At 33.0% G+C, this 72,089-nt stretch overlaps 4 protein-coding genes across 6 annotated transcripts in view; all 4 read left to right on the forward strand.

Annotated features, from left to right (window-relative positions):
* The first annotated feature begins 6,356 nt into the window (after positions 1 to 6,356).
* Positions 6,357 to 16,912, forward strand: LOC127733810 (uncharacterized). The gene is made up of 2 exons (XM_052243169.1): positions 6,357 to 7,679; positions 15,668 to 16,912. The coding sequence occupies exons 1-2, from the start codon at positions 6,710 to 6,712 to the stop codon at positions 16,378 to 16,380; spliced, it is 1,683 nt and encodes a 560-aa protein (XP_052099129.1). The 5' UTR covers positions 6,357 to 6,709; the 3' UTR covers positions 16,381 to 16,912.
* A 4,969-nt stretch (positions 16,913 to 21,881) lies between these two features.
* Positions 21,882 to 28,442, forward strand: LOC127733812 (uncharacterized). Its single transcript, XM_052243182.1, has 2 exons — positions 21,882 to 23,013; positions 26,520 to 28,442. The coding sequence occupies exons 1-2, from the start codon at positions 22,089 to 22,091 to the stop codon at positions 27,167 to 27,169; spliced, it is 1,575 nt and encodes a 524-aa protein (XP_052099142.1). The 5' UTR covers positions 21,882 to 22,088; the 3' UTR covers positions 27,170 to 28,442.
* A 9,641-nt stretch (positions 28,443 to 38,083) lies between these two features.
* Positions 38,084 to 43,516, forward strand: LOC127733813 (uncharacterized). The gene is made up of 2 exons (XM_052243198.1): positions 38,084 to 39,233; positions 41,039 to 43,516. Exons 1-2 carry the CDS (start codon positions 38,327 to 38,329, stop codon positions 41,668 to 41,670), a joined length of 1,539 nt encoding a protein of 512 aa, XP_052099158.1. The 5' UTR covers positions 38,084 to 38,326; the 3' UTR covers positions 41,671 to 43,516.
* Positions 43,517 to 61,056: 17,540 nt separating this feature from the next.
* Positions 61,057 to 72,089, forward strand: part of LOC127733817 (ADP-ribosylation factor-related protein 1-like) — a 19,842-nt gene continuing 8,809 nt past the window's right edge. Inside the window, exons 1-2 of one of the 3 annotated variants that reach the window (XM_052243210.1) lie at positions 61,057 to 61,104; positions 71,753 to 71,874. The gene's annotated coding sequence lies outside the window, so the exon portion shown is untranslated. Of the gene's footprint in view, positions 61,162 to 61,234; positions 61,347 to 71,752; positions 71,875 to 72,089 lie in introns of those variants that run through there. The other 2 variants (XM_052243220.1, XM_052243228.1) reach the window with 2 other exon arrangements.

The following is a 72,089-nucleotide window of genomic DNA, read 5'->3' on the forward strand; positions in this document are numbered from 1 at the left end:
TCCACCAACAGAGGTATCGACCCAGTGCTGTAAAAAATGAAAACAACACGTTATAAATTTTATGCGTCCGAAGCGCTTACCTGGATTTACCTTCACCGGGAACGATCAAAGGGCTATTTGGTTAATGTTGTGCATAATATGAACTACACGTGTCAACAAAAGTAATGACACACAACTTTGAGCTAGATTGTGTCATAAAATAATATGAATAAGAAAAACATTCGTATGAAAACCGAGTGCATATCTTTTTAAGTAGGAAAATGACAAAATACGGTGTTTTTGGACTAAGGGATCAACAGTTTTGTTAGGAAAAAGACAAAAGAATCGAAACCCAGTTCAGAAGATGAGAAAGTATTCCAATATCTCCAAGATATTCATAATTTTAATCAGACTTTGTTTATGATTAATTTTTTTCAGATAAAAAAAGACGTTTAAGAAAGTTTGAGTAAAAAATATTGTTTTAAGTCTAAATTTTTGCTCATAAAGTATTTACATTTTATGTCTTAAATAAATGGTTTTGGTGAGAAAACAACACTCTGCAACGATTAGACCAATTGAACATGTCTTTTGCTTGGTATTATGTATCGATTTTCTAGCACATGGTCGACTGCAAACTTCTAGTGACAATCTTGTATTTCTAGAATTTACAATTCGTAAAAGAAGAAATATGTCTATTTTTAACAAATCACAATGTTAAGTTTAAAGCAACTGTAAAGGATACAGGTTCCGGCATGCTTATTGGTTTGCTTATACTATACCTTTTTCCATTGCTTTTTTATTTATCTTAAAGTCTAAGTTTGATATTGTATTAATTGTAAAAAAAAAGAAGCAATTCAAACAACTGACTTTCTTTAAAAAAATTTCCCAATCAATTATATATAAAGAGAAAAGAAAAGAAAGCTTTTAATACCCCAATTGCCGTATAGCATCAAAATGATATATATTAAGCCATCTTGTCTTGGTTATGAGGCTTGCATCTTATTCAAATTGTTAGTCAGTAGATCGTTCCTAATATTGGTGTATGTATTACAATCAAAGAAGAAATGAAAAGATTCTTAACGAGGAGTACCACATACATAATTTGACTGTACTACATTTGATTTTAGAAGGTCATTTTTCAGAAATGAGGCTTAACAGTGCAGCTGAGCTTAGATAACATTTAATTCCTACTGACCATATATGAAATGACTATATACAGTGTTTGCTTGGTATCTATTATTCAACAAAGAACGTTGGAAATAAGATAGGTAGCCAGGGAAAGAATAGAATTATCAATATAAAAATAAGGAAATGTGGTATAATTGCCAATGAGAACTATCTACAAAATTTCAAAAGAAGTGGATGTAAGGAATTATAGGCCACTATAGGACCTTCATCAATGCGGCTATAAAAGGACCCGACACGAAAATGTGAAACAATTCAAACGAGAATACTATTAACCTAGTCTATAACAAAACATTTTACGAAAAAAAAATATGACAGACATGAACCAACGACAAATACTGAACTATAGGCTCCTGACATGGAACAGACACATAAAGAATGTGGCGGGGTTAAACACATAAAGAATGTGGCGGGGTTAAACACATAATGAGCGTTCAACCCTCCCCTAATATGAGAGTGGTTAGAGTTCTTGTGTGTTGTTACAACACAACATTGGAACAAAATGTAAAAATCAATATCAACTGACTTAACTAAAAAAATCGGTACGAGGCACAAACACTGCAAACATAAAAACAATTGACACAAATCACCGAAAAAGGAGTACTCACAGTTAGCGAAAGCTTGTTCAAACCCAATTACAAGTTTGTTCGACTCTCTGATATACGATGGAATAAATGTACAATTTGTTAAGGAGAGTCTACAAAGCGGTGCTATTAAATCAATGCCATTACGCAGTGGATAATCAGTTGTACTTTGTATAGTTTGGGGAATTAAAACACACACACATTGTGGGACAAGACCATTGCATATCTTATAATGGCCTTGTCTTCTGTATATACTACTGTAAACGGGTTCTATAAATATAGATAATCGACATAAAAAAGATTGGTAATTCTGTTATAATTGCGAAGCTTCCAGTTGATTTCCAATGAAATTCATAAATGAAACAAAAGCAGATAATGCATCATGAAATTATAAGAAATCATCAATTTAATTTCGTTTTACATTTGTACACACTCAGTATTAAAGTTCTCTAATTTTTATAGAAAATGCATAAATTTAAAATGGTCATTCAAGATTAAGTAGCATGATTGATGTACTGGTTACCAAAAAAAAAGAAACCTTCAGTAAACAAGAAAATGCAACTTGACCTTCATACCAAAAGTGTTTTGTAGTAAAATGCTAGTACTGAAACAAAATGATTGAGGAATGTGAAGTCAGTCAATGATTGAATCTGAAAGGTATGCAGGTACATATAACACAAAATTATGGAGAAAGAAGGCTAGAAACATTGAACATATTGTTATATCAAAACTTTGAACATTCCTGTGAACTTCCAGTATGAATAATATTCCATACAACTGGTGTGCAATATATCAATATAACAATATTATGTATTATACAATGATTTTAAATCTAAGACGTTTATCGCACACGTATAACACTTACCTTTAACTTAAACAACGTTATCCTCGGCTTTCAAATTGTTGTTTTGCAGCATTCCTGATGAAGGTAATATCAGAAAAAGCTTCGGACATAAGACATATAAAGTGGTTTTTTGTTTAATTTTATAAAATTGATAATTGATATAATCATCCTGATAAAACTGATCATTCAGTTAATCCATTTTTCGTTGCGTTATGAAATGTTGTATATTTTATTTCATTTGAAAAGGAGCAATTGTGATCCTGATATTGGTTAAACACTAACAAACTGCATTGATTTTAAAAGCAAGTGAAAGTCATCTCATTATTGAATATGTTTCTATCAAAGTCATTTATATCGTTTATATCCATCTAAAAATTCATTCAGTGAAATTTCTTTGATAAAGAAAAACCCACATCGTGTGTGACTGGAGGGACAATTAGTTTTAACTTTCTTTTCGCCTTTCACTTCACAGTACGACACTGAAACTTAAAATGAGTTTATTATAGGATGAATATTTATGTTATCTTTCAGGAAGCAGTAATAATCGTGTACTGTCAAGTTAATACTTATGGCAACATTTGATTTGTAGATTGTTGTTCGTTTTTGCGTCCTTTTTCAGGTTTTTTTCCATGGCGTTGTAAATTTGTCTTCGACTTATGCGTTTGAATATCACTTTGGTATTTTGCTTCTCTCGTATAGAAAACGATATATGCATGCCTTATTGCACTCTAATATCAGCAGAGTTTCTTCGGAATATATTTCATACGGACATGTATTTCATACGGACATGCATTTCATACATACATATATTTCATATAGACATGTATTTCATACGGATATGTATTTCATAGGGACATGCATTTCACACAGACATGTATTTCATACGGACATGTATTTCACACATACATGTATTTCATACGGACACGTATTTCAAACGGACATGTATTTCATACGGACATATATTTGATACAGACATGTATTTCATACAGACATGTATTTTATACGGACATGTATTTCATACAGACATGTATTTCATACAGACATGTATTTCATACGGACATGTATTTCATACAGACATGTATTTCATACAGACATGTATTTCATACGGACATATATTTCATACAGACATGTATTTCATACAGACATGTATTTCAAACGGACATGTATTTCATACAGACATGTATTTCATACAGACATGTATTTCATACGGACATGTATTTCATACAGACATGTATTTTATACGGACATGTATTTCATACAGACATGTATTTCATACAGACATGTATTTCATACGGACATGTATTTCATACAGACATGTATTTCATACAGACATGTATTTCATACGGACATATATTTCATACAGACATGTATTTCATACAGACATGTATTTCAAACGGACATGTATTTCATACAGACATGTATTTCATACAGACATGTATTTCATACGGACATATATTTCATAATAGAGACATGCATTTCACACAGACATGTATTTCACACAGACATGTATTTCATACAGACATGTATTTGATACAGACATGTATTTGATACAGACATGTATTTCATACGGACATGTATTTCATTCAGACATGTATTTCATATGGACATGTATTTCATACGGACATGTATTTCATAAAGCATTACTTCAGTTATCTTTCAAAATTGGTCTGATTAATAATGGCAGGCAAAATGAAATGTCAAACTACAAATAGTGAAAATATATTAACAAATCTCCTTAAATAATCACATTGGTAGGACTTTTAATCTAAGCAGAAATCGACTTGTTTACGATACATGTGGATATACGACGGAGGTAAATTGTAAATGCAATTAATATTTGCATCTCTGAGTCAGTTCTAAGTATAGATATATCGAGATTTTTTATCACGCTGTTATTTATAAGGCAAGAGTAACACGTCATATTTAAATATACAATAAGTTTTGTGCTATATAAAAAAAATGTTGTAGTCTTAAGAAAATATTGATATATTCGGTTTTGCAAAGCATAATATTTTTTAATAGATACACTATCTGATTGCATATAAGCCAACTTACTTCGGTTTTAGAGTGTTCTTCGACTCGTATTTAATAGAGCGTTCCAACTGTTTTGATTATACCGCCACTAGTGAGTCGTTTGAAGACGAAACATGCATCTGCATTAACAAAACATAAGCGTGATATCTTTGATGAGTTTTATATTGCAATTTAGAACCTCAAAAGTAAGAACGTCCCTTAGATTTGTATACAATGTATACCATAAATAAAGGCAACAGTAGTATACCGCTGTTCGAAATTCATAAATCAATTGAGAAAAAACAAATCCGGGTTACAAACTAAAACTGAGGGAAACACATCAAATATAAGAGGATAACAAAGACACAACAGAAACACTAAAATGCAACACACACAGAAACGAACTATAAGATAACAATAAAACATATAAAAACTGCATCAAAAATCAAGACTCACTCTGCAAAAATGCGAAGTTACATTGATAATTTTTCAAATAATCACAAATATGTCCTAGGTATCTGCTATGCCTTATCAACATTAAAACTCAATTTACAACTATGTATTAAATCAGGACACGAAACATCAGATGAACTTGGGGTTAGATCAATCAGGTAGGATATGAATTCGAAGTTCTTCAAGATACAGGGTCATACAAATTGGAAATGTGCTACGAAATCATTATGGACAGGAAACATCAGTGTAACAGTTCAAATTGAAGCATGGGATCCAAATGGCAGTTCATGTCAGTTTAGTACTAGTGTTGTGTGCAGCATGCCTGTTGTGCTTCACTTGTATTACTCTGTACAGCATTCAATATATATCAATATATATATCTTTAAAATACATGTTCTTTTAAGCTCATAGTGATTTTCTCTTATTTCTACAACTAATGTAATTGTATTGCGTGTATGAACTAAGTACTTGTCTTGTCATGTATGTACTTTTCATCTGCTTCAATATGTAGGAAGCGTGTTTGTACAGTATATATGTAAGTATGTATACAGTCGATTTTGAAAGCTCTCAAAGAGCTTGTAATTGTTTGTTTTAAAATGGCTTAGTCCCCATTTCGAAATTTTGTGGTTTCTTGACTGAAAACTTTTCTTGACGGGTTTGTATTTCTTTAATGTACAATGTATAATTAAGTTGAACTATTCTATAGTTAAAACTCATAATCTTAAGATAAAAGAAACTGTAAAGAATGTAGGTCCAACCAGGTTTAACCCACCATTTTCTTCGGAAAATGTCTGTACCAACTTAAAGTCAGAAATATGACAGTTGCGTTCCACTCGTTATGTTTGTTCATAACGTTTTATTTTGTCAGTTTTTATGGACTTCCCCTTTTTGAATTTACCTTGGAGTTCGGTATTTATGTTATATTTTTTGTTAATTTGTTTTTATATACTATCCTTTTCTCAATTACCACTTTATATATCGTAAGCCGAGTTCCGTGATTGTATCATAAGTACCAAGAAACTACTCATTACTTTAAAGGAAATTTTCAAGCCATCATCATGATCAAGTGTCACTTACTGAAGAGATGAAAAGGAAAATTAACATAATTCAACATAATTCAATATGTTTTACTTTATCAATTATTGCATTTACGAGTATATACTTTTTTGAATAGCTTAACTGTTGTTTATAGTTAACGCTTTATTAGTCATTCTTTTGAAAATACAGTATACATATACTTGTACGATATGCCTTTTATGTGTTAATTCAAAAGGGCGAACAAAAAGCTAAAAATAACTAGATCATCACTTCCTGTTTTCTTCTACACCTGTTATAAAATGATACGTTTTCTTATGATCTTGTGATAAATGTACAACATACAAGACAAGACATAACAACTGTAAACATCACTGGATTTACCTTACTTTATAGATAACAGTTATATATATATATATATATATATATTCTTCCTGGTCTATTAAGACATACTTACTACATGTATTTTGTTCGTCGTTTACAGATCACTAAGAAAGAGAATAGGAATTCGAATAATTATAATATATATGTAGATATATAAAGTGAGATATATAAATATATACATATGTATATGTGTAGAGCGAGACACCAACAGACCTGTGGGTGCACATAAGCAATGGATTTGTCAGATGTTCAAGGAAAACTGTGTCCACAGAACGTTATATTGGATTGTAACATAGTAACAGTAACAGGAGAACAGGTTCCTGCTGGAACAGAAATCTGTGTTTTACTATGTGAACAACTAGTACTTTGTGCTGGTGATGGAGATTACTTAAATGTTAATGTTCATAGCAGTACAAAAACTACAGACAGACAAGAACAAATATATTTAAACCCTGGAAATCAGGAATTATTTGCAGACATTCATTGCAATGGGGAATCATATAAAACGATTGACGAGTTGTGTCGTGCATATCCTCGCTTTTTTTCCTGCAATAATGATTTTTTTGCAGTGGATAAAGAGGACTGTACAGTCAGAGTTAACAGTGGCGAGAAACTCGAATTTAAGACGATACAGTGTATAGAAACATCTTCAGGTGCAATAGCCAAAAGTGGAGAACAGACTTATACCAATGTTAGGATAACCACGAAAACGTCAAATGTTGTGCTTTGTAACCGTAATAACTGTGAAATTCAGATACCGTCTACATGTAAATATACCTTCCAGGGCCTTGAAGACCCAAATCATTACACACCACGGGAGTTGTTAGAAAACTTTCCTCTACCACGGCAAGTCAGACTAGTTGACGAAAGTCTATACAGATTAGGATTACCGTACCTATGTTCTAATGAACTCGATTTGCAGTCAGTTACAACAAACTATTTTCTATTGTTTACATCCGAACTCAAAACTGGTCCTCCGTTATCAGGATTTGAACTGCGACACCAAGTTAAGTGTTGTGAATTAGTCGACCCAACAGCAGTGAAAATCAGAAGACGCATAGACAACAGTCAGATTGGAGAGAAGTTTTCCACAATATTTTTGTTTGAAAAATCACAAGGTGACCAAGTGGTATTTTCTGTGCTTGGTAGAAAGTGTTCTACCCCAGTATCTAGATTAAAAGCAGGACGACAGCATTATATAGGTAAGACCTATGATCTTTTGTAGCATAACCTTATGACTTCGTGCTTTGCAATACTGTAATAAAAATTTATCGATCATCCAGCTGTCTAAATTTAACTTAACAAGAATCTAATTTTAAAGTGCATTAAGAACACATGAACGGGCGAAGCGATTTGCGTTCGTATCGGCCGAAACAGCAAACAACAATTTGGTAGTGGTGTGACGTTAATAACACACGAAAGTTCTTAGGAATGAAATTATCAATTATTCTACATTCACGACCGTAGGCTCAGTGTAGAATAAAAGACAATCATAGCCTTATTAATTATTATCATAAAACCTCTTCTGAACGTTTGAAGGTATCTTGTAAACTACACAAAAAACCTTCAATTTTCATTGCAGCTCTGTTTCAAATAAGTTACTTGTTGCATCATTTTCTCTCGTTTCAAAGCAATTTTTTTAAGAACTTGTTGTTTAATTTTGTTATAAAAAAAAATGGAATTAACTATTGCTAGAGTGTAAAAGACTAGTTAAGATATACGATGCATGTTAACTTAATGGTTCTTTGTAAAAGTTTATTTCGAAACGTTATCAATTAAGTATTTTTGAAAGAACTTTGAATAATGTGTTTATCAAGACTAAAAATGCTTGTATTTTCAATAGTATAACACATAATTACCATATATTGCTATCCAGTTAGTAACACAAACGACCATGCGTTCTGTTGATGCCAATACAATCAATTGAAAGTCGTTACCACAAATCTACGTATTTTTTCATAGATTCAAATATTTGGTTTAGAAGTTTGTCTGCACCTGAGGAAATATTATACCAAACCGTAAATCACATACAATTTTTACGGGCATGTTATTTTAAGGGCTCGTAAATTAAAATAAGATCCATGTTATCTTCTTGGTTATTGTATAACATTATTCTTAAAATTTATGCGATAAACGTGTATTGTTTTCACCGGCCCACTTTTTGAAAATCATGTTCTTAGTTTCGTAAAAATATCTGTTGACAGTCGCTCCATATTCCAATAGAACTGTCAGATTTGCACCTGCCCCTCCCCTTTCTGAAAGTCTTGCTAAAAATCCTTTACCCTACTATTCCTATGTTGATCACAAAGTAAGTTAAATAGATAGAGAATAAGTAGTGAAAAAATGATAAAAAGGGAACTCTTTTTGTTATTAGTTATTATATAAAAGTGTACTATTACTAGATAAGATGTGACCTAATTTGCAATTAATCAAATAAATTGTTAATACTTCCTGCATCAATCAAATAACACACAATCTACCTTTATCTAATCTTCAACTACTTGACAATTCATTACAAATGGAAATAACACTACGTGAGCTTTTATGGATTAACTTCGTTCGAAACGATTAAAAGATTCGAATATTCTTTCCATTAATTTAAAAGGAATGTTTTCATATGTATTTATATATATAAATACAGCTGGAGTATCCTCCTTTTTGGTAGGGTAGACTTGTTTGTTTTTTTCATTTAGTATGACATGATGTCTTAAACATATTGTGCTGTGGTCCTTAAGGGAACATTTGATAGAAAACATCTTCTTCATATACAGTTGATAACATAAGTATAAAAAGAAGATGTGGTATGATTGCCAATGAGACAACTATCCACAAGAGACGAAATGACACAGAAATTAACAACTATAGGTCACCGTACAGTCGTCAACCATGAGCAAAGCCCATACCACACAGTCAGCTATAAAAGACTCACTATATAAGGTTCACTACACAAATTGCAAAGCTTAAACTTTTTTTTCATTCGAGCGTCACTGATGAGTCTTTTGTAGACGTAACGAGCGTCTGGCGCACAAAATTATAAGCATGATATTTATTATGAGTTTTTCATAAGGCCATTTCTTGTGGGTCTTTGAATTGTCCGTTTCCAAATACCAATTTTGTTTCCAATGTTAGATTATGTTGCAAAGAGAACAAAACTTAAGGTAGGACAACAGGTGTCATTACCTATACAAACCTGAATGAAAGAACATGTTTTATTGTTCTTTTTTTGACAATTCGGAAAACAAAAAGTATGATACTTCAATCAAATCACATTCTTCAAATGTTCACCAGTAAGTCTGCCACATATCACTATTTACGTTTTATCGTTTTTGTCTTTTTATTTACTTGAGGGCTTCAAACATCTTGTTCTAATGTAAATCTGCAAAATCTTCTACAATATCATGATTTTGAAAGCATGTCAATATCATTTGGACAGGGGCCAAGTCTATTTGCTACAAAATGGTTTATAAAAGATATAAAAGTTAATATGATATATCCTTGTGTATGGCCTTGGCTCGTATTCCATTTTGCAAAAGAAAAAATGTAAAAGGGCAATTTTAAGTCATATATATATATCAAACAAGGAGATGTGGTATGATTGCCAATCAGACAACGATCCACAAGAACCCAAATGACACAGATATTAACAACTATAGGTCACCGTACAGCCTTAAACAATGAGCAAAGCCCATACCACACAGTCAGCTATGAAAGGCTCACTATATAAGGTTCACTACACGAATTGCAAAGCTTAAACTTTTTTTTCATTCGAGCGTCACTGATGAGTCTTTTGAAGACGTAACGAGCGTCTGGCGCACAAAATTATAAGCATGATATTTATTATGAGTTTTTTATAAGGCCATTTCTTTTGGATCATTTGAATAGTCCGTTTCCAAGTACCGATTTTGTTTCCAATGTTAGATTATGTTGCAAAGAGAACACAACTTAAGGTAGGACAACAGGTATCATTACCTATACAAACCTGAATGAAATAACATGTTTTATTGTACTTTTTGGACAATTCGGACAACAAAACGTATGATACTTCAATCAAATCACATTCTTCAAATGTTCACCAGTAAGTCTGCCACACATCACTATTTACGTTTTATCGTTTTTGCCTTTTTATTTACTTGAGGGCTTCAAACATCTTGTTTTAATGTAAAACTGCAAAATCTTCTACAATATCATGATTTTGAAAGCATGTCAATATCATTTGGACAGGAGCCAAGTCTATTTGCTACAAAATGGTTTATAAAAGATATTAAAGTTAATATGATATATCCTTGTGTATGGCCTTGGCTCGTATTCCATTTTGCAAAAGAAAAAAATGTAAAAGGGCAATTTTAAGTCATATATATATATATATATATATCAAACAAGAAGATGTGGTATGATTGCCAATCAGACAACTATCCACCAGAGAGCAAATGACGTAGATTTTAGTAACTATAGGTCACCGTACGGCCTTCAACAATAAACAAAACCTTTAGTAAACAAGTAAAACATACAACAAACGAAAACCACTGCAAGGTTTTGGCAAACCAAAAGGCACATACAGAATGTGGCGGAGATAAACATGTGTGTTAGTGCCAAACCCTCCCCTTACTTGGGATAGTGGTGCAACAGCACACAATAAGAACAAACTGTACAAAACAATAAACGAAACACAAATATATTTTGCAGCGACAAAAGACAACCACTGAAGTACAGGCTCCTGACATGAACATTCAAAATTTGGCGGGTGATTCATGTTTCCGGCCGCACAACCACGCCCTTAAGTCGTGACAGTAAAACACAAGGACAAAATTCAACTAAAAATTAATTGGAAAGGGCTTGACTCATCAGATCGATACAAAGCACAAAAATACTTAACAAAAACTCTAAAAACACAAAGTAACGATCTGAGAGTACTCACAGTTACTTTAAGCTAGTTCCAGGCCAATAATAACTAATTGAAAAATCATGTTTCTAAGACAAAAAAAATGAATAAGTACACATCCAATGGCTTTAGCGTAAAGACGTTATAAACTATCTAGAACAAGAATGTGTCTATAGTACACGGATGCCCCACTCGCACAATCATTTTCTATGTTCAGTGGACCGTGAAATTGGGGTCAAAACTCTAATTTAGCATTAAAATCAGAAAGAGCATATCATAGGGAACATGTGTACTAAGTTTCAAGTTGATTAGACTTCAACTTCATCAAAAACTACATTGACCAAACACTTTAACCTGAAGCGGGCACTATCATTTTCTATGTTCAGTGGACCGTGAAATTGGGGATCAAAACTCTAATTTGGCATTAAAATTAGAAAGATCATATCAAAGGGGAACATGTGTACTAAGTTTCAAATTGATTGGACTTCAACTTCATCAAAAACTACCTTGACCAAAAACTTTAACCTGAAGCGGGACAGACAGACGGACGGACGGACGAACGAACGAACGAACGGACGCACAGACCGAAAAACATAATGCCCTTAGGTGGGGCATAAAACATGGCTTTGTTCCATGCCAAAATATTAGTATCGAAAGGATGTAGGACGTTAACAGTTAATGGATGTAAAGCAATACACATTTAGTTATGTTTTTAATTATTGACAATAAAAATCAATTATAGTACCGATAAAAACAATACGTAAAGATCTTAGTATAATGTTAAATTAATTAACGGATCGATAAGCTTACATGAATCGTATCTAAATTAACGGGCTCTAAACACAACAACACCGTAAAAATAAGAAGGTGATATTCCATTATTAATACGTTTTTACATGTTCAGTCAGAATTCTAAACCAAATATTTGTATCTATAATATAATTTAGTAATGGTTTTAAGTAACCTGTGGTAATGAAATCCTTGAATTAATTATTTACCAGTTATACACAAATTATATTCATTGAAATCTATAACGTCCTTTCAGACATGGGCATAGCAAAGTTGGGATATATAAGCACCGTGTACTGAGCCAAAGGAACCTCATCGTCCAATAACAGGAAACATAAATCGTTCCTTTGTCTTAAATTTAAGCATACAGTTTCCCGTTTTAAATATCAGAAAAGGCAGTTGCTGCTGTTTATATTAAATTTAGTTAAAAGTTAGTTTCTTTTCGTAAATTTCGGCAGTTATTTAGGGATTTTTTGATTATTTAACGAAACAATATTATCACGGTAATGGTAACAGAAACAAGTCTGCTATTAAATGGACACAATAACTACCCTTAAAAATACCTACAACCTGTTGATGAACTTTATTGCCGAAACGTACATAGATGTTGTCAAGGAGAAAATTACAGCTTTAATCAATTGATCACACTTCCAGTAAATATTTCTAGCATATTAACCTTTTTTCACTACCTAAGAAAGGTTTATATGAGTTGCAGAAAATAAATTTGCAATCAAATTTTTCAAAAGACCTTTTAATTAAATAGGAATACTTTTGTTTAATTAGATTGTGAGAAATTGAAGTGTCAAAAACTGTCAACCGAATCAATTAGTTGTAGAACTCTCACTAGATGCCGTAATGAAAGGATATTTGACCGATGCCTTGTGTAGTTAAGGTAGCCAATAAATAGAATTGACATTCAAATGTTCAGAGGAGGTCTTAAGCTGAGATGTGGTAATGATATGATTGTTTACTATTTGGGTCTCTACGGTCATACGGCCCTAATTGTGGAAAACAATATTATTTCATTCTTAAGAACGTCCGTGTAGTATTTACGTCCATTTTTGGCTGCTTTGTCGGTTAGTACGAACACAAATCGCTTTGCAAGGACCTGAAGTTTTATTTATTCTAGAAATGGGTTTATTAGGGACTTTTTTTTACTAATTTCTAAATTATTTTCAAAATGTGATGTTCGAATATCCACAATATTCATAAATTTATTCAAATTTAAATCAAGAGAATTTTTTATCCGAATTTTCATATTTACACCAAGTTTTACAATAGGATGAAAGAGCATCTTAATGACCTGACGACACTGTTTCCAAACTATTTTGGTCCTTTTTTCAAAAAGGTATCAGCCTCTCGGTCTGGAACGATGTTGAGGTCTACTGTAATAACATGGCCATAGGGATTATATCTACAATTCGATGTCATACAGTCTCATGTTGAAGGAGCATTAATTTCTATATTGAAGTATGATGTAACTGGCGTATAACTAAAAATCAAACTTTTACTGGGTTTGTTGTATGTATACAAAATAATAGATTGTTCTATGATATCAAAATATATGGTATAAAGTTGTGAATGGTTTTAAATTGTCAAAAATACTAAATAATTTGAAAAAATTAAAAAATCTGTTTATTTAATTAATTTAAAGAAAATTTCGCTTTCGGTCTTCACGTTTATCGATACGCGAGAACAGCCTATAATGACAAGAAGCTATTATAAGCTCAGTTTTAGACTTATACCTCGAATTTGACATAAATGATCATCTCAGTACCAGAATCTATGACAAGTGAGACGATTTTAATTTTGAAATCATAAATTTCCCCCACCTTAGCACCAATATACCAACTTCACTTCATATGGTATATATATTTCTGAACTCATTCGGTATTCAAGAGCTAGCAGCTACTCAGACTTTACAAAACGTCATCAGGGTCTGAGCAGAAAGTTAATGAACCAGACTTATGTCAAAGAACGTTTCGTCCTTTTCCTAAAAAAAAAGTTCATCGGAAAATATTCCGTATCAACTTCACAGATAATACATGATAGTCTTGAAGTATAGATTTTAGGTACTGACGTTGTTTATCATCTTAATTACGTGTTGTAGTGTTCTTTTTATTTGTCTTTGTATATTTTTAACCTTTACTGTTTAGTCCAATTTTGGTGTATAATTCTGGAGTGGCTGTGTATTTATACATCCCGCCATTGTGTTATTTTGCTATGGTCATTTTTGTATTCTCGTCTTTCATTTATGCTTATGTACTATGTATATAGAGTGTCTATATGCCATTTTGCTCTTCTTTGTTGAAATGGTTATTTGGTTTTATAGTGGTTATGATTATAACACAATGTCGACTGCTGTTCCCCAATTTTTGACATTTTTACCTATTATGTCTGTTTGTTTTGCTCACACATTGTTGTCAATATAATGGAATTCTATGTGACTGTCATACAAGTGAGAGGTTTGGCTAGCTACAAAACCAGGTTTAATCCATTTTCTACATAACGAAATGCTTGTACCAAGTCAGAAATATGACAGTGGTTTTCTATTCGTTTGATGTGGTTGATCTTTTGATTTTGCTTTTGATAAGGGACTTTCCGTTTTGAATTTTCCTTGGTGTTCGGTATTTTTTGTTATTTTACTTTTTATTAAACGCGTACATTCATAGAGTCGGCTGAAAAACAAAACTGTATCCTGCTACTTGAAAATATCATGCAATATACTCATTGGTATTTGAGGTTACATAATAATCGATGTGTACCATTGTTTTTGAAATATAGATATCATGACTTGTATTACTTGTACGATGTTTAATTAGTTGATTTCGATTGACAAGTTTGCAATGAGACCTTTTATTACGTTGTCTTTTATCAACAATGTTCATGATGTCAATAGAGTAAGTTTTGCATAAGTCAATTTCGACATATTTATGACATCACAGTGACCGAAATTGTTCTAAAATCTGACGTCTTTCCCCAGTAGGTTCCATAAAAAAAACATTACTCGTTAGCAATGTTTTTCAATTATAGGGTCGAAAAATGGCTTTAAACATACCTTCTACTTCCCTTCTATTATTGTATTCTTCTATAGTCTTTTAAATGTTAATCATGTCAAGATAATTGTGGACCTATTTTTATTCCTTTATTTAACGAAATTGTAACAATGCAAATATTATATCCTATAGTTTGTATTTGTTATTTTGATTCGTAATTTCAAAAACACTTCAACGCACCGCAAGTAAAATCTTATGTGAAGTTTTTCTACTATATAGCTGTTTTAACTTATGACGTCTTAATTTTAACTTTAAAATCGTTTTATATTTAATATATTAATATATTATAGGGAAAAAACTGATCTTGTCAACATTTGTTAAACTTTCTCATAAACTCAAAAAAAAATAGATATAAAAAGAAAAGCTTTCCAGGCTACTTAAAATTGATCTTTGATACAACATGCGTAATTCTTTGATGTGAAATCCCAAATAATAAAAATAATATCAATCAAAATATTTTTTTCAGATATGAACATATCTAAAGGAAAAACTGGAGCACATAAAATGTCATCTAGTGACTCAGGATTTGCAGATGCTGATTTAGAACTCTGTACATCAACGCTAACGATTGATAAAGGAAGAACATGTAGTAACAACCAACAATTATCAGATGGTTATAACGCACCATCAAGGCAAACTAAACTCCGGTATTCCGAATGTCACACTTCCGATAGATTATCTACTCAAGAGGAATACTTGAATCCAATCGATGATGGCGATACCACATCCGACCGCTCCTCGGGAGAATATGTAGATGTTAGATTAGACAGAGAGGAAACACCGCCATTACCAGAACGGAAATACCTTGATCCTCCTATTCCATCAAGAAATAATCAGACTAAATATGATATTAATACCGCAGATACAGAGCAAGTCAAAGCCAAAAAAGGAGCGAATACAGAATCGGAAACTGACAATAAAGAACCTGCAAAAAGATCAGAGATAACACGTATTAGCCAACCAGAGAGTGATCTTAGATCCATGACAATGATTGAACTTGAAAATCTACTTAAAAGTGTAAAGCTTGATAAATTTGCTGAAATGTGCTGTGCGGAACAAATTGATGGCGATTTTTTCATGGACATGACAGACGAAATACTGAAAGAGGAACCGTTTAGTTTGAATCGATTTGAAATTTTGAAAGCAAAAAAATTACAGGGTGGATGGAAACCAAAATAAGTACAATGATATTTTTAAGTATAGCTTCCTCTTGTGTGAGCAAAAGGGGGTTATAAATGTGTTCACATAGGTAAACAATACATTGATTATTCAATATTTGTGCGATATCTAAACATGTGTACTTCTATCTACAGAATATAATGTTTTATTTCTATAGTATAAATGATACATATATATTTTTTCATAGTCATATACAGTTCCTAATGCTTTAGTTGCATGCAGAATTTTCTGTTAAAACAATCTGGAGATCGTCGATTAACGTACTGTTCTATATCCTTAATGCTACATTTTGTACAAAACGTCCGTTTTTCACAGCATTTAAAAAATCATTTCAGATGATTAAATATAATTCTTTTAATCTTAAGTCTTTACCAATGTTGGCCAATGTCGTCCGTATGGAACACATAATGGAGGAAACTGGCCTAATATACCTGCATGAACGAATTATCGTGATTGTCATATCACAGGCACTTTGGGCATGGGTCCCATCATTTTTATTATTATTTTTGTAATAAATACTATCAATGAAAAACTTTTAGTTATTCAATGTTCTTCAGTTCGTTTATTATATGACATTATATATAAATAATAAGATGTGGTATGAGTGCCAATTAGACAACTATCCATCCAAGTCACAATGTGTAAAAGTTAACAATTGTAGGTCAAAGTACGGCTTTCAACACGGAGCCTTGGTCCATACCGAACAACAAGCTATAAAGGGCCCCGAAAAGACTAGTGTAAAACAATTCAAACAGGAAAACCAACGGTCTAATCTATATAAAAAAACGAGAAACACGTATGAACCACACCAACAAACGACAATCCTTTAACAACGGGCTCCTAACTGTTTTGATTCGAGCGCCACGGATGAGTGTAATTTAGATGAAACGCGCGTCTATAGTCACAGATTTTAAGGCGGGTATTTCTATGACTTTGTGCATGTCAATTTAAAGGGAAAGGCATTCCTTAGACTTGAATACAATGGCATCCCTTAGACTTGTTTACAATGACAACCCTTACAATTGTTTACAATGACAACCCTTACACTTGTATACAATTACATTCCTTTCCCTTAGACTTGTTTACAATGACATCCCACAGACTTGTATACAATGGCATTCTTTAGAATTTTTTACAAAGACATCCCTAAGACTTGTATACAATGACATCCCTTACACTTGTATACAATAACATCCCTTAGACTTGTTTACAGTGAAATCCTTCGGACTCATTTACATTGGTATCCCACAGACTTGTATACAATGCCATTCCTTAGACTTGTATACAATGACACCCCTAAGATATAAACAGACTTGTTTACAATGACATCTGTAGGACTTGTTTACAATGACATCTTTAAGACTTGTATACAAGACATCCCTAAGACTTGTATACAATGACATCCATTACACTTGTTTTCAATAACATTCTTAAGATTTGTTTACAATGACATCCCGTTGACGTGTATACAATGACATCCCGTAGACTTGTTAACAATGACATCAAGTAGACTTGTTTATAATGACATATTTTACACTTGTTTACAATGACATATTTTACACTTGTTTACAATAACATTAAGTAGACTTAATCCATTGGATGTTGGATGTGTACGATTTGATAATTTAGTCTTAGATGCATGATTTTTTTTTATTATTATTTGTTAGTGGCTTTGAACTAGCTGTCAGTAACTGCGAGTACTCTCAGATCTGTACTTTGTGTCTTTTTGTTGTTTAATTAGGCCGTTAGTTTTCTCGTTTGAATTGTTTTACATTGTCATTTCGGGGCCTTTTATAGCTGACTGTGCGGTATGGGCTTTGCTCATTGTTGAAGGCCGTACGGTGACCTATAGATGTTAATTTCTGTGTCATTTGGTCTCTTGTGGTAAGTTGTCTCATTGACAATCATACCACATCTTCTTTTTTATATTGTATACAATGACATCCCTCCGACTTGTATATAATGACATTCCTCTAACTTGTGTACAATGACATCCCTCAGACTTGTTTACAAAGACATCCCATAGACTTGTTAACAAAGACATTAGTAGACTTGTAAACAATGAAATTCATCATTCTTGTATACAATGACATCCCTCAGATTTGTTTACAATGACATCCAATAGACTTATTTACAATGACATCCCTCAGACTTGTTTACAATGACATCCCTAAGACTTGTTTACAATGACATCCCTTAGACTTGTTTATAAAAACATCATGTAGACTTGTTAACAATGACATTCCTTACACTTCTTTACAATGACATCCCTCAGACTTGTTTACAATGACATCCCATAGACTTATTTACAATGACATCCCTTAGACTTGTTAACAATGACATCACTTAGAATTGTTTACAATGACATCCCGTAGACTTTTTTACAATGACATCACTTAGACTTGTTAACAATGACATCGCTATCCCTCAGTCTTATAAACAATAACATCTTGTAGACTTGTTTACAATGACATACCATAGACTTGTTTACAATGACATCCCGTAGACTTGTTCACAATGACATTCCTCAGACTTGTTTACAATGACATCCCTTAGACTTGTTTACAATGACATTCCTCAGCCTTGTTTATAATGACACCCCTCGGTCTTGTTTACAATGACATACCTTAAACTTGTATACATTTAATACGATGATCCATATCCATAAAATTATTCACAAATTATGTCCTAGGTATTTGCAGGATTTTATTAACATTTAAACTCGAATTTAAAAATATCAATTATTTAATCAGGACATGAAACAGCAGATAGACTTAAGATTAGAACCACCAGATGTGATATAAAATCTTTTAAGATACAGGGCCATGCAAATCGAAATTTAGCCGCAAAATCATTTTAGACCGGAAACACTCCTTTTAAAAATTAAATAATTTAAAGGGGCATTAGCTACGAGATATAGAAAAATATAAAATATGATTTTTTTTTTTATCATTTATTTAATGAATGTGAAATAGTTAAATAATAATTCGCTTTTAACAACCACTTTGGTTCAGTTTTGTCAAAATAAGCAAAGAAACATCGCTAATGAATTATTCACTAGCAAGTGAATAATTCGACCTCATTTCATCCATATTCATGTGAGCTTTAATTGACTCCTATAGCTAGAGATGGGTTACGCATGAACTAGCCGTGGTCAGTTATTTAATGGAAAAGAACGCAAATAAAGGCAACAGTAGTATACCGCTGTTCGAAACTCATTGTAAACATTGGAAATGAAATAAGGGTAAACCATTTGGTTGACTGATTCAATCTAGAAAAACTCATTCTTATACAGGTAAAAACTGTTATTAACATATTTTTTTAACCTATAATATGAAATCAAACAGACCTAGAAAAATCCAATTGCACGAGTTCGCAATCTATTTATATCTATGTTTATGTTTATATCGGGTTAAATGATTGTCGACAGTTTTAGGAGGTCATCTTCATAGTTAACTAGATAGCGTCTAGACTAAAATAAACACGAAATGCTGATACATACTATCGAGTCTATGCATCGTAAATTGTTTATTTTAGACTTTTATAATTTAAATATGCGTTTAAGTATGCTATGAGTCGAATATAAGAATTTGAGTCAAATTGGTGAACATGAATTTGACAGCTAATGCCCCTTTAACTGAAGCACGAAATCCAAATTGCAAGTGCAGTGCATTGCATGCATGTAGTCCTTTATTTTGATTATCGTTTTACTGTTTGTTGTGTTTGTTTTATAATATCAGCTTCCTTGAATTTTTTTGTGTTCTTTGACTGGACCCTTTTCTGGACAAGTTTGTATTTCCATAATTTACATTTCATGAGGAAGTTTATTTCTTTTTTTAAAAGTAACTACTAGTATCTAAAGATCAAATAAAATTTACAGGATGTAGATCAAACCTTGTTAACATTTTTTCGCATACACTATCCTTTTTCAATTGAACATTTTATATATCGTAGGCTGAGTTCTGTGTTTGTATCATGAATAACAAGTGACTACTTGTTACTTTCTAGGAAATTTCAAGCAAACAAGTTTCAGCTACTCTTGAAATAAGATAGAAAATTTACATAATTTATGTTAACACAATAGTTTAACTCTGTGAATTATTGCATGATACAAATATATATTTTTTTCTATATCTATACTGTTTTATAGCTGAATACAAATTAGAATATAGCAAAAAGTAAAATAAAAAAAAATACCGAACTTCAATGAAAATTCAAATCGGAAAGTCCCTTATCAAATGGCAAAATAAAAAGCTCAACCACATCATACGAATGGAAAAGAAGTGTCATATTCCTGACTTGGTACAGGCATTTCTCATATAGCAAAGTGCTCTAGACCAATGATACTGTAGGATGTGATGTTACTTAATTTTGATGAATGAATGTAAATCAGGGGCTTAGCTACCCGGAGGCATGACAGCACGTGCATCCACTCATTTTCACCAAAAAAAAACCAACAGAGTGAGAGAGAGAGAGAGACGGACAAAGTTAACATATAGGAATTGGTCAATCGGACAGAGTGGGAGGGGTATTAACGTGATGCATCTATTATCCTAAGTGACAATTTATCAAAGTTACTCAAATTATAAGAAAGTCTTTACATCACTAAAGACTAATTATTAATGAAATGCCTAAAAATTGAGTCATGCATTAATTATGATATATTGCACTGACAATGAAACGAATTCTTGATTAAAACCAATCAAGAGATCATTTGACCCTTGAGAACTTTACAATATTCTAATTTTGTAATAGAATTTACTAAAATTACACATATTCTTGTACACCATAACCAATTTTATTTGCTAATTGAAAATTAAGCTGAATAAAATAATTTAAGACAGCAGAGAAGATAATTCTGTTTTAATTGTTTACTACTAAGACTTAAATAAAGAGTGAGATATTTATACTGTAAATTTATGATTTTTCTAGTCTGGTCAAAAGGTCAGAGTGTCCTACTTAACCAAACGATAAATTGTTGAAATTAGATAACATGTTTTCACGTGCAGAGAAATTTCACTTATAACCAGTGCATGATTGGATTACATCTTTCTTATTGGTCAATGATCTTGCGGGGTCAGCACGAGTTCACGTGTAAGTGCGTTGTGGTCATTTCCTTTTATCATCAGCATTTGATGTGTTAACTTGTGATGTAATTTCGTATTAATTATGTATTGTTATTTCATATCAAATATGAACTTTTATGTCAAATGTTTTATTTGGAAAATGTATTTTTTGCATTTTATGATTTTGAATAAATGAACTTTTTTCGTCAGTTTAGTTTTTATATCATATAGCAAATCAAGCTCAGACTCTGGCCTGTGTATACATAGTATGTTTATGGTATCTAGCTGTCTGTCTTAAATGTTTTTTTATGATTTAAACAAATGGACCTGTTTTAATCAAAAGGAAGAAAGGAAATAAAAATATCTCATGACTTCCTGTTTTCTTGTACACATATTATAAAACAGTACGCTTTCTTATGCTATTGTGATAAATGTTCAAACATACCAGACCTGGCATAACAATAGTAAAACTCTCTGGATTTACTGTACTATATAGATAAAAGTTCTATATAAATATTTTTTCTGTTCTTTTACAAAATACCAACTGCGTGTATTTTATTCGTCGTTTACAGATCAATTAGCAAGAAAACTTGGAATTTGAATAACAATATTTATATATGTAACCGGCTGTGAAAGCACACAATGGATTTGTCAGATGTTCAAGGAAAACTTTCTCCACAGAAAGTTATACTGGATACTAGCATAGAAACAGTGACAGGAGAACCGGTTCCTGCTGGTACAGAAATCTGTGTTTTACTATGTGAACAACTAGTAGTTTGTGTTGGTGATGGAGATTATTTAAATGTCAATGTTGGGTGCAGTACGAAAATTACCGACAGATTCGAAAAAATATATTTGAACCTTGGAAATCAGGAATTCTTTGCTGACATTCATTGCAATGGGGAAACATTTAAAACTTTTGACGAGTTGTGCCGTAAACGTCCTCGCTTTTTTTCCTGCAATGATGATTTTTTTGCAATAGACGAAAATGACTGTATGGTCAGCGTGAAGAGTGGAGAGAAACTCGAATTCAAGACGATACAGGCTAACACAAATGTCAGGAAAACAACGAAAACATCAAGCATTGTGCTTTGTAACCGTAATAACATTAAAATTCAGATACTTTCTCCAAATGAATATACCTTCAAGGGCCTTGAAGACCCTAATCATTACACACCACACGAGTTGTTAGAAAACTTTCCTCTACCACGGCAAGTCAAAATGATTGACAAAAGTCTTTACAGATTAGGATTACCGTACATATGTTCTAATGAACTCAATTTGCAGTCAATTACAACAAACTGTTTTCTATTGTTTACATCCGAACTCAAAACTAGCCCTCCGTTATCAGAATTTGAACTGCGACACCAAGTTAAGTGTTGTGAATTAGTCGACCCGACAGCAGTGAAACTCAGAAGACATATAGACAATAGTCAGAGTGGCGAGACGTTTTCTACAATATTTTTATTTGAACAAATTCAAGATGGCCAATTGGTATTTTCTGTGATTGGTAGACAATGCTTCACCCCAATACCCAGATTAAATGCGGACCGGCAGCATTGGAAAGGTAAGATATGTGATTTGTTTAGGCATTATATTATGGCTTATGCTTTTGCAATACTTATCTTGCTTCCGAAACTTAACTTCTTCACACGAAACCCTTTTTAAAGTGCATTAAGAAAACATAAACAGGCAAAGCGTTTTGTCTTCGTTCCGGTCAGAAATGCAGCCAGCTCTTTGGCAGTTGTGTGACGTACGTACTACAGGAAAGTTCTTCAGAATAAAATTATAACTTATTTTACGTCTCTGCGTAGAATAAAATAATAGACAATCATATCATTATTAAATATTATCATAATGCCTTCTATGAACGAGGAGATTTCTACTAAACTACATAAGAAACCAGTGAACTTTCGTTGCAAGTCAGCTTCAAATAGGTGTTTTACCTTCTTTACTTTTCTGTCCATTTACTATTTAATATTTTCTAGCAACTATTAAAGAACTCATTTTTTTTAATTTCTTAATAAAGTATTTGAGATTAATGGAATTAATGTGTGTGAAAGACTAATTAAGATACTGTCCATGTTAACTTATTGAACATTTCAAAAAGATCTTTGAATATTACCTTTACCGGGACTAACGAAGGTTTTATTTTCAATAGTTTAAAGTATAACTACTTTATATTGCTATACCTTACTAACGCATTTGGTCTTATGTCCTTTTGACACTTTCAGCTTAAAGTTGGGGATTTCGTTACCACCAACTAATTCTTTCATAGAATCAAATATTTGATTTCGAAGTTTGGCTGTATCTGAAAAAATATTATGTCAAACGGGTTATCACATCCCATTTTTTGCGGGAGGGTTGTTTTATTGGGCTCGTTGATTAATATACGATCCCTGTTAACTTATTTGTCCTTTGTAAACTCTTATTCCTAAAGGTTATTTGATATACATATTCTTTCACATGCTTTAAAAAACATGTTCTCGGTTTTGTAAAAAGATCTTTTGACAGTCGCTTCAAATTGTACACAAAGTAAAAGTTAAAAAAAGTAACTAAAACAAATGTTTAAGAATGACTTGAGTCATCAACACAACTCTTTTAGCCGTTAAAACTTTACTTGATATTTTATAGATAACAATGAGCAATAATTTTCAATTACTCGGCTATGAAAGACCTTTTATTCGTGTTGTACCAATTTTCGTGTTTTTTAGATGGCTTTATCCACGAATTTTTTGTGTTCTACGAAATAAAACAACTGTTGTCCAAATCAAGACATGGAAAGACTCCCATGTAGGTTTGACTATATCATATGGATACCGGCATATAATCTAGAGAATACATCGAATATCAGCAAAAGAACTATGAACTATATGTACAACTTCAGACAGTTTTTTACCCATTTAATCTTAAAACAAACCTCAACTGTACGACTTTTATCCTTGTAATTCTCATGAGAAAATTAGTTTTGAACGATGAAAGTCAGACTTCCGGTGATGATATCCGAAGATAAAGTATTCATTTTATCTCCTTATGATTGTCATACGGAAAAAAAAACGATTTCATATTGGGTTAGCTTTTTTTATTTCATAAGAATTAATTCTACAATTCAAAGTACATTTGTATCATTTGTTTATGTAACCGTTTTTTAAGTGATATGTCAATGACCCATTTAACACATGTGACGATCATTAATCTGTTGATCATTCGATCTCGGGTTAATAACTGTCATCGCTTCTGATTACACGTGTGAAACAATTAAAATGTTTACTATTGCAATTTCCTTCAATCGAGACAATTCGTAAGCATAGATGAAGCTGCTTATATCCAACAGCAATTATTTTATTGAAAATTTGATGAATGTTGTCAGTAATGAAAGACGAACAAGTGAGTGAAAATGAGCACCTTGTTTTGCAATGTCCCACAAATCATTATAAAACAACATATGATTATTTCAAGAATCTTTGTTTCTGATGGCTTCATATTCTTCAATCGATTTTTTTCAGAAAATTAAAATCCACGAATTTAATAACCCACAAACATGTAACTTTGGCTCAAACCACGAAAATCGATACCGACGAATTAAAGTACTTTCACAGTAGTCAAAAACTTCTAAAATAAATGACACATTATCGACCATTATCTTATCTGCAACTTCTAGAAAATTCTTAACAAATGAAAATAATACTTTCTAAATTTCAAGCATCTGAAATGCTTTTCTTGACTAACTTCATCCGTAAAGATTCATTCCCTTAAATAAGAATTATAGTTTTTTCATGTATTCTTATACAGCTTTGGTATCTTGGCTTTATGTTTTTTATTTGATATAAAATAATGTCTTAATCACATTACTTCATGCTCCTTGTGAGCCCACTTAGTTAAAAATAAACGTCTTCGTCTTCATATACAGTTAAGTGCTAACATAAGGTTCAATATACAAAGTCCGATAATATGATATAAGACCATTTTTATTGCCCTTTGAAAAGTACATTTTCCTAATATTGATTGTATGTCCAATGTTGGATGATGTTGCAAAGGGAAAAACTTAAGGTAGGATAACATGTATCCTTGCCTATACAAACCTTAGAGAAAGAGAATGTATTGATGTACATTTGTTTTTTGTTTTGGTTGGGAAATGGACTTTTCGAGAAGCAAAAAGTATGCTACTTCCATCAATTAAAATTCTTCAGATGTTCCCTTGTTAGTCTATCATACATTAATATGTTTATGTTTTACAATTTTGCCTTTTGTATTTGCTTTAAGGCTTCAGACATGTTGTTTAAATTCAAAACTGTATAAAATCTTCTAAATAAGCATGATTTAGAACGATTGTCATCAACATCTAGATATGAGCCAATTCTTTATCCAGAAATATATTTTGCTTCAAGATGTCTTATAAAATGTGTTAATATAAGTAAGATATATGTATTTGGGTTTGACTTTGCCTTATATATAAATTTGTCCAAAAATAACATGTGTAAAAGTGCAATTCTAAGTCATATATGCTAAAATCAACATATGTATGCCATGACAGTGACTGTGTGAGATTATGCCGAAGTCTGATGTCACTCCCCAACAAGTGCCATAATAAACCATTACACGTTATCGATCATTTGTAATTTGCGGTATGTTTAATGGCTTTTACAACACCTTTCCCGTTTATTGTATAATTCTATAGATTTCTAAATATTGAACATGTAAACAAATCCTGAATCTATTCTTATTCCGCCATATTCATGAAATTTTAACCATGCAGAATTATATCCTATCGTTAATATTGCATCATTTCATGAACATTTCCTTGTACCTCAAATAAATCAAATGTGAAGTTGTTTTTTACTTCTTGAAAAATCGTTCGATATATGACATATCATAAGAAAAGTGATCTTGTTAACTTTTACCAAATTTTCTCATTTACTTAAGAAAAAACTTAGGTAATTTTTTTTTAGAAAAATAAAGAAAGAAAAAGAATGGTCGGTAAACATTTCCGTGCTACTTAAAAGTGATCCTTATTAAAACATGCTTACTTTTTATGTGAGATTCCAAATTAAAAAAAAGATTGACTTTTTTCAGACAATGACTCAGGATTTGCAGATGCTGATTTTGAATCCTGTACGTCAACGCTTACGGTTGAAAAAAGAACATACAGTAACAATCAACATATTTCACATGGTAATAAAACACTGCCAAGGCAAAATGAACGGAGGCCATTGCGTAGATTATCAACTCAAGAGGAGTACCTTAATTCCATCGATGATGGCGATACCACATCCGACCACACTTCGGGAGAATATGTAGGTATTAGCGTAGACAGAGAAGAAAAACCACCATTACCAGAACGGACATACCTTGATCCTCCTATTTCACAAAAAGATAATCAGATTAAATATAATTCTTATACAGCAAGTACAGAGCAAGTCAATGCTGGTGAAAGAGCATATGAAAATCCGGAAACCAACAATAAAGAACCTGAAAAAAGATCAGAGATACCAAGTATTAGTCAGCCAGAGAGTGATCTTAGATTCATTACCATGATTCAGCTTGGAAATCTTCTTAAAAAGTTTAAGCTTGATAAATTTGCTGAAAAATGCTTTGAGGAACAAATTGATGGCAATTTTTTTATGGACCTGACTGATGAAATTCTGAAAGAAGAACCGTTTAGTTTAAATCGATTTGAAATTTTGAAAGTAACAAAATTACAGATTGGATGGAATCCGAAATAGGTACAATGAAATTTTCAGTATATCTTCCTGACCGATGTTGTGTGAAAAAAAAGGTGTTATGAATGTTTTCTCATAGGTACCGTGTCAGTAAACAACACATTCATTATTCAATATTTTTGTGATCTCTACTTTCACCATAAACATTTGTACTTCTATCTACAGAATATTCAATTTTATTATTTTCAGAAAGTAACAAAGTCACCTATATCATGTTGTGATAGTCATATATAGAACCCTAAGCGCTAGTTGCATGCAGAATTTCCATAAAAATTATGAGACCGTACTTTAACCTGACAATTTATCAAAAATACCAGGTTTATAATTGTGTACGCCAGACAAGAGTTCGTATACAATAGACCCATCAGTGGCTCTCAAATCAAAACAGTTGAAAGGCCAAATTAAATACGAAGTTGAAGAGCTAGTTGTAGCTGAATGCTGTATTTTTTTAAAAACGATAACAGACTTTTACAGCTTTAAAAAAATAATTTCATCAGATGGTTTTTGATAATTCTCTAGCCTATCTTTTCAGCTTATGTCTCTACCGATGTTTGCTAATCTTGTGCGTATGGAACACTTAATGCAGGAAACATACTAATATACCTGCACGAACGAATTATCATGATGGCGATTGGGGCATGGACCCGGTCCTTTTTTTATTTTCTTTGTATTAGATACTATCAATGAAAAAAATTGTTATTTCAGCTTATTTCCTTCATTGAATGAAATCTTGCTATATCATTTTTTCCAATAGTAGTCGGTGGCACATATCAGTTGCTCACAAAGTAAAATGTGAAATAAAGATGTAGGAGAGTGATTTTTTTTATGTTTTATAAATCAAGTATTTTGTACATTGGAATCATTGATTTATAATAAAAATGTACTTATCAAATTCATATTGGAAATTTAGTTTAATTATTTCACTCTTGCACAGTCTTTTTACAATGAGCAAACCTATTGCATTACAGTAGCTATAAACGGCATGAAAAATGTGAAACAATTTACAAAGAGAAAACCAAAATATGGCAGACAGAATCCAACGACAACCACTGAATTATGACTCCTGACTTGAGACAGGCACATGAGGAAGCGGTATTAACAATTATGCGAGCGATCAACCCTCCCCTTAACATGGGACAGTTGTGTAACAGCACAACGTGAGGTAATTTGGGAAGGGTTTGCCTCAAAAGATATTCCATGTAAAATGTGATTCATCAGTGGAAGCCTACCTGTGATTTTTTTTATATAGTATTTATGATATAAAAGTGTGTTTTAAGTCGTTTATTTTTATTTTTTTATTTTTTACAATAACCATCTGAGACAAAAATTCTTTATAATGCATTATAAAACTAACACCAAGGGAGATAACTTCAACAATATCCTATAGGATAGATTGTACATAGCATATCTATCTTTTTAATGTAGTAAATGAAAAAAGTTATTCATTTCTTTCATCTATATTGCAAAAAAAAACAAGTTTGTAGCCTTTTATGAGGTGTATCGCTGCATTTCGATTAGTATGTTTCCGATATGGACTACTTCTTTAGATAAAAGTCGAAATCTGGTATGAAAATCATTATATATTGTCAAAAGAGAAAATAAGGTAAAAAAGCAGTAAACCACAACAATTAGTTTGCATAAAAATATGAATTGAACACAATTCATAACTTTCATATTAACTTTCTGTGGCTATATTTTTGTTCAGAACAAAACTTCCTCATGTTGTACTTAATACTGTACTCTCGCACTTGTACCATAAGCAATGATTTTGTAGCAGATAGAGTATTGTAAGTTATAAAGAATTAGGAAGTCATCTTATTGTTTATTTGATCATATTTAAACTCTGGTTACATGCTAATTGAGTCATGTTATATTAGTGATCTTTTGTACAATTGTCATCTGATAAAACTCTGCTAAAGTCAGTTTAGGATTACAATATTATACTTTGGTTTGTTTTAAAATTCATTTACAAGCACACTTCATATAATTGTATGTACGCTTATAACTTGCTCAATATTTATGAACTGAATGTCAGAGATGAATGATCTTAATCGTTTATTTTAAAATCCATTCAATACTACTATATACTTCTGATCTTTCTAAAAATTAGAAGATGTGATATGATTGGCAATCAGACAACTATCCACCAGAGTCCAAATGGCGATAATGTAAGCAAACATAGGTTACCGAACGGCCTTCAATAATAAGCAAAACCCAAACCGTATAGACAGCTATAAAAGGTCCAGACATGACCTCATGTGAAACAATTCAAACGAGAAAACTTTGCACGTTCAAAAAATATTTGGACCTCTACGTTGCACTTTGTAAAAACAGCTGTTTCACAAGCCACGCCTCTTTTGGGGAGAAATATAATATTCATAGATATTTTGTTTTGTTTACGTACTGGTTCCCAGATATGATCTCTATGTTTCATCTCATAGAGAAATAACTTTGGAATTTTAACAGTATAAAAGCAGATGGTAGTGGCGATAATTGAATTCTGAGGGACACCCAAAGTGGAGGTAGGGATAGTACAGAATTTTAGTATAAGTTTAAACTCTTAGAAGTTCGGGGCATATAAATGTTGAAAATATGCCGCACAGCCCTATGTTTTGACCTTTGAATAAAAAAGTAGTGCATATCAACTTTCCGTTCTAGGATATAATTTTTTACGAAACTTCATAGTAAAAGTGGCACAGCTTTAGCTACAAAGGGAGTTCCTATGGAAAATTGCATTGTCTATATTTACAGAAGTGCAACCTATAATGGGTGAAAAAAGAGAACATATAGAATTTCACCAAATCTGGTTTATCTCAGAGATTTTAATGAAATAAACTCAAATATAAAGTTTTATAAATATTTCAAGAAGATTGATAAAATCCTGGGCCTCAATTATGATGACTCAGCATAAATTCACAGTTTACAGTATGCATAGTGTACTTAAAAACCTGAATGCAAAATAAATTCATAATATATGCATATTTGTAATTTAAATTGTTTAGAAGTGCTTATATAAAATTGAGAATGGAAATGGGGAATGTGTCAAAGAGACAACAACCCGACCAAACAGCAGAAAACAGCCGATGACCACCACTTATATACATTCTTCGAAGTCTTTGAAACTCATAGATCCTTGATGAATATTGTTGTTGGGGTGTTTTTGTCCTGTCGATAACCCAAAAGTAAGCCGTAACACCTGAATTTGCTTTTTTGTGACCGCGGCAAATATAAATACAAGCTAGAGATACAAAAATACCTCAATAAAACTAACAATAGTGTGTTCTATCCTAAATGTGTACTAAATATTCCATATTCACAGCAACAGCAGAATAATTTAGCAAATGTGAGGCCCCAGTGGAATAAAAAAAGAGAAAAATGCCTACCCCCTGGGTCCTAAAACAGATAATTTAACCTGTAAATGCTATGATTTTATGATTTCAAAGGTTTTTTGTATAGAAAATAATAACTGTGCTTGGAAGTTATGCAAAATAAAGGTAACAGTAGTATACCGCTGTTCGAAACTCATAAATCGATAGAGATAAAAACAAATCCGGGTTACAAACTAAAACTGAGGGAAACGCATCAAATATAAGAGGAGAACAACGACACAACAAAAACACAACATTAAAATGTAACACACACAGAAACGAACTATAATATAACAATGGCCTTTTTCCTGACTTGGTACAGGACATTTTAAGAAAAAATTGGGGGGTTGAACCTGGTTTTGTGGCATGCCAAACCTCCCGCTTTTTTGGCAATGTTAAATATAATATTAAAATGACAACATTATATGACAGGATTACAATACAAATAAATGGGAGAACATATAGGACAAAGAAACACACGAATAATAGCTAACAAAAGGCACCAGGTTTAAAATCCAATACGCCAGACGTGCGTCTCGTCCACACAAGACTAACCAGTGACGCTCAGATGAAAAAAGTTTGAAAGCCAAAACAAGTACAAAGCTGAAGAGCACCGACAGATGTTAGCAGTCATTTCTATAAAACTTTTAGTGGATTCATACATCAGACTGGTAACTTCATACATACAACTTTACCAAATATGGCTTTGTTTAAACACTTCTAGTTCATATATTAGTTAAATTATGTTAGATATATGGTTAAAGATGATATTGTTGTGACAAGATTTCTAAACTGACCATTTGAGGCAGAAATTGAGAACTTTTATTGACAAATAGGCATACAGTAAGATGTGGACAGGACACAGAGGTAGGATTGGATACTTTATATAATCTTGAATGTTGGAATGATTAACTACTAAACTTTACATTTATAGTATTCTGAAATGCTTTCAATTTGTTATCAGAATAATTTTAAACAGGTTCTAGCAATGTCATGTCAGCAAACATGCACATAGGGTAAGCTGACAATAATTAAAGTCTTGTTTTCAAATGTTTTAAAATTGAAACAAGGGTGGGGGTATAAAATGCACTGTTAAAGAAAAGTCTGAGTATATGCAGTGATTTCCTTTATGCTATAATTCTGATAACTAAGTATTGTTGTGAGAAAAAGTGTCTTTCAAGAGTTTTCTATTTTAATAAATGTTAGTATAGGTTGCACTTTGTAAATACAGCTGTTTCACAAGCCACGCCTCTTTATGTATAATATTCATAGATATTTTGTTTTGTTTACGTACTGGTTCCCAGATATGATCTCTATGTTTCATCTCATAGAGAAATAACTTTGGAATGTTACCAGTATAAAAACAGATGGTAGCGGCGATAATTGAATTCTGAGGGACACCCAAAGTGGAGGTAGGGATAGTACAGAATTTTAGTATAAGTTTAACTCTTAGAAGTTCGGGGCATATAAATGATGAAAATATGCCGCACAGCCCTATGCAATAAACCTAATTTAAACCCTAACGTGATTAATAATAACTGATGTTTTGTACATATCAAAATAAATAAAGAGATGTGATATGATTGTCAATGAGACAACTATCAAACAAAGATCAAATAAAGAGGATAGTATTAACAACTACCGTCATTGTACGGCGTACTAATTTGACATATACACTGTTCATCTTCTTCTACTTCAGAGTGGTGATGTCACTATTTACACAATGACTATTGCATACGCTGCATTTATCATGTTTGCCTCAACATAAGGCCAAATTGTTGAAATACGCCCTCCCTTAATTATTAAAATCCATCATAATGTCTAATATATAAATATAATACACTCAATCGGGCTAACGCCCTCATGTGTGTATCTATTATAAAAAAGTAATATGTGTTTGTATATTATGAAAATCAAAGCCTTCTTCATGGTGTCATTTGTACAAAGCTTTGGAAGTCTGTTTGAATTTAATTAGGATAACATGTTATGTTCCTTGTTGGAGTTAACATATTAATGAGAATGCAGGGCGTAATTGTAGAAAACGGTATACATACTCAATTTAAACCCTAAAAAAATTGTCATCTCTACTGCCCTCCCCCCTCCCAAATGGAATGGTACATGTGTGTATACTGTATCTTTAAGTTACCTTTACCTTTGAAAGGAATCTGGGTTGCTTTTCAGTGACTGTGAAACATGATTTAGAGCGCGGATCAAGTTCTTTTCTTTCAAATATCAAGAAAAAGAAAACTTTTGAATTTCCTGGTCAAGATAAAGATCCTAACGCTTATCAATTGCATCTTCAACTGTGTTTAGTGAGCAAACCTTGCATATTCTATCTTGACGAGGTAATACAACCATACAAATGCAGTTCGTTTGTAACGATAATTTTCATTGGACGTTGATAAATATTTTGAATGGTTAGATTCCACGTTCTACCAGTCCGTAACTATAAGGACTGAGCCACCATTTTGAATTCCGATTTTCTTTTGGTATGTAGTTTCTCAAAACGTAAATAAAAACATTCTCATTTTGTGATTCAAAATCTTCTTTTTTTTTAAATTGAAACCATTCAGAAGCTTACGAAAAGTATAAATACGTCTAGTGTTTATGTTTGACATCGGGAGTATACCTATGACGTCACATTGTTTAGAAGCCAAAGACGATGCAACAGTTTCGCGGACTTTTTTCATTCATGACATTTTTAAGCCAAAATAGTCAATTAAGAAGATAGCTGTATTGTATTTTAAGCTTGGCCTTCGTAAAACGTAGATTTACTGAAGCAAATAGAGTTTACCTAGCAACGCTTTTTCGATGTTAAGTTTTCTGCTTAAGTTAGTTTGATAGGAACTACTTGTGATAGATCATTGATATTTGATATAAATTTGCATTACTATCGTTACATATCATTTTGACGAATATTTTGAAGCCCTGCCCCCTATGTCATGGTCCAGCGACTTTGAATTAATTAGCAATTTTCAATGTTAAGTTAGTTTTCTGCTTAAGTTAGTTTGATAGGAACTACTTGTGATAAATCAATGATATTTTGTATGAAGTCGCAATACTATCGATACATATCAGTTTGACGACTATTTCAAGGCCCTGTCCCTAGGACATGGTCCAGTGACTTTGAATTTATTAGCAATTTTCAATGTTAAGTTTTCTGCTTAAGTCAGTTAATAGGATCTACTTGTGATAGATCAATGACATCAATGATATTTTGTATGAAGTTGCATTACTTTCAGTTCAGATCAGTTTGACGACTATTTCGATGCCCTGCTTCCTATGTCATGATCCAGTGACTTTGAATTAATTAGCAATTTTCAATGTCAAGTTTTCTGCTTGAGTTAGTTTGATAGGATCTACTTTTGATAGATCAATGATATTTTGTATGAAATCGCATTACTATCTGTACATATCAGTTTGACGACTATTTTGAGGCCCTGCCCACTAGATAGTGGTCCAGCAGCTGAATTAATAAACCATGCTGCTGTCAATCAGATTGTCTTTTTCTGAAGTTTATGCCGACAGACGAGACATTTCTCTGTGTCAATAGCTTATTTAATATTACTATCACTATATAACACAAAGAATGTATTTACAAAATTTAATATTTAGCTTCTCTTGCTCCCAATCTTTATGTATATCATACTTATCACTAAACAATGGACTCAAAGTATAAAAGTTCATTGCATTCCGGAATTAGTAACTTACCTTACTACGCACTTGACTTTTTTTTTTGTAGCGGAAACGTTCGGTTTTGATCATTTTGAACTTTCCGACTTTTTCGCCAATAACTTTGCAGTTAAAAAATTATTTGTACTCTTTTAAGTTAAACGCATTTCTTTTTCTATTAGGAATGCGCTGCATGTAAATTTTAAGGAGTCTACATTCTGTTTGTCTCGACCTAAATTGAACTATAATATGGATATTTAGTGTTTATGATAAAATTCCTACTAGTATGTAATAACAGATGAAGAAACCTACTTTACTCACATAAGTACACGTCACGTCAACAATAAAATACTGATTTAGTATTTACCGTTAGACTATATAAAAGTCTATAATATACTGTTTCAAGGTGAAGAAATGGACATAACTTAAATCCTACAACATATAAAAACCAGTGAAATTTTATTCATAGAGTATAAAATGAAAGAAAATATTCCAAAAGAACACCTCAAAACGCTAACCTGATAACCAGAAAACTTCCCAAAACTGATAGATATTACATGAAAATTCTATTTTATCTGATTTAATACAGCTTATATTGATAATAAATAATGACATGAAACATCCCCTACACTTGTTTACACTAACTTCCTCGGACTTGTTTACAATTGCATCCCACATAATTGTATAAAATGACACCCCTAAGACTTGTTTACAATGACATCACTTAGACTTGTTTACAATGACATCTCTAATATTTGTTGACAATTGCATTCCTTAGACTTGTATATCATGGCATCCCTTACACTTGTAAACAATGATATCCCTCAAACCTCTTCACAATGACATCCCTCAGATATGTTTACAAAGATATCCAACAGACTTGTATACAATGGCATTACTTAGACTTGTAAATAATGGCATCCCTTAGACTTGTAAACAATAACATCCCTCAGACTTGCATGCAATGCCATACCTTAGACTTGTATACAATGACACCCTTCAGATTTGTTTACAATGACATCGCGTAAACTTATTTGCAATGACACCCCTCAGACTTGTTTACAATAGCATCTGGTAACCTTGTATACAAAAGTATCCCTTAGACTTGTAAACAATTGCATCCCTCAGACTTGTTTATAATTACATCCGAAAGACTTGTACAAAATGGCATCCCTTAGACTTGTATCCTTTGACACATCTCAGACTTGTTTACAATTACATCTCTCTGACTTGTTCACAATGACATCCTTAAGACTTGTAAACAATGGCATCTCTTAGACTAGGAAACAGTAACATCCCTCAGACTTGTTAACCATGACATCCCTAAGACTTGTTTCTCAGACATATAAACAATGACATCCCTTAGACTTGTACACAATGAGATCCCAAAGACTTGTAAACAATGGCATCCCTTAGACTAGTAAACAGTAACATCCCTCAGACTTGTAAACAATGACATCCCTCAGACTTTTTAAAATTAACATCCCTCAGACTTGTTTGCAATGCCATCACTAAGACTTGTATACAATGATATCTCTTTGACTTGTATACAATGACATCCCTAAGACTTGTATATAATGACATCCCTTAGACTTTTAAACAATTACATCCCTCAGACATCTTTACAAAGACAACCTTAGACTTGTAAACAATGATATCCCCTAGACTTGTTTACAGTGACATCCCTTAGACTTATTTACAATAACATCCCACAGACTTGAATACAATGATATCCCTAAGACTTGTATACAATGACATCCCTCAGACTTGTTTACACTTAAATCGCTAAGACTTGTCTACAATGACATCCCTTAGACTTGTTTACAATGACAACCCTTAGACTTGTAAAAAATGATATCCCCTAAACTTGTTTATATTGACACCCCTTAGACTTGTATACAATGACATCCCTCAACTTATATACAGTTACATCCCTCAGACTTGTTTACAATGATATTCCTTAGACATGTGTACAATTACATCTCTTAGAATTGTTAACAATGACATCTGTCAGACTTGTATACATTGACATCCCTTAGATTTTTATACAATTACATCCCTCAGACATCTTTACAAAGACAACCCTTAGACTTGTAAACAATGATATCCCCTAGACTTCTTTACAGTGACATCCCTTGGACTTGTTTACAATTGCATCCCACAGAATTGTATATAATGACATCCCTAACACTTTTTTACAATGACATCACTTAAACTTGTTTACAATGACATCTCTAATATTTGTTGACAATTGCATCCCTAAGACTTGTATACCATGGCATCCCTCAGACCTGCAAACAATGGCATCCCTTAGACTAGTAAACAGTAACATCCCTCAGACTTGTAAGCAATGACATCCCTCAGACTTTTTAAAATTAACATCCCTCAGACATGTTTGCAATGCCATCACTTAGACTTGTATACAATGATATTCCTTAGACATGTGTGCAATGACATCCCTTAGAATTGTTTACAATGACATCTGTCAGACTTGAATACATTGACATCCCTTAGACTTTTTTACAATTACATCCCTCAGACATCTTTACAGAGACAACCTTAGACTTGTAAACAATGATATCCCCTAGACTTGTTACAGTGACATCCCTTAGACTTGTTCACAATAACATCCCACAGACTTGAATACAATGATATCCCTAAGAATTGTATACAATGACATCCCTCAGGCTTGTTTACACTTAAATCCCTAAGACTTGTCTACAATGACATCCCTTAGACCTGTTTACAATGACAACCCTTAGACTTGTTAACAATGATATCCCCTTAACTTGTTAACATTGACACCCCTTAGATTTGTGTACAATGACATCCCTTAACTTATATACAGTTACATCCCTCAGACTTGTTTACAATGATATTCCTTAGACATGTGTACAATTACATCCCTTAGAATTGTTTACAATGACATCCCGTAGACCTGTATACAATGAATACGCTAATACATTTGAAAATCTCTTGAAAATTCTTTAACAATCCGGAGTGTTAGAAAAATTCACTTTGAAACTTTTAAAATTATTCACAAAACATATCCTAGGTATCTGCGTGATTTCATCAACATTTAAACTCGAATTTCTAAATATCAATCTAACTAGGACATGAGCAGATAAAACAGTAGATAAGCTCAAGGTTAGAACCACCAGGTATGATAGTCTTAAGTAAGGAACATTCATATTAGAGATTAGCTACAAAATCATTATGGACAGGGAACGTCCTCGCAACAGTTCAATAATTAAACTGAAGCATGTGCTCCAAATGGCAGCCCATGCCAGTGATGTACTAATGTAGTGTTTGCTTTACTTTTATTATTTATTTCACTGTTTGTTGTGTTTGTTTTATAATGTCTGCCTCATTTAAGATTTTTGTGTTCTTTGACTGGACACTGTTCTGGACAAACTTGTATTTCTATAATTTACTTTTCATTAGGAAGTATTATTTCTATAGTTAAAAGAAATATCTAAAGTTCAAAGAAACAGCAAAGGATGTAGGTCCAACCTTGTTGATTTTTTATCTCATATACTATCCTTTTTTCAATTGATATATTTATATATCGTAGGCTGATTTCCGTGATTGTATCATGAGAAACAGGTAGCTTATTGTTACTTTCATGGTAAATTTCAAGCAAACAAATGTCAGTAATTCTTCGAATGAAATAGAAAATTTACATATGTTAACACAATTCAATCTTTTTTCACTATATCAATGATTGCATGTTACAAAAAAATTATATTTTACATAGTTATACAATCTGCCTTTTATGATTTCAAATTGACCTGTTTTATTCAGAAGGATAAAAAGAGCTAAAAATAACTCATGACTTCCTGTTTTTTTTATTTTCATATTATCAGACAGTACGATTTCTAATGATATTGTGTAAGTGTATATAATACATACCAGACATGACATACCAATAGAAAAAAAATCACTGGATTTACTGTACTATACAAACAAAAGTTTTATTTATACTTGTTTCTGTTCTATCAGAAAAATAACAACAAGCGTATTTTGTTCGTCGGTTACAGATCACTGTGCAACAGATCACTCGGAATTTGAATAACAATATATATATATTTATATATGTAACGAGCTTTGAAAGCACATAATGGATTTTTCAGATGTTCAAGGAAAATTTTGTCCACAGAAAGTAACACTGGATACTAGCATAGTCACAGTGACAGGAGAACTGGTTCCTGTTGGGACAGAAATTTGTGTTTTACTATGTGAACAACTTGTAGTTTGTGTTGGTGATGGAGATTATGTAAATGTCAATGTTGGGTGCAATACGAAAATTACAGACAGATTCGAAAAAATTTATTTGAACCCTGGAAATCATGAATTCTTTGCTGACATTCATTGCAATGGGGAAACATTTAAAACTTTTGACGAGTTGTGCCGTGAACGTCCTCGCTTTTTTTTCTGCAATAAAGATCTTTTTGCAGTTGATGAAAAAGACTGTATAGTCAGAGTAAAGAGTGGCGAGCATCTCGAATTCAAGACGATACAGGCTAACACCAATGTCAGGAAAACCACGAAAACATTAAACATTATGCTTTGTAACCGTGATAACTGTGAAATTCAGATACCGTCTGCTAATGAATATACCTACCAAGGCCTTGAAGACCCAAATCATTACACACCACGCGAGTTGTTAGAAAACTTTCCTCTTCCAAGGCAAGTCAAAATAATTGACGAAAGTCTTTATAGATTAGGATTACCGTACATATGTTCTAAGGACCTCGATTTGCAGTCAGTTACAACAAACAATTTTCTATTGTTTACATCCGAACCCAAAACTGGCCCTCTGTTTTCAGGATTTGAACTGCGACACCAAATTAAGTGTTGTGAATTAGTCGATCCGACTGCAGTGAAACTAAGAAGACGTATAGACAACAGTCAGGTTGGCGAGACGTTTTCTACAATATTTTTGTTTGAAACAATAAATCAAGATGGCCATATGGTATTTTCTGTGATTGGTAGACAGTGCTCCACCCCAGTATCCAGATTAAAAGGTGTTTTACAACTTACTTTCATGTTCTTTGATTTGTTTCCTAAATGCTAGTATTTAATTTCGTTATAAAGTAATCCATATAAACTTATCATTCTTTTGTAAAAGCGTATTCTTAAACGTTATCAATTTACCATTTTAGAAAATTCTTTGAATATTGCCTTTATCCGACCTAAAACTTATCGTATTTTGAACATAACACATAACTACTTTATATTGCTATTCATATATTAACGATTTATAGATACAAATATTTGATAAATTATGTCAAGCTGTATATCACATTCCAATGTGTGCGGGAGTGTTGTTTTTGGGTCTCGTTAATTAATATACAATTCATGTTAATTTATTTGTCCTTTGTAAACTCTTATTCCTAAAGGTTATATGATAAACATATTTTTCACGGTCCTATGTTTTGAAAATCATGTTCTCAGTTTTGTAAATAAAAAAGCTTTTGAAAATCGCTCCATATTCAAACGGAACTATCAGTACAATATTTGGATTACCAGCTTCCAAGTCCCTCCGTCCCTTTTTTGAAATTTTCTTAGCCGTATAACTAGATAAGAGTGTGCCCTAATTTTCAATTATTCAAAAACTTCAAGTACGTCGTATATCAAATAAATGGCATACAATCCAACATTATCTTATCTGCAACTTCTATACCATTCTTAACAAATGCAAAAAAATGCTATACAAATTTCGTACGTCAAAAGCGCTTTTCTGGATTATCTTCATCCGGAACGATTGATTCCATTATATCAAAATAAAGATTTTCCATGTCTTCTAATACAGCTTGAACATCCTCATTTTTTGCTTGAGAAGACTTGTTTGTTTTTTTATTTGGTATAAAATAATGTCTTTAACATATTGTTCTATGCTCGTTGTTAGCCCATTGAATGGAAAATAAACGTATTCTTTTTCCTATACAACTATACGTTCTTACATTAGGTTCGCGATACAGAGGCCAGTGATATGATATAAGACCATTTATATGGTCCTTTGAACGGTACATTTTCCAATTATCGATTGTATTTCCAATGTTAAATTATGTTGCAAACGGAAAAAAAACTTAAAGTACGATTACATGTATCCTTACCCATACAAACCTTAGAGAAAGAGCATGTTTTGATGTACTTTTTTTGTTGGAAATGGACTTTTCGAGAAGCAAACAGTATTATACTTCCATCAAATAACATTCTTCAGATAATGTTCCCCTGTTACTCTGTCACATATCAATATTCATGTTTTAACATTTTGCATTTCGTATTTTCTTTAAGGCTTCAAACATCCTGCTTGAATGCAAAACTGCATAAAATTTTCTAAATAAGCATGATTTTGAACGATTGCCATCAACATTTAGATATGAGCCAAGTCTTTTATCCAGAAAGATATTTTGCTACACGATGTCGTATAAAAGGTGTAAATGTGAGTAAGATATATTTTTGGGTATGGCTTTGGCTCATATCCGATTTTGTCCAAAAAAAACATGTGTAAAAGTGCAATTTTAAGTCATATATGCTAATTCGTTATATCAATGACATGACAGTGACTGGTCTGAGATTATTTTAAAGTCTGATGTCTCTACCAAGCAAGTGCCATGATAAAACATTACACGTCAGCGCCTTTTTGCAATTATAGGGTCGGATAATGGCTTTTATTATACATCCTCCTTTCATCTTTATTGTGTCATACTTTTAAATATCAACCATGTAAAAAAACATTTCCGTGCTACTTAAAAGTGATTTTTGCGCAATATGCGTACTTTTTTATGTGAAATCCCAAATAATATAAATGATATTTTTTTTCAAGATATGAACATATCTAAAGGAAAGACTGGAGCACATGAAATATCATCTAGTGGCTCTGGATTTGCAGATGCTAATCTAGAATCCTGTACGTCAACGCTAACGGTTGAAAAAAGAAGAACATGCAACAACAACCAACATATTTCAGATTGTAACAACACACTACCAAAGCAAACTAAACGGATACATTTGCGTAGATTATCTACTCAAGAGGAGTACTTAAATTCGATCGATGATAGCGATACCACATCCGATCAACCGCCATTACCAGAACAGAAATACCTTGATCCTCCTTTCTCACCAAAAGATAATCAGACTAAATATGATACTTTTACAGCAGGTACAGAGCAGGTCAAAGACAATGAAACCAACAATAAAGAACCTGAAAAAAGATCCGAGATACCAAGTATAAGTCAGCCAGAGAGTGATCTTAGATTAATTACCATGATTCAGCTTGGAAATCTGCTTCAAAATGTTAAGCTTCATAAATTTGCTGAAATATGCTCTGAGGAACAAATTGATGGCGATATTTTCATGGACATGACTCCTGAAATTCTGAAAGAGGAACCGTTTAGTTTGAATCGGCTCGAAATTTTGAAAGTGACAAAATTACAGGGCGGATGGAATCCGAAATAAATACAATGACATGTTTCAGTATTTCTTCTTGACAGAGGTTGTGCGAACAAAGGGGGTATGAATGATTTCAGACAGGTATCATGTTATTAAACAACACATCAATTTTTCAATAATTGTGTGATCTCTACGTTTATCCTTAACATTTGTACTTCTATCTACAGAATATTTAATTTTATTTATTTCCGAAAATACAAAAGTTACCTATATAATTTTTTCGTAGTCATATACAGTACCTAATGCGCTAGTTGCATGTAGAATTTTCCTTTAAAAAAATCACGAGACTGTACTATAACCTAACAACTTACCAAAAATACCAAGTTTATAACTTTGCACGCCAGACACGAGTTCGTCTACATAAGACTGACCAGTGGCTCTCGAATCAAAACAGTTGTAAGTCCAAATTAAATACGAAGTTGAAGAGTTAATTGTAGCTAAATGCTACTTTTTTTTTTATTAACGGCAACATACTTTTACAGCATTTAAAACAATTATTTCATCAGATGGTTTATAATAATTCTTCAGCCTATCTTTCCAACTTAAATTCCTACAAATATTTGCAATCTCGTCCGTATGCAACACGTAATGCAGGAAACATACTAATATACCTGCACGAACGAGTTACGTTGATGGCGATTGTAGCAAGGACCCCATCCTTTTTATTATTGCCTTTGTAATAGATACCTGGTAAGTCAGCAAATGAAAAAAATATTTTATTCCTTTCATAGGCATCGATTCTACATTGCAATTGATTTACAAAAAAACAAGTTTGTAGCCTTTTATGAAGTGTATCACTGTGTGACAACATTTCGATTAGTCTGTTTCCTATATGGACTATTTCTTTAAATAAAAGTCGAAATCTGGTAGGAAAATGATTATATATTGTTAAAAGAGAAAATAAGGTAGAAAAGCAGTAAACCACAACAATTAGTTTGCATAAAGATAAGATAAGTTTTATTTTCCAAATAAGGTCCCCAGGGGGGCATATACACATAACATATATAATTGATACAACATACAGTATTTTACATAACATTCATATAATAAACTTCAACTATTGAAATAAAGTCATACAGGTATTATATGTTAAATAAAAAGTATTTAAGAGTTGCTACTCCAGAGATGTGGCAAACTTTTTTTTTCTCACTTGATAAAAATATGAACCGGACGCAATTGTGTACTTTTATGTTAACTTTCTGTAGCGATAATTTTGTTCAAAATCTAACTTCCTTATTTTGTACTCAATACTGTAGTCTCGTACTTGTACCATAATCGGTGATTTTGTAGCAGATAGAGTATTTTAAGTTATAAAGAACTAGGAAGTCATCTTATTGTTTGTCTGATCATATTTAAACTCTGGTAATTGTCATTTGATAAAACTCTGATAAAGTCAGCTTATAATTACAATATTACGCTTTGGTTTGCCAGCACACATTCATATAATTGTATGTACACTTATAACATGCTAAATATTTATGAACTAAATTGTTTACATCCACTTTATTTGAACTTTGGTGGATAGTTGTCTCATTGGCAATCATATCTCATCTCCTTATTTTTATAATAAATGTCAGAGATGAATGATCTTATCTGATCTTGATCGGTATTTTTAAAGTCTATTTAGTACTTCTATAAACATTTAATCTTTCTAAAAATAAGAAGATATGATTGGCAATCAGACAACTATCCACTAGATTCCAAATGACGAGAATGTAAGCAAACATAGTCTTCAATAATGAGCAATCCACTTACCGTATAGTCAGCTTTAAAAGGTCAAGACATGACATCATGTGAAACAATTCAAACTAGAAAGCTTTACATGTTTTTGTTTATAAAATATTTTATATATTTAATGTTTATTTATAGACAGTTATTCTCTATGCAATAAACCCAATTTAAACCCTAACGTGATTTTAATCATAACTGATGTCATATCAAAATAAATAAGGATATTTGATATGATTGTCAATGAAACAACTATCAAACAAAGATCAAATAACGATGTTAACAGGCTTAACAATTACAGTCACTGTACGGCGTACTTATATGGTGATACCACTATTTACACAGTGCAATTGGATGTCATGCATTTATCATGTTTTCCTTAACATAAGGTAAAATTGCTGAATGACCGACCCCCTTCCTTAATTATTGAAATCTATCATAATGTCTTATACGTAAATATGATACACTCAATCGGGCTAATGCCCTCGTGTGTGTATCTAGTACAAAAAAGTAATATGTGTTTGTAAATTATGAAAATCAAAGCCTTCTTCATGGGGTCATTTGTGCAAAGCTTTAAAACTCTGTTTGAATTTAACTAGGATAACATTTTATGTACCTTGTTGGAGTAAACATATTAATGAGAATATAGGGGCGTAGTTGAAGAAAACGATATATATTAAACCCAAAAAATATTTTGGACGATTTTGGTCTCTTCTTCCCTCCCTCCCCCTTTTCGCAAATTGAATGGTACATGTATGTATACTGTATCTTTAACTTACTTTTACCTTTGAACGGAAGCTGGATTGCTTTTCAATGACGGTGAAACATGATTTAGATCAAGTTCTTTTCTTTCAAATATCAAGAAACGAAAAACTTTTGAATTTCCAGGTAAAGATAATGATCCTAACGCTTATCAATTGCATTTTTAAAAAACCGTATTTATAAAATAATTATGTTTCTTGAATAACGCTAATAATCAAAAGTTTGTTAAGCCAGAAATATATAATGTTTGAGGGAAAAAAAACAGAAGAGTCTAAATAAAACTGTAAAGCGTAAAAATGTTCGCCCGCTCAATGAAAAGCAGGGGAAAAAAACGTTTTTCTCTTAGACTATGTCGCCATTGAACGAAGTAATCATTCCATGTCTTATAGTACCCGTGGTACCTGAGAATCGAAATTTTGATTTAAACTTTAAACATCCGTCAGAAAGCATGACAATTAGGCATAATTAATCTAATTTTGCCTTATAGTTGACCTAAAAGTGCACATACATTGTTTTTTGTGTCTAAAGCCCGTTCACATGTACACATTTGCACATGTATGCTTATGTGCATATGTATGTAGAAAGACATATATGTGTAAAACGTGCATATGAACGCCAATACACGTACATGCAAATGTTCAGTGAGTGTAAGTATAATAGCACATATGCAAAATTACGCTGTGTGTATTTTGTGCATATGAACACAAAACATTAAAATACTACGTTGTTTTTGTAACCCGAGATATGAAGTAGTATAGGGTAAATCGTATTTGACCCGCTAGTCCGTCCGTCCGTAGAGCATCTTACATCTTCGTTTCTGGGTGATAAATCAAAAACCTATATAAGATTGCAGCATTACTTGGATACATCTGTAGATTTCTGGATTTTAAAACAGTTATTTATGCTCACTTAAAGGGGAATCGGTGGGCGAGTGGTCTAAGCAGTTCAACTACTGTATCACCACTAGCATGTAAACACTGAGGTTGTGAGTTCTTATCCCGCCATGGCACGCTACAGATGAGTTCGACTCTAATCTTAATTTTCTAGGATTGTCAGTTTTTCCTGCCGAATGTCGGTGCGTGGTTCTCTCCGGGCATTCCGGCTTCCTCCACCAATAATAACTGACCTCCATGAAACAGACAACAGTGGCGTTCAACAACAATCAATCAACCAATCAATCAATCATATGTTCACTTAATCTAATAATGTGGTATTTATAAGCACATTATACTGTAATATATGCTAAACATGTAAATAACTTTTAGAACTTTTATTATCCTCGTTCATGCGCTAGTATATGCATTCAAAAAATTATCAGAAAAGAACTAATGAGAAGAGAAGTTGCATCACTATCCGGTTGTAGCATATTCAAGGTCCTTTTTAGCCAAAACCAGTTTTACTTCACGTACAAGTCAAATTGACAAAAAGCTTCGTAACTAGAGACACAAATATTTAAATCAATTTGACATTTAAATATAGGAAAGTGAAAACACTACTTCAACAGATAAGCGCGAATAAATTTCCTGGCTTCGAAATAATATGATAGAAAATGATAAATCATGGCCAAATGCTTAATGTTTGTTTAAAATACTCAATGTAAATATAAAAATTAGATAACCTTCCTTTTAAATTGACATTATTTAATTGAAAAATCAAATACTGAAACATTATTGTATTGAAATATTACAAAATGTGTAGTCCGAGATTACTATGACGTCCAACGGCTGTTTTGCCAGACAAGCTGGGTCCCACGGCCAAAACAGACGTTGGATGTCAGAGTAATCTCGGAATACAAAATGTGAGATAACATTGGGGGAAAGTGTGGCATTGAGCATCAAGGAATAAAAAAGTCCGCTATAAGAATCCTGTCATAATTGAAAAAAAAACTCTTTTTCAGTGAACCATTCCTATGTAAAGCCCCGTCCATGAAGATCCCACTACGATCTATAAAAAATAAGATCGCGGTGAGATCGTGGTATGCTCGGCTTGAATAGTCAATGTTTCATAGTTTTCACGTTCATACCAAGACCTTGCTATGATTCTGATAAGATCGTGCTACGATTCCGCTACGATAGTAACAATTTCTAGTCTAGTACGATCTTGTCACGCTCTTGCTACGTCTGATAAGACCTTACCACGATTTACCCGATCTATGTACGCTTATGCCAAGACCTTCCCGGTCGCATTACGACCTCGATACGAGTCTACTACGATCGAACCACGACTCCACTACGTTATCACTGCGCTCTAGAATATGGCTTCTGAAGTTCATAAAAAATGTGTTCAACCCAAATGCGTCGTCACCCAAGATGAAGTATGGCATGTTTAGATCGTCATTAGGTAAGGGATCTGACTCTGGAAATCCAATAGGCTTATCTTCCAAACACTCCTTTGATTCTACCACGTTGTAAATATGGTGTCCTACATGGAACCACATCCTCCTATATCTATCCATAAAAATTTGTAGTCTGCATCCACCAAGGCAAGGAGCACTAATAAAAAAATCACTTATAGTCATGAAACAAGGATTCACTTTAAGGCGGGCTTCTAATAGCAAAATGCTTTCCATCTAGTGCTCCGCAAGCGTGTGGCACGTTCCATCTTCTCTGAAAATCTTCGACAAAAGCTCGCCATTCATTTGGTTCTGTTGGACAGGATATGACTACATCTTTATATTTCTATACAGTTGCCTAGCAAACCTCAAGAATAAAAGTACATATAGTATTGCGCGCGACTCTAAAATCGTACTGAAGGGATGGATACCTTTCACCAGAAGCTAAGTGCCTTGCGGTAATAGCAACTTTCAGACTGGGATGTAGTGCCTTTCTGAATCGGGTGTCTATCTTCTGAATTCGAGGACTTTACTCTGTTCAAAAGTTCATAAACATTTCTGGAGACATCCTTAACAAATTAAAGAATGACTGTTGAACCTTCATTAATCCTTTCATAAGTCGGTCGTAATGCCCAAACTGGAGTCTTTTGTCAACAGAAAGACAAGGGTGCACCCAACAGGACCTACGCAGTAGAGTATGTCTTCTCCTCCTTCTTATAACTAAAAGCGTAGCCTGATCAGCCAAATCGATACAGTGCAGCAGAATTAAAGATTGCAGAAGTAGGTTTTGTTCATGTGTCTGTGTGCATGGTTGAACTACAGGTAGAAGTTTTTGCATCCGTTTTGTATATCAACAAAATGAGGTCGTGCAATTATCGTGGCTAGGATGTAATAGTATCGTAGTAACTTGGCATTCGTACTAAGGACGGTAAGCGCGTAGTAGCAGCGTACTATTGTCTTCCTAATTGTAGTATAATCGTATCAATATCGTAGTAGAAGCGTAATAAAGACGTAGTGAAATCGGGATGGTTGCTGTGTAATAGTAGTAAGGTCGCAGCGAAATCTTTTCCATTGGCTTCCCGATTGCACCACGATTTTCAAGATGATGCTTCTACGCCCATCCCGATCTTACTACGTCCTTACTACGACCTACCTACGCTTCTACTACGACTAATTTTGGCCACGACTGCACTACGAATGTTTTGAGTATGTTCAAAGTTGGTTGTGGATTTCCGCAATCATGAAGACCTTGGCACGTCCTTGCTACGACCTTACTACGACCACCACGATCTTACTACGACTTCCAAAATTTTCATAATTTCTGAGGTCGTAGCGGGATCGTGGTCCTAGTGTGATGGGGTATTAAGTGAAGGTAACCTGATGTTCAGTGATTGTCGTTTGTTGATGTGGTTCATAAGTGATTCTCATTTTTCTTTTTTTATATAGATTAGATCGTTGGTTTTCCTGTTTGAATGGTTTTACACTAGTCATTTTTGGGGCCCTTTATAGCTTGCTGTTCGGTGTGAGCCAAGGCTCTGTGTTGAAGGCCGTACTTTGACCTATAATGGTTTACTTTTACAAATTGTGACTTGGATGGAGAGTTGTCTCATTGGTACTCATACCACATCTTCTTATATCTGTTTTATGAACAATTGTAATGTAGTCGTACAAATTGAAAGAATCTTATCAAATGTATAGGATTGCCAATATTTCATGTCCCGCTACGTTAGTAGGGGTGTATAATAAATGTTGTCCGCTCTGTGCGTTTGTCCATTCGTTCGTCCCGTATCAGGTTAAAGGTATACTTACCATGAAGCTGTGTTGACATCATCTTTAAAGTTGGTACACATGTCTAATATGCATGAAGTGAGCCTTAATAAATATATGCCAAACGATAGGGTATTGACCCAGATTTCGCGGTTTACTGAAATTGAAATGTGAAAGCCTGAAATCAGCATATTCTGAAGGAAAAGGCTGTGTTTTCAGGTAGTCCTGTATGGTCACATTAACTTTAAAGGGGCATTAGCTGTCAAATTCATGTTCATCGAATTTAACCAAAATTCTTATATTTTAATTATAGCGGCCTACTAAAACCAAGGATTTAATACAAATCCTTGCTAAAACGTATATCCAAATTTAAAAAAGTCCAAAAGAATCAATTTACAGTGTATCTACTCATTATAATAGATCAGCATTTCGTGTGTATATTGGACTAGACACCATCTAATTAGCCACTGAGATAAACTCCAAACACTGGCGACGATCATACGACTAAAACATAAATATAAATATACAGAAAAGAACGTGAAATCGTGTACCGAAGATTGTTCTAGGTCTGTTTGATTTAACAAACAATGGGATGAAAATAAATGAATGTCTGCATCGAGGCAAGAGTGCACATAACTATGTTAATCATTGATCGAGCTAATAGTCAGTTACATGTATTATAAATTAGATTAAAGTGTACTTAAACGTATAGGCTAATGTGTTTTAAAGGACCATTGGAAAATCTTATTATGTATTTGTATATATTGTCTTTACCTGGATAAACATTTTTATTATTATGTTTTCTAATCATAGGGCTCATTACAAGATTATCAATCAAGTTACAGATACAAACAATACTATTAGTTACATAATGTGGTAGTTAGGTCACTACCACACTGTGTAACGAATTTATCCTACCGACTATCTTAACATGTGGCATTTAGACTAGTGGTCTATCAAAGTGATCAAGTCTTCAATATAAAGAACCTACTTCCATTGGTCTATACAAAAACAAATGCCATCATTAACAACTTGTTAGCTTTTAATGTGTTTTTTGCATTTATTTCAATCGTTCATCATCAATTTCTTTGTTTGTAGGAACGTTTCAAATTTTTTCCTCAACGCCGTATTGTTTTTATAAAGGGACGTAACACCACCACTAACTGTGTATTAGAATAAGCCCCGCCTACTAACCTAATATGAAATATACACGGTCTCCTCGAGGTAGCTTAACCAGTGATATTCCTAGAAATGTATAGGATTATTATGAGTATTGATACTAACAAATAATAAAAGCGGGAAAGTCAGTCATACGGAGGAGGACAACTCCTGGTCCATATCAAATATTCATAAACTTGTTGCCAATAACATTATTTTTTTGTTGTTGTAATCCATATATAATTTAAAATTTGTTCTTAGATCTTTTGCCCTTCTTGTTTCAAGTAAAGAATACAGATAATCATTGAATTCAGATACAAACTGCATGTCATCATGTGACATTATCAAGATTAAAAGATCATCTTTATATAATTTTCTAATAGTTTTGAAACGTATCAAAAATATTATTAAGATATGGTCTTCCAATATTATTATATAGAGGGAATGTAAATAAAAAAATGAGCTTCATCTTCAATCGTGTTGAGTGAGCAAACCTTGCATATTATTTCATGACGAGGTAATACAACCAATTTGTCTTGAGTATCAACAACTCTTTCAATTCTCAGACTGTGGGTACTTAGTCTACATCTACACAACGTGAATCGCTTTTGTTGGTTTTCGATATTAACAAAAGTTTCAAATTCAAATGTAAATTTGAAATTGAAATGGTTTTTTTAACCGGCTGTCATAAGATATGGAAACTTATGCTTTTCCAATGTTTAATAAAACCTGGGACTATTATACTAACTAGTATAATAGTCCCAGATAAAACTTAATTTGAGGCATTTTTTTAGCAACCTCTTAAATTTGTTTTCACTATATTTTTGGGAAAGAGAGATCAAAATCTATTTTCTCGCTAAATAATTTATAAGTGTTATACCAGGAATTGGTTGTAACTACCTCAGTTGTTTGATGTTCATTGAAAACTGGTGACAATAGCTTTGTATGTGAGTTTACAAGGAGGTGCCGAATGCATGTGGGTCACAATATCAATATAAAGAGGGAATCTTCTTATTTCAGATAAATCACCAATTGTGTACATTTTTTGTAGCACCAAGAATATATTACAAAATTTAACATTTAGCTTCTCTTGCAGGCAGCTGCTATTTTTCCGGCTAGCTGGATGAATAGTACTGGGACTATTTGTCCGGCTAACCGGAAGAATAGTGCTGTGACTATTTGTCCGGCTAGCCGGATGAATAGCACTGTGACTATGTGTCCGGCTAGCCAAATTATCTGTGGTTGGACTATTTTTCAAGTTATCCATCCAGTTGAATATTGATGCATCTATTTGTCTGAATGAATCCATAATAATAGCTTGTGTAATGATGTATGTCCAAAATTTTCTATACAAATACATGTAACAGATCATAGCATTATTATCCCAAATATTGCTTTTTTGTAAAAAAAAAGTATCCTTTAATTATTCATTATCTTCATTTGAGACCAAATCAGATACCTTTTTTTTACAACAAAGATATTAGCAACATTGGCTTTAAAACGGGCCATTTTGTGAAAACGGCGGAAGAGGAAGAGGAAGAATAATAATAATAAGAAGAAATGAGCAAAACCAAAAAGTCTCCAAACTTGGGAGACCTAATTAAATTATTTATTTAATTTACATCTATATAGGCTTCCTCCCTGTTTAACGGAAGAGGAACGAACACAAGAAAACTTATTAAGGTGGATAGGGGGTCTTAATTAAAATCCATAGAATTTTTTAATAATTTGTCAAAATGTAGTTTTTATCATGCTTTTTCCAAAATATGATAAAAAGCATGGGTCACGTATCAGACTTTTTATCACGCTACAGGTTGTGCAAAATTGTCAGATTTTGTATAGATTATGCATGGAAAATCAATTTTGTGTGATAAAAAGAAAACTACACCATAGAATTTTAAGATAAAATGTGAGAACATATCTCTTATAACATTCTTTCAGATAAGAAAAAGAAAAAATGGGGTCACCGGACTTGTTTTCTTGCTACATATTAAAATAGGTAAATTCACAACACTTTCTATTATAAAAATTACTTTATCTGAGTTATCTCCCCTTATGTGACAAAGTTGAAAAAAAAATGAATCAAACAAAAATAATGTGTTTTTAAGAAGAAGAAAAAAACAGCCGCAAATATGATAAAACACATAATTGTCTATATTAACATGAACAAATCTTACAAATGAATTACATACTACTCTCAAAATTTGCACATTTCATTAAAGATCTAGACCAATTGTTATCTGCTACTTTAAAATCCAAGATGGAGGTGAAAAGAATAAAACTTTGAGGTCATTCATTTTGGAAATTTGATCACGAAAGTCTAGGAACACTATACTGGGTGTTTGATTTATCTTATTTTTTTACCGAATTTGACAATGCTTAATACACATTTTTTTCAAACTTACACAAATGCATGCTAAAGCCAAAATTATTGTATTTGTACAAAAATCAAAGCCTTCAATCATTCAATGCTAATTAAATAATTAAGATGTTAGAATATCACTGATTTGCGATTTCATTTGTCCTTGAATCCCTTTTATAAAATTTGATCTTTATTTTAGTTCATACTATCGAATTCGGCTGTGAAGTTATGAAAACTTGGAAATTTATCACAATGAACATTGATGCCGCCGTTTTCAGTAATGATCCAAACATCATGGCAGTGACAAGGATTACACCTGGTGCTGCTAAAGTACAAACATCTTAAAAAAAACAAGTACAAAAAGAACAGAGTGTAGCATACTGGGGTTATATTAAAAAATGATATTGGACCTACCCATAAATGAACCCGACCAACAGTGGAACAATCAGTCCAAACATAAAAAACTATTTTCCTTCATATAATCGCTGCGCACAGATAACACAGGTGTCGCTCCTCTGAAAAAAGAAGGACAGTTAATAGCAGACACAAAGCAAAAGGCAAACATCCTCAACACACAGTTCCAATCAGTGTTTACAACTGAATCAAATAACAGCATTCCAGACAAAGGTCAAAGCTCACACCCGCGATAACACCACTAGAAATATCATTACCTGGTGTCAAGAAACTACTACATAACATAAACCCACACATGGCAAGTGGCCCAGATAACATCAGTGGCAGGACATTAAAAGAACTCAAAGATCAAACAGCTCCGATTCTTACACTAATCTTTAAAACATCACTTGAAACTGGCATAACAACAACAGACTGGAAACACGCAAAAATAGCACCAGTATTCAAACAAGGGGGAAAATATAAGCCAGAAAACTACCGCCCGATATCATTGACATGTATTTCTTGTAAACTTATGGAGCATATCATCACCAAACACATCATAAACCATCTTGAAAAGAACAATATATTGTATGACCTCCAGCATGGCTTCCGTCAGTCTAGATCTCGTGAAACACAACTCATTTTATTCATCCAAGAGCTCGCAGCAAATAATAACAGCAACACACAAACAGACTTAATTATAATGGACTTTGCCAAAGCCTTTGAAAAAGTCCCTCATAAAAGATTGCTCTATAGATTGAACTATTACGGTATCTAAAACGAAACACTAAACTGGGTCTATGCCTTCTTAATTAACAGAAAGCAAACAGTTGTCCTGGATGGAGAGTCATCTGACCTGGCTCCAGTCACCTCAGGTGTCCCTCAAGGCACAGTTATGGGCCCAGTATTATGCTTGGTATATATTAATGACCAACCAGAATACTTATCATCCTGTAAGCTCAGATTGTTTTCCGACAACAGTATCATCTACAAAACCATCAAATCTTAAAGTGACTGTGATGCATTACAGTTAGATTTAGATGCAGCTGCTAGGTGGGAGCAAGACTGGTTGATGGCTTTCCATCCAGACAAATGCACAGTCCTTACAGTCTCACAAAAGATAAAAACCCAGTTTAAACATGACTATATCCTCCACAATCATTGACAAACTGAAACTGGTCTCTTCAGCCAAATATCTGGGCATTACACTACAAGTAAACTTAAAATGATCAAAATATACAGACAACAGCATAGCTAATAGCAACAAATCTTTAGACTTCCTAAAAAGAAACTTAAAAACATCATGTCAGAACATCAAAACTCAGGCATATCTGGCGCTAGTTCGACCAAAACTGGAATATTCATGTTCAGTATGGGACCCTCACACAGTTGAACAAACTTCTAAAATCGAGATGGTCCAAAGACGAGCTGCCAGATATGTCTGTAACAGGTATCATCGCATTGACATGATAAACTCATTAAACTGGCCAACACTACAAGAAAGAAGACTACGCACAAGATTAACAATGTTCTACAAAATAGTCCATCAAATCGTAGCAATTTCATCTGCTATTCTCATACCATCAGACAGTAGAACCCGCAAAAATCATAATTTCACTTTCAGACACATTTCAACCAAAAAGATACATATAAATTTTCTTTTTTTCCATATACCATAACTCAATGGAATTTTGTTACCAATCCATACAGTCCTGTCACTACAGTCGACACTTTCAGAGAACAGCTCACACCAGCTGTTCTCCACAAATTCATTTAATTTATTATTAGCCTATGTACATAGTTTTAACTTCACAATTTAAAAAAATTATGCACTCCAAATTCATTTTCAATTATTTTTGTATTATTGTAAATATATATATATAGGCCACGCTGCGCAAAACAGTAAATAATCTTCAGATCAATGAAGGACTACTGAAAACCTAAAGAAGAAGAATGTCATATGACGCGCTCTCATGCATATGGTGATAAAGTGCTAAAGCGAAATGCGCATTGCAATGGCCGTCAAATAGTCCTATCACTATTCGTCCGGCTAACTTGACAAATAGCCACTCCGATCTTTGCATATATCAGAAAATATATACAGATTGGGACAAGTGCAAAGAAGAACTGCACGATATACTTGCAACAGATATCACAATACCAGCAGTGTATCTGAAATGCTACAAAATCTAAACTGGCCAACCTTACAAGAACGCAGGTTAAAAACCAGACTCCAAATGTTACACAAAGTCATAAACAATGAAATTGCAATATATACTCATAAAAAGCCAGTCTAAAACAAGATCTACCCACCAACAAACATTCAGTCAACTTCAATGTAACAAAGACAGTTTTAAACTTTCATTCTTCTGGCAAACAATCAAAGATTGGAATAAACTACCACCTGATATCTCAAACCAAACCTCCACAGACAACTTTAAGGGTGCACTAACTCATGAAGTCCTCCTTAAAACATTCCCACACATAAACTAAAGGTGCCTATTGTTTTTATCTTAATATGAAAAATATATATATATATTTATATAAAAAATGTAAAAATTAAAATTATAAAAATTGTAAATTTCATCAATAAAAGAAAAAATGAAATTAACTTAAAACAACCTCATACAGGCATGCGCCGGAAAGTAATCCTCATAACGTTGATGCCTATACGGTATTCAGTAACTAAAGACGAAGATCTTATCACTAAATATTGGGACTTTTGGTCTATATTTTACGCTTCTAGTTTATGTTTCACTCTCGGATACTGAGAAAACCGCGAACATTTATATTTAGTGGAAAGCAAAATGTATTATAAACAAAATAATTGTCGATATTAATGTTCTTGGGAATTTCAGACATATAAAAGTTCGTTGCTTCTTTTCTTCTTTTCTTCGTATAAGCTTCCTCTGTTAGGAACACCCCTCTTTTGAGGGTAATATGGATAAAAAGTCTTTAACTATGTACACACTCCGTGAATATATATACACTTGCTAAAATCTAAAATAGACTTTAAGTTTCTAAGTTGAGTGATAATTGTCAACAGCCATTACACACTTATCAGTTTTAGTCTCAAGTTATGCATCTTGTAGCACATATCTCTTGTGAGCATTTCTAGTTCTTCTATTTTGAGCTTGCTTTCACTAAATATATATGTGAAGTTTGTACAGTCAATTATAAGGACTGTAATTTTATGTCTATCAATGAATGTCTCTTTCCACTTCATTTCTCCAATGAATTTGGTTACATAAGTTTTTATTGGGTTGAAAGTTTCTTTTCTTGTCTCACTTAATGCTGAGCAGGTAGTAAGCATATGAATAAGGTCTTCTGGTTCTTGGTTGCACATTTGACAAGTTGGAGTAATTTCATATCTGCTGAATTTATGCCGATCAGCTTGTAGGGTATACGTTCGTGTCATCATCCTACTTTTGATTATACCTTTTCGAACATCAAGAATTGTAGGTTGCAATGTGGTGTAGGAGATATGCGGCTTTCCATTTTTAATTTGGTTTATAGCTAGATATTTAAGTGATGTCTTTTGGACTGTGTCAATTTGGAGAGCATTATTCCAGTAGTTTGACATTTTAAAATTCACAAATGTTTTCCACTTATATTTAGTAGGCAGACTGCTTTGGAGTTCCCATATATTTGGAAGATTGTACAATTGTAGAGTTTCCATTGCACAAAAGAAGAAGCTTTTTTGATTGTCAAAATTGATTGATGATTGGCGTTGTACAAGATCTTGAATAGTTTGGTTTTTAGCCGATAATAAAGAGTAGAGCATAGATAGTTGCCGCTTGCTTGTGAAGCTCTCCTTCAACTGGTATTGCTCCTAATAGTAGATATATTGCTGATGTAGCTGTTCTTTGTGGCAGAGATTGAATATGTCTCAAGGTATTTTTATGAATTTTTTCTAGTATTTCAATTTGTCCTTTTGTAAGTGGTAGTATTTCTAAACCATATAGAAGTCTTGGGAGAATATATGTCTTATAGATGTTATATCCTGTAATTGGGTCAACCCCATTTGTTCCATGAAGACCGGAGCTCATTAAGGAGTATTTTGTTCTTCTTGCTAATTTAATGCGGTCATCAATGTTAATTTCATTTTCTCTTTTGTTTATTCTTTGAAGACCTAAATGTGTTGTGGCATCTGTTGGTTCAATAGTTTTTCCTTTTAATACCCAACTGTTATCTTTTTCTTGCGTATTACACTGTACGATTTTAGTTTTTATTGGATGGATGTTATATTGATGCTGATCAGCATATCTACCTATAATGTCAAGCATTAATTGCATTTCCGATGTGTCCGAGCTCAATAAGGCAATGTCATCTGCACAAGTAGGTGCACCTATGTAAATATTTCCTAGATGGAAGCCAATAGAGTTGTTTTTGAGTTCTTCAAGTAGATCTTGGACATACAATTTATAGAGGTGTGTAGATAAAATGCCTCCTTGTCTTACTCCTTGTTTTATATTAAAACTATCACTGATATCCCCCATCCACTTTACTTTTGATTCTAAATCTGTATATAGGCCCTTAATAAGTTGTAATAGATCTGGAGGAATATTTTGGTCTAGTAGTTTGTCCATTAGTATGATATGTTTGACTACATCAAACGCTGATTGTACGTCAACTGTTGTTATGAATAATGGTATGTTGTTTTTAAGTTTTTCACATTTTGCTTCTGTTATAAGTAAGCTTGCCATAAGGGGACATAATCCTTCTGTGAAGCCAAATTGTAAATCTGGACCCGGATGTAATTGGAGTTTCTTAAGAATACACAGTTCATGTACTTTTCCAATGATGGGAGTAACAGTAATTCCTCTGTAACTCTTGACATCTAGAGGGTTTTTGCTACTCTTTATAACAGGAGTAAGGATTCCTGTTTTAAAGGCTCTTGGAATAGAGTTGGTCTCTTTGATTTTGTTGAATAGAGTTGTTAATACTGGTGTTAATACTGATTTGGCATTCTTAAGATGTTCGGCAGTGAGCCCATATTCATCTGGTGATTTCCCTACATTTAGAGTTTCTATTGATTTTTGAATTTCTGTTTCTGTGTATGGGTCAGATGTTACTGGATTTTCTTTATAAAATTTTTCAATTAGGTTTTGACGTGTTTGACAGAGATCTAAATAGGAGTTGTCATATTTCGAGTTTTTTGGCATACTTAAGTCTTCATAATAATTAGCAAATACTTTTCTTTGGGTTGAATGACAGTATTCCTTTTCACCATCTATTTCTATACAAGTTGTAGTACTAGTTCTGGAATTTCGGTTTCTATTTATCAGTCTATAGAAAAGTTTTGTTGTTGGTTTTTCCATGATTTGTTGGTAGAGTTGTTTTCTAGCAACAGCTTGCTCTATTTTTTGTGAGTTTCTCAAAAGTTATTTTGCTGTTTTTAATTCAGTATGTGATGGATGGTTTTGTGGCCGTCCCTGATTTTTCCATTGTGAATATAGTAATTTACATGATTTCAGATGTTTTCGTACGGTTGGCGTTGCTTTCCATTTTGGCCCTTGTAATTTGATAGGTTTTGTTGGAACAGCTACCTTTGTTGCTTTCAATAATTCATTTGTAATGGTTTGAAGTTGGTCTGAAGTTGAATCCTCAGATTTAATTTTAAGGAGACCCTCTGATAAATTTGAGTTGTATATTTCAGTGTTTATTTCATCCCAGAGAAGTTTTTTGTACGAGGTTCCTTCAGATGGTTTTCTATTTGCAACACTTGGAATTGTTACAGTGGTGTTTGTTTCTACTGGCACATGAGCTGAGCTATTTGTCGCTGAACGGTCCCAAATTTTGTGTTCTTTGAAGATTGATATATTTCTTGTTAAAATGTAATCGATTTGAGAGGATGATTGTCCAGAATGATGAAAGAAAGTCATTTTTGAATCATAATTTCCAGCTGTTTGAAGGCCTAATTCCTGTACAAAGTTTTTCAGTAATTTATCATGCTTGTTTGATCTTGAATGTAATAAAGTTCCATTGAGATCCCCACAGAAAATTATTTCATAAAGGTCCTGATATTTTTGTATTATATCAAAGATTATATCTAGACATTTTGAGTACTCATATGCCGAGTCTTTGCCATTAGTTGGAAGATACGCATTGATTATGCAGATATCATAGTTAGAGGATAGGGTGATAGCTACAATTCTTTCGTTTCCCTCTTTTAATTTCTTAACGTTCCCACTCCATGAATCTGGCCATAAAATTGAGACCCCTGATTGTCCTTTTGGTAGTTTTGATCCGTCTAGTGGATCGTTTGAGTCGTGACAGCGTGTGAAGTTGTCAAAATTTGGTAGTATATCAGAGAGAAATTGTTTTTGAAATTCCCATAAAAAATGTTCTTTAATACATATAATCTTGTTGTCCGATGCCAAAGAGACCAGAAATGCAGTGTTAGATTTAACGCCTTCAATGTTACATGTAACTATATCGATCGTCTCTTCCCGGATTCCATCATTTCTTCGAGTAGAGTTGTATTGTCTGTGATTTTAGTTAGTTCATCCTGATTGTTCGTATCTTCCAATTGGGTGTGTGAAATGTGATCTAATATTTCAGCCCCACTATTTTTAGTCTGATGCTCTATGTTAATCTTTGTAGTACTAAATGTATGGTTTGAATTGGTAGTTTGTAGTTTTTCCTGTTGGTTGAGGTAGGTAGTACTGTCTTTGAGTTGTTCAGAAGTATTTGCTATATTTATACTTGCACTACAGGCATTTTTGTTCATAGGCTGAATATTTTGGCTTACTTGAGGGGTTGATCTCATTGTTGTTGTTGGTTGAACAATTGATGATGATTGCCTTTGTTGGTAGTTTACATGACTTGGCCTAGTTTGCTGTGAATGTTGTTGGTCATGTTGATATATAGGCGGTTGATGTGTTGACGGACGGTATGTTGGCGGACAGAATGTTGGCGCTTGATGATATGTTGGTACTTGTTGAACTGTATGATGTCTTAATACATTGATATTATGATTTGGTAATGTGCCAAAGTGTGACATCCCTCCTTGATTTAAATGGTAGGGGTTGTTGTATGTAGGATATCCAAATTGTGGAACACCTTGTTGGTACATCTGTCCTCCATAGAAATTGTTAGGGTGCTGTGTATTGTACCCCATTTGATTTGGATAAGCGTAATGTCCTTGAAATTGTGGGGGTTGCGCATAAGGTATATGAGTTGGCTGTTGGTTTACTATTCTCGATTGTAATGAGATATGGAGATTTAGAGCCGTGCTGAGACTAATGTGGTTTTCTAGAGAGCGTAGACGTTGTTCCATTAGCTCTTGTTGGTGGTTGGAAGATTGTTGTCTATCATTGCACGAATGGTGGAATTGTTATAGAGTTGTTTCCATGTATAGTGTTTGGAGCTTCTATATTGTTGTTTGTGCCAGTTGATGTGTTTTGTATAGTCTCAATGACTCTCTTCAGTTGTAGAATTTCGTTTTCTAGACTCAAAATGCTTGCTCTTTGAGAGTTAGAAATATTTCTTTCCTCTATTTTTGATTGGTTTTTCCTTATGTTCTTCCTATTTTGGACATTCGTATTTGGTGTAACAGTATTAGCTGGTTTGAATGTGATACCAGTTGTATTATTGTCTTGTGATATTGTGGGCATTGTGTCTGGCTCAGAAGATATATTTTGTATCAGTATCTCTGTGTTAGGATTTTGTGATACCCGAATATTTGACTGTCTCAGATTTTCTAATTCTCTATCGTGCTCTTGTGCAGGACAGTTTGGCATATTATTGTCTACATGCTTTGGTGTTGTTTCATGTGTATCTAGATCTCTATCATGCTCTTGAGTAGGACAATTTGGTGTGTTTTTGTCTACATGTACATGCTTTGGTGTAGTTTCATGTATATCAATGTTATCAAACAATAACTGTTCATTACACTGTGCACAGTGAAATCCAGTTTCTTTGTATATATTATCAACGGCTGATGGAAGTATATTGGCACAATTGAAGTGAAACCAGTGGTCACAAGAGTCACATGCTATACCCTCAACAGTTACATCGGATTCACAGATAGGACATATGCATGAATTTTTAATGTTGTATTTGTATCTATTATACAATTTGTGTTGTTATCCTTGTATTCTAATAGTTGTCTAGATTTTGACATTGTTGTAACTGTTTGTTGCTCTTGCGAGTCATTATCTTTGATAGCTAATTGATCAGATGTACTTGTTCTTGAAACAGTATTCTCTTTAATATTTTGGTTGTTCAACTGTGTTGAGATGTTTTGGTTTATCACATCCAATTTTTTCAAATTTACTTTAAGAATATTGCATAATATTTCTAATATGTCATTGACAAATATATCTACATGATTTCCATTTACGGTCATTATATTGGTGGAATTGTAGCAGTTTATTGTGAATTTTAACTGATTTCCAGGATGACCGTTGTTTTTTTTCTATTGAAAACTTTGTAGCAATGATCTATGATTGAGTTTGAGTTGTCTATGCCAGTTTGTGTTTGGATAGTATAAGGGTCACTAAATTCCTTTGAATTTAAGATATCCATAATAGATGTTTTTGCTAGCTCATATGCCGCTGTACTATATGTAAGGACAAAGTTTTTGCCTGCTTTCATTTCATATTTGATATGCTCACGGTGGCAATTGTCACTGATGCTTTTTATCTAGAGCTTTTTGTTTGTTCAAGTTATATGGTCTGTTATGGGTTACAGAGTTTGTAGGCAATAGGCTGCTTGTAGATAGCGCTTTTGAGAGCTGTCTAGTCATTGAGCGTGACATCGTGATACCTGATGTGGACAATATATTAATTGTGCAGTTGAAAAAAATTGCTTTCCGGAATTATTTAGTAATTTACCCTGATACGCACTGAACTTTATTTGTAGCGGAAACGTTCGGTTTTGTTCATTTGGAACTATCGGACTTTTACTTCAATGACAGTGCTGTTAAAAAGTATTTTTACTCTTTTAAGTGAAAAGCATTTCTTTTTCTACCAAGAATGCGCAGCATGTAAATGTCTCGTCCCCATATTGAACTACAATATAGATATTAATTTTTTTTAAGATAGACGAAGAAACCTTAACCTACTTTACTCACATGAGATGAGTACACGTCATGTCAACAACCAGAGACATATACATCATACATCATACATGTCTCTGCAACAACAGAATAATTTCTGCTCTATTTTTACCGTAAATACGATATCAAATTCTAAAATATACAAGCTGGAGAAATATATCAACATAACTTAAATCTTACTTCATTTAAAAAAAAGTGAAATTTTATTTACACAGCAAACATGGTAGTCCAAATGGAAGGCGTCACAGAAAAAAAAATTAAAATAGCCTTGCAAGACGTCATAATTCTTTGGACTACAAACATGGCAAAGAAACAAAATATTACTGAAGGAGACCTCAAAACACTACCTGATAAATTTAAAATTAAAGGCTCTGGCTACGACCTAACATTTCGGCAATTAGTGTCTAACGTAACAATATCTTTTTAAAGGCAGTGCTTTAATGCCTTTCTGGTTGCCGTGTTAATCTTTCTTTCCGCGATATCCAACTTATCTACGTGGGGGGGTCATTAAGCTCCAAGTAGATCCAGAAAATGTTGATTCTCTCCTCTTCTTATTGTGATATAAAATGTTTTTTGTTTCATTTCATTTACATTGGGAAATAGAGAAACGATCATTGTGTTTTGTTAGTTTTAAAAACTTTTGATATATTTGTATTTTACATTAGGCCAAAATAAATAAATGGTGTGTTTCCGGTTTCCCGACCCTACCTCCGTTTCAGACGCCGACCCTAAACATTTTATTGACAAAAATAAAATAAAAATTCAAAATCCGGATTTGTCAGTCTGTCCGGATCCGATTATTCGTTTAGAATACTATAAATCTTCAAAGCGTTTGATAATAACGACAAATATTGATAAGTAAAGCGTTTCAAGGACCAAGATTTTAAATAAACAAGCATGGTTTTTCGGCAACCGTGTAGCGTATTAGCTGTCAAATATGCGAAATGTGATCACATGCACGCAAAATATAATGACATCGAATCCGGATAATTACGATATGATGAATCTTTTTGAAGAAAATCAAGCGGACCTATAGACGAAAAAAATTCGAAGTTGACGCACTTTGAACAGCCTTTACAAGCGAGATTTTTTAAATATTTGTATATATAATGAAGTCTATTCAGTATATATACATATATTAACTAAATCTCGTCTTGTACCTGTGCTTCTTTGGACCCGCGGCAACAGTCGGAATCGTTTCAGGTTGGACAGACTGTAACTGTCGGTAAATTGACTAACAATTTTATAGTAAAAACTGCTAAAATCAATCCAGCTTTTGTTGTAAAACATGCTCTTACGAATGTTGTACAGAATTGTGCCCAGGACGCAACATAAACGGCTGTTAATGCTTTTTAGTTTATGATGGCAAGGGAACAGACAATGTGGAACGAGAAAGATGAAACTTCAGAAGCTTTCTCCAGTAGGCAGACATGGTGTATGATTCATATTCATTTATAAATGAATCTGCCCCAGCACCATGTCTACTTTTATTCTTTTTTATTTCTCTGGCTGGTCCCATAACAATTTATACAAGAAAAGGGAAAAAATCCTGTCATATTTACATCTGCAATTTATTTGACCAGTAGATTAATGAGGTACCTTCACGACGAATTGTCACGAAATAGAAGTTCCAAATGGAAAAAGTGTTCTGGAATATTATTTCCACTGGAATAAATATTACAGTATATGTTCCTAACGGAATGAATGGTATAGAATATTTGTTCCAACAGGAACAGATATTATGACATTGGTTATAACAAAGTTTCCAGTGGAACTTCTGTTAGGCAGAACAATCATATGTAGACAGAATAACGCTAAAAAATCTTGCCAAACGACGTTAACGGTAATTTTTGGTGCATGACGATAAAATGTACACTTTCTTTTAGACGGTTAAAAAATTGACTGATTTTGACGAATCACGTAAAAATTTTTCCAAAAAATTATGAGACCTATAGTATACAAATCTCTGAAGAATCAGGATAAGGATATTTTGATGAATTAAGGTAAAATTTTAACCAATTTGACGCTAACGGTAGCCAAAAATGACCATTTGACGCCTGACGGTAACAGGCATTACTACCATCATTAATAAGACAAAGATTTCACATTCTCACTCTTCTCAAAACCTGGAATTTTAATATTGTCAGAACCACCCAATCTTCAATCACCATCACATTTTGTCAAACATCAAAACACATCTGTATATTAAATAAAGAGGGTGCAAGGGCAGAGTATTAACCCTAAAAAAATCATAATTATCTGCTGCTTAGCATCGGTTCACAGTTTTTTCAAGGGTACGAATCTGCTTCCATATGTATACCCTGTGTGACATTTACATTTTTAGGTTCAACGAGGATCAACATAATAACATACCATGCCAGATTTTTCACTGCCATTTTTGGTTTAAGATAATTAATCGTGAAGAACATACACTTTTCTTTTTACGACCAATGAAATGCATAAAATTTTCATTAAAGTTTATTTTCATATTTCTGACGCAGAATTAAAACAGAAAATTAAAAAAGCTGTAGATTTAATTACTTTTCTAAATATCAGAGAAGCCCGCACATCAAACTATTTGATTTGGAACTTTTTTCTGCTGTCGACCCATCAATAAAAAAAAAAAAAAATGTTTTCATAAAATAAAATGTTTTACCTACCTACCCTACCTAATTTTTTTGAAGATGAAATAGGAAACACACTATTAATTTATTTTGGCCTTATAAGCAGTCAACCGATTGACAAACTAGAATTATTTGAATTCCGTGTGGAAAGAGGTCGGGTTAATTTCGAGTGTTATCTGCAATCTAGATGTTTATAAATCATTTCAGTCGTTGATATAATAATTAAAGGTCGACTGAACATGAATTATATTATACAATTTAAAGCGCATTTCTGTTTATGCACGTTAAACCCGTCTAACGTTATTGTTATTTCGCAGTTATATAAAGTAGCAAATTATCGTTCCTGAATAGGTGGCGCCGTGGTAGCCGATCCTGTTCTTCAACTTCCGGTTTCTGCACTATGCAACTATTACAGTTGCATTTTTAATTAACGATGCCAAGTACTTGTTGTTGTGTACCTGGATGTCATTTAAGAGGAGGACATGCATTTCCAAATGACTTAAAAAGAAGGAAAAGTTGGATCAATGCCAAGGCCCATACGCAGATTGGACGAGAACAGGATGAAATCGTGGAGTCCGTCTCAATCAGCTGTTGTTTGCAAGGCACATTTTACTGAAAAAGACTACGTGCAGGAAACTATTCATGGTAAAACTCTATTTTCTTTTTAAAATATATAGTTATATATGTAATCGCCATGCGAATAAACCAAAGTCTGTTTACAACCGCAATTATCGTTTTAGAATAAAAGGGGGTGGTTAATTGAAGACATCATAATTTTTTGGATTACGATTCAGTGTGATCTGTTTGAGATTTTTTGGTGCTTGCTACAATTATAATGATTTCTTACAAGAGGTATATCATACTGAGAATTATTTTAGCAGTAATTATGCTAATGTAGTAATGACAGGAATGCATAAGCTATGCCTCATAGACTTTCTTGAAAAATATCAATGACAATGTTAACAGGAACAAAACAATGACATGCTCTCATCTATATTATAGATATTTAGGTACAAACAATGTATGTTTGTTGCATACGACTCTCATTGTTTGTCCTTTGGATTTACATAACATACATTTTGATGTACATTGAATCAGGCTTACATAGTTTTATCCAGATTGTAATGAATAAATCTAGTTAATATTTTGCCAGGTAGTACAAAGTATGCATTGCTAATGGAAGTTCATTTAATTATCAAAAAACTAATGTTTTATAACCTTTTTCAGGGCGCAAACCCACCATACAGAGACTGTTGAGCTTCACAGATGGAATTAAGCAAACACCATCAATGCCTATATTTTCAGCAGAGAATTTTGAAATGAAGACATGTGACACAGCCATGCATTTTTATACCGGTTTAGAGTTGTATACTAAATTTTTATTTGTTTTGACCACACTTGGTCCAGCAGCACATTGTTTGAGATACATATATTTTCAAATTGATAGGGTGTCATTTGAAAATCAGTTTTTTTATGACTTTGATGAAATTGAGGCATTATACAACCAACTTTGAACTGTCTAGATTCTAGATTGAAACTAGTGTTAAGAATATTGTGTAAACATGGATTGTTCTTATGTCTAAACAGTGGTGTGAGGCTAACACTTGGCCATTTAGTGGTTTAGTCAGGTATTTTTCGCCATCCAACTTCAATTTAAAGTTTCCTACAACTTGGATTATTATTGACAGCACAGAATATCCCAAGATAAAACCTAAAGCTCCTAGAGCTCAGGCAACCTTTTCATCATATAAAAACAGAAACACTGAAAATACCTGTATGTTCGACACCTGGTGGTTTAGTCAACTATGTCTCTAATGCATATGTTGGTTGTACCAGTGACTGTGAAATATTTGAAAGATGTAGAATAGTTCAATTATGTGATCCAGGTGACAGTGTGATGGCAGACAAAGGTTTAAATGTGCAAGATTTGTTTGCTCACTTTTTTCAAAAAAAGAAACAGAATTAGTTCCAAAACTCTTATACGGGATAGAAAAGTCTCCAATTAACACGTGCACATAGAGCTAATTATTGGACTTGGCAAAACATACAAAATTCTAATAAATCCTATGAATGGAACTGAAACAAAACTTTCATCTGAAATAACATTTAGTTGTTTTATGTTGTGTAATTTTACAACTTGTATTGTGCCAAAGGATGCATAAATAAAAGTGACGCAATGAAGTTTGTTCTGATATATATATATATATATAAATATTATTTACAATTACATGCACATGTAAATTGTAATGCATATAAAAATAAGGAGATGTGGTATGATATTCAGTGAGTTTATCGAACCAAAGTGCATAAGAAATGGGTTAAGCAGTTACAGGTGTTACTGTCACCGTACAATCTCCAACAATTAGAAAAACTTGTACCGTGTAAAAAATTTCAGAGATCTTACAACTAAGTTTTGTTGTCTCACCTTGACTTTGGTGAATTGTTTATATCTGTTGATGTAAATATAAAAAAGAGGATGTGGTATGATTGCCAATGAGACAACTCTCCACAAGAGACCAAATGACACAGAAATTAACAGCTATAGGTCACAGTACGGCCTTCAACAATGAGCAAAGCACATACCGCACAGTGAGCTATAAAAGGCCCCGAAATGACAATGTAAAACAATTCAAACAAGAAAACTAACGGCCTAATTTATGTACAAAAAATGAACGAATAACAATATGCAACACATGAACAAACAACAACCACTGTATTACAGGCTCCTGACTTGGGACAGGCACATACATGTACAGACAGAATGTGGCGGGGTTAAACATGTTAGCGGGATCCCAACCCACCCCCTAACCTGGGACAGTGGTGTAACAGTACAATATAAGAACGAACTATAAAAATCAGTTGAAAGAGGCTTAACTCATCAGATGGATAAATACAAATACAAGTGGACGTGGCCGGGTAGTTGTACATCCAAACAACAAAAAGACACCAAGTACAGATCTGAGAGTACTCGCATTTACTGACAGCTAGTTCAAATCCACTAACAACTGATAAAAAAATCTTGCATCTAAGACTAAATTATCAATCCTTAAGCTCCCTTTAGAATATTATAAATTTTAGATTTTACATTTCTGAGTTATGGGGTTTTATTCATTAAAAAAGGGGTGATTTTCCAGTTTTTGGACAACAACTCAAAAATGCTTTAAGCAGTTCGCATGAAACTTTGGTGAATTATTTATAGCTATTGATGTAATCTCCCTATTGATTTTCATAAATTTCAAATATGACATTGAGAAGAAATTGAACTTTATTTGTTTATAGTCTGGCAACAGATTTATTAAGTATTGCGCAACAGCACAGTGTATTGCACAACAGCAAGAAATCTTAGATTGAATATAAATTCAATTCATATAACCGATTTCAAGTTCTTTGACTACATTTATTCAGAAACTATAATATGTCAAATATTAAATTACAATCCAAATTCAGACCTGTATCAAGCTTGAATGTTGTGTCCATTTTTGCCCCAACTGTTCAGGGTTGGACCTCTGCGGGTGTATCCAGCTGCGCTCAGCGAATCAGTTTATTTCTTAATTAAGAACTCCTTTTTGTTGAGCCTGCGACTTTTGTCGCAGAAAGCTCGACATAGGGATAGTGATCCGGTGGCGGCGTTAGCCAACTTCTTAAAAGCTTTATATTTTAGAAGGTGGAAGGACTGGATGCTTCATACTTTGTATATGGATGCCTCATGTTACGAAGTTTCCGTCAGTCACATGTCCAATGTCCTTGACCTCATTTTAATGGTTCAGTGACTACTAGAAAAAAAAGTTAAGATTTTTTGTAATGTTAAATTCTCTCTTATTATAAGTAATAGGATAACTATATTTAGTATGTGCGTACCTTGCAAGGTCCTCATGCCCTTCAGACAGTTTTCACTTGACCTCGACCTCATTTCATGGATCAGTGAACAAGTTTAAGTTTTGGTGGTCAAGTCCATATCTCAGATACTATAAGCAATAGGTCTAGTATATTCGGTGTATGGAAGGACTGTCCAACTGGCAGTTTTCACTTGACCTCGACCTCATTTCATGGATCAGTGAACAAGGTTAAGTTTTGGTGGTCAAGTCCATATCTCAGATACTATAAGCAATAGGTCTAGTATATTCGGTGTATGAAAGGACTGTAAGGTGTACATGTCCAACTGGCAGGTGTCATCTGACCTTGACCTCATTTTCATGGTTCAGTGGTTATAGTTAAGTTTTGTGTTTTGGTCTGTTTTTCTTATACTGTATGCAATAGGTCTACTATATTTGGTGTATGGAATGATTGTTAGGTGTACATGTCTAGCTAGCAGGTGTCATCTGACCTTGACCTCATTTTCATGGTTCAGTGGTCAAAGTTAAGTTTTTGAGTTTTGGTCTTTTTTTCTAATACTATATTTGGTGTATGGAAATATTTTATGATCTATTTGTCAGTCACGCAGGTTTTTTTTTACCTTGACCTCATTTTCAAGGTTCATTGCTCAGTTTTAAGTTTTTGTGTTTTGGTCTGTTTTTCTTAAACTATAAGCAATAGGTCAACTATATTTGTTGTATGGAAGAATTGTTAGCTGTACATGCCTGCCTAGCATGGTTCATCTGACCTTGACCTCATTTTCTTGGTTCATTGGTCAATGTTTAGTTTACTTGGTTAATGTTAAGTTTATGTGACAGTTGTAATAAAGCTTTATATTTAGGACTATCAACATAATATCAATGATTAGTAAAGAAGACGAGACATTTCAGCGTGTGCACTCTTGTTTCATTCATAAATTACTTTATACTTGGAAATATAATTTTGCTTGGAGTTATAGTTTCTAAAAAAAGTATTGTCATTGAAAGAGTTGACATGTTGTAATGTACATTTATTCTACATAGTTCTATGGTACCAAATCAAAAGTTTATATAAAAGAAAGAGGTCAAAGGTTTCCCATCATAGTTTAGTTACATACATTTTTTTTGTACCTGAGGTCGTTGAATATAGATCATTATATAAATAAGGTGATGTGTTATGATTGCCAATGAAACAACTATCATCCATACATTGTACTTACCAGTAACAAACCACATTTGCAAAGCAAAGTTGAATAAAATACAGTTGATAACATTTACTTATTAATAAAAAGAAAATGCCAAACTATTTTAAACAGTATTTGACTATAAACATAGATAAAAAAGGTACAAACTGGACATAATGCACTAGTTCATAAACAAGTGAGAACAATCGCCTTCATATAGTGCTCAGAATATGACATTCATAAAACTTGTTCAATATCATTAGAGAACTCTCATAGGCGGATCCAGGGGGGGGGGGGGGGGGGGGGGGCCTGGTCCCCCCTTTTGTGGGAAAAATTTGGTTGATTATATAAAGGAATCACTGAAGCATGACTGGAACGGGCCCCCCTTTAGGTCAGTCAGCGGGCCCCCCCTTAGGTCAGTCAGCGGCCCCCCCCCCCTTATGAAAAGTTCTGGATCCGCCACTGACTCTATATCTTAAATACTGAAAGCCACCTCTGATAAGTACAATGTACTATGCAAGATAATGATATAACTGGACTAAAAATACACACAACCTGTAATAAACTGCCATTACAGCACTTTCGCGCTTTGATTTGTTATTGTTACCTTTCAACGTAATCGTATGCAGACATTACGTGCCTAACCTGAAAACTGATTGATATTACATGTACCTGAAAACTGATTGATATTACATGAAATTTTTAGTTTTATTGCAGCTTACATTGTATATTGATGATTGTTGAGATATTTGTCACTTTTACATACAGTACAATATTAAACTTCAGAGATAAACGATTTTCTTGGTCATGTTGGCAGATGTAATTTTTAAGATAGAGTTATTTACCTTATGAAAGTTTATTGCATAGATCTGCCATACTTTTATACCAGGAACTTGCAAAGAAGACACAAAAATTGTATTTTTAAAGTTGAATTGTATTTTAATATTGTAAAAGTGACATTATATAGATCTCAAAATCATTGTCTTTAATATGATTCATGTGTTTTGTAGGGGAGGACGAAGTCCATATCAATTATTTTTTAAATTCCCAGTATATTTTTAATTTCCTTTGAAAATATAATAGAAATATAGAAACGTTTCCGATGTTAGTCCTGTTGATCTGGATTTCAGTTATGAAGTCATTTTCAATGTTATCAAAGAAACGCTATCTTCAGGTAACGTTTTTGCATATTCAATTAAAGAATCATTTAGTATGAAATAATTGAATATGTACATTGTACCTTACATAAAAAGACATAAATTCAAAGTCGATGTGTTATTTATTTATCTTTGTGTAACAAATTCCTTATCAGATACGATAATCTGCCTGATTGATTCTAGTGAGTCTCTCCTGAGAACACATTTTGTTTGCTATAAAATTGTATGTTGAATAAGTACTAGAATCATTTTAAAATGATACCACATTTATTTTCAATGTTTAACTGACAATATTCTTTTGGTAATCAGTTTCTGGTACAACAAATTTGCGGGAAATCATATGATGCCCATTTCCTTATATTTTATGAGAAAAACAATACCAGAAAAGATTTCTTGCTCGAATGCGGGATATTGTCTATTGAAAGGAAAATTGAACGATTTTGGGTTCATTTGTATATTGATTTTTGTTTTTATGGAATTGTCTACTTTAAATAAGGACTTCGTCCTCATATTAATAATGGACATCATGTAAGCAGTATTGCACAATATAATTTAGAGTTTTCGGATAATATCAATCACTTTTCAATGTTTTAACCACTTTTCAGAAGTTTTTCGGGTTATTGATGTTCCAACCTGAAAATGGAGGTTCAAATTTCACTCACGTTTGTTCTTACTGATTTCATGTGTATCAATATAAAAGCCCAGTTATACCAAGCACCTGTCGAACCCAAACATGAATATCCTTGTTCTGTTGGGATCCTTGTACAGCCAGATATGCATCCAAGATTTAGAGGCTCCAGTAGTGAGCTGCTCAGTATGTCTCCAACCAAACAATTCTACCTGATGAGCCCCAAAGGTTTATTGGTTTTTAACACACAAATTTTATATATTTTTGTTTTACTTATCATCATACTTTACTACAAACAGATAAACAAATTTGTGTGAAATCATAAACTCCAAGGGTCTAGAAACGGTCAGATTTAACTATTTAAATGTAACATAATTCAATAATTCCATGCCAAATTACATGACTAAAACAATTATCAGTGTTATAAAAACACTTTAATCATTTCAAGTCCTAAAATAAATATTACAATCTCATGAAAAATTTCCAGATCCTTGGTATGCTCCCAAAAATAGTGGAAAACCAGAAAGAAATTTTATAGCACCCATGTTGTTGGACGTTTTTCAGGGCCTAGTCCCTTCTGGAGCTTACCAGCTAGTGTACCTACTTTGCTAAACACACTAAAATAATCATCACTAGCATACAATGTAACTTAAACTATGCACAAGATTGGCAATGTGTATGAAAATCACTTACCAACTTCTTGTCTTTCCATCAGACATCATCATACTATTGAACCCAAGAACCAGGATAACCCATGCAAGCACTTATATATATATACATGTACAATCAAGGACTTCTAAAGACACTCATACATATTCATACACAATACCACAGTGGAAACAGCTTCACCCGTTTCTTGTTCAAACACCATCAGTTAATATTTCCAACTCACTCCTCTCTCGCCATACTATTGTTTAACCCCTGTAATCAATACATATTGTAGATAGATTACTTTTAAAGAGTAGTTCTCACAGAGTAGAAAGTTTTGTCATTGTACTTTATTTGCCATAAATTTGACAAGTCTTCGATCAGTATCCAGAATTTGCTTCATGACATCTCATCTATCCATGTTTTATTTACATTGTATTTATTTTAGATCAGAAAATCATGGTGAAAAGTTATTTTTGACCAGTACAATTAGTCTGAATTTCTTAGTGCTGAAAAACCAGACTGGAATTTCATTGACACAACATATCAATAGAAAATAAATCAAATTAGGTGTGTATACATGTACTACAGATGTATTAAATATCAACATAATCTTATTTATTTTTAATTACAGAGGACCACAGTGTTATGTAAAATATACAGCAAATAGAATTTTGAAGTTCAGATAGTTAAGATCAAAGCTTCATGTTAAACATGTAACATTTGTGTACCTCTCTATTTCCAAGTTCAGCAATTATTGCATTGTTTTCAAATTATATCTAATA

Source organism: Mytilus californianus, unplaced genomic scaffold, assembly GCF_021869535.1.
Source record: "Mytilus californianus isolate M0D057914Y unplaced genomic scaffold, xbMytCali1.0.p SCAF_1, whole genome shotgun sequence".
Lineage (NCBI taxonomy): Eukaryota > Metazoa > Mollusca > Bivalvia > Mytilida > Mytilidae > Mytilus > Mytilus californianus.

What these genes read in the sequence shown, in the direction of transcription:
- LOC127733810 (XM_052243169.1), top strand. Translation starts at nt 6,710, where the DNA reads ATGGATTTGTCAGATGTTCAAGGAAAACTGTGTCCACAGAACGTTATA. An exon ending in AGGACGACAGCATTATATAG is followed by an intron (nt 7,680 to 15,667) that starts GTAAGACCTATG and finishes TATTTTTTTCAG; the next exon opens with ATATGAACATATCTAAAGGA.
- LOC127733812 (XM_052243182.1), top strand. Translation starts at nt 22,089, where the DNA reads ATGGATTTGTCAGATGTTCAAGGAAAACTTTCTCCACAGAAAGTTATA. An exon ending in GGACCGGCAGCATTGGAAAG is followed by an intron (nt 23,014 to 26,519) that starts GTAAGATATGTG and finishes GACTTTTTTCAG; the next exon opens with ACAATGACTCAGGATTTGCA.
- LOC127733813 (XM_052243198.1), top strand. Translation starts at nt 38,327, where the DNA reads ATGGATTTTTCAGATGTTCAAGGAAAATTTTGTCCACAGAAAGTAACA. An exon ending in CCCAGTATCCAGATTAAAAG is followed by an intron (nt 39,234 to 41,038) that starts GTGTTTTACAAC and finishes TTTTTTTTCAAG; the next exon opens with ATATGAACATATCTAAAGGA.